Source organism: Lolium perenne, chromosome 3 (genome assembly GCF_019359855.2).
Source record: "Lolium perenne isolate Kyuss_39 chromosome 3, Kyuss_2.0, whole genome shotgun sequence".
In the NCBI taxonomy this organism is placed as follows: Eukaryota; Viridiplantae; Streptophyta; class Magnoliopsida; order Poales; family Poaceae; genus Lolium; species Lolium perenne.
The window spans coordinates 202,780,175-202,852,263 of NC_067246.2; the positions used below are offsets into that span (position 1 = coordinate 202,780,175).

Genomic DNA, 72,089 nt, shown 5'->3' on the forward strand with positions numbered 1-72,089 from the left:
CTGTGAGTGCGTCGACTTTGTGATTTCAGGCGCTTGAGGATCCCCTGCTCACGAGAAGCTTGTGCAGCTTTATGCTCGTTTAAGGCAGATTCAGCATCCTCAAGTCTTTTCTGCAGTTCCTCGACACTAGCAGCTTTTGCTTTGGCTTCATCAGCCTCGGCTTTGGCTTCGCTAGCAACAAGTTCGGCCTTCTTGCGAGCCGCCTCACTTTGCTCAAGTTTTTGAGCAAGTGCGTCGGCACGTTTGTTGGCCTCTGCAAGTTTCTCTGTCGAGATATAAAAAAAAGAAGAAAGATCAAAAACCGCGACAAGCAACAGGAGTAAAAAGTCAAGAAAAAATGGCAAGTATAAAAGTTGTTACCTTCGGCTCTGCTAGCATATTCACGGTACCCAATAAATTGGGATCCGATGCGGATAAGCTCTTTGATCATGGGCTGTCAAAGAAGAATACAGCAAAAGAAACATCGGCATGAAAAAGAAAGTGAAGGCGTGAAAAAAGCAAAATAGGGGAAATATAGATATCGACAAACTTACATCATCTAAGAGCAGAGTCGACGAGCTGCCCAATTGAGGGGCAGGTTCAACAATCGTTTCAATCCTTGTCCTTTTTGGTGAAGGAGCAAGGGGGCTTCTTTGGCGGAGTTGTGGTGACGACGTTTTGTTGAGGAGGCGAGGATTCTTCTCCTTCAACTAGCGTGTACGAGGCAAGTACAGTATGTGACGTGCTTGTCCGAGGAGCCACGTCAACAGTTGGTACTTCTTCCTCGTCATCACTGTTGATCAAAAATTGGCAGCATAAAAAGCAAGACAAGATAAACACCTCGAGTACAGAAAAAGGGAGAAATAAAGGTGACTTACGAGCTGACGAGGGATTCAATATAAGGATCATAAGCTGCCTTCGGATGAGAAGGAACAACTTTTTCAGCCTTAGAAGTGCCAGAATCCTCGGCATCATTCCTTTTCCTTTTGTTCCTTGGGGAAACAGCAGGAGGAAGGGATTGCGTCGACTCGCTGGCTTCAGATTCAACTTCTTTTTCATGGGAAGCCGCAGATTTGTGAGAACCTGCGACTTCACTTTCAGGAAGAGAAGAACCTTGGTTGTCTTCGGCAACAATAGCCTGTTCTTCGACTTCTCCATCCTCAGGAAGAGGAGGAAGGGAAGCCATAGTAGGATGGTTCTGCAGGAAAATAGCGACAACAGGAAAATTAATGAGATGCAGGGAAAGTTCAGAACAATACAGAAACTCGAGAAGACAAAATACCTCGGGAAGAGGATTGGCGGCGCTGTATGGTTCCACGCGACAAGAGGAGGGAATAGGATCCTTCTTGGCCAGGCGGGAAACTCTTCGAATCAATTTCTCCAAGTCCTTTGCAGAAAGATCACTGGAGATTCTATTGGCGTCGTTTTCACCGGAATACGTCCAAAGGGGATTTTTGCGAGCCTGAAGAGGCTGCACTCTAATCCTAAGGAAGTAGGCAGTGATTTGAACACCAGATAGTTCTTTGCCTCGAGTATTTTGAAGCTGATGAATACGAGACATAAGTGCTTCTGTCGCCTTTTTCTCTTCTTCGGAAGCTTCAGCGTCCCAGGAACGGCGGCGCTGAATTTTGGCACTTCTGTCGAAAGGGATTATGTTGTGTTCCACAGAGTTGGCACTTTCTTCGTGAATGTAGAGCCATCTTTTGCGCCATCCTTGGACAGAATCAGGAAACTTGACGTCGAAATAATCAACGTCGGTTCGGACAGATAACAACGCCGCCTATGTTATAGGTGGCGTTGTGGAAAACCATTGCGGCGGAGGCAGAAAATGCGTTTCCACAGAGCCCAATTAGGAGGGATTCCAAGGAAGCATTCGCACAGTGTGATAAAAATGGAGATGTGAAGGATGGAATTGGGGGTCAACTGGTGCAGTTGAATCCCGTAAACAAAAAGAAGGCCGCAGAGAAAATCGTGAATTGGGGCCGAAAGGCCGCGGATGAGGTGATCAACGAAACTAACCCGGTACTCCATTGGAGGGTTGGGGTAGCTTTCTTCACTGGGAAAGCGGATGGCGTCTTCTTTCTTCATCAGGCCAAGCCTCTTCAGCGTGTTGACGTCCTGGTTGGAGATTTTAGATCTCTCCCAGTCAAGATCTTCGGCGGCCATCTTGGACTCTGGAGTGCTGTGGCGAGTGAGTCGCGTGCGCGGTGGCATCAACGGCAATGGAAAAGGCAATGTTCGTGAGTGCGGAAGATCAGAGAGAGTTGGGCGCAGGGGAAGTTTTTGCAAAGGGGAACAGATGTGCGGCGCAAGCGAAGGAGTGAACGGAGGTTGAAGAAAGGTTTATATAAGAATCAGGCGAATCAATGCACCGTTGGATGAAGAAATCGTGTGGTGGAAAAAGATCTTCTAGATAAAAGGGTAAAAAGGTATTTCTACTGAGATAGGCGTTACTGTACGTGCGCCAGAAAAAGCGGAGGACGTGTGTCCCCCACTTGCACGACGTGTCAACGTGGTGGAAACAATGGACCCACAAGGCAGAAAAATCACGATTATTAACAGAGATGAAGTAAATTTGGTTAAGGGAAGCATGCCGACAAGAAAAATAAAAGAAGATTGGCGACAGGAGAAGTTATTAAATACTTCGGGAGCCTTTGATCAAATACAAGTTTTTGCCCAAATGCTCGGGGGCTACTTCGATAAAAAGTAAAATTTCGAGTATGGCAATATAGAAATTGCGGGAGCCTACAACCAAGCACAAGTTCTTGGCTGTAGCCTCGGGGGCTACTCCCATCGGGAGCGCTGTTCGCGCACCCGAGAGATAAAAAAAGAAGAAGAGAGATCATATTGGGAAATAATGACAATATAGCGACAAGGTGGACTAAAATGTTGAGCCTACAACCAAGCACAAGTTTTTGGTTGTAGCCTCGGGGGCTACTCCCATCGGGAACGCTGTTCGCGTGCCCGATGAAATTAACAAAGAAAAGATAGAAAAGCAAGAGAGTATATTTCGAGTTATAATTAACTCTACATATACTCCCATCGGGAGAGCAATATAAGTCATATTTGACTCGATAAAATGTGCCATTCCAACAGCCGGAAAAGCACTCGACAATATATTCTCAGAACGCCAAAGTTGCGATCAATTTCTGAATGCCGCAAATTTGCGAAGGTAAGACCCCAGATCCGTTCTGCTGGGCGTGGCATCGCCGAAGACTGCGCTCTGCTACTTTTATCCGTATCAACAGATACGAAGAAAAATCCTAACGGACGCGTTAGGTACTCGATAAATTTGGTGGGACTCGACGAATGGTAAGACCTTAAGCGGCACTGTCGAAGTTTACACCGATATCCGGAATCATGTCCAGGGACGTGATCTCGAAGTAGGTTTTTGCGGATTGCCACTAGAGCAGTTAACTAGTACCTGATCCGTCAGATGAACTAGCCCCAACTACCAGTATCCCTGTACAATATAGAATTTTATGTGAAGAAGTATAAAAAAGTTAAAGCTCTCGAGTAAAAATAAACAGTGGAGATTTTCCCTGACTCTACGATTCAAGCAAAATCTCGGGGGCTACTGACATAGGCATCCCAAATGGGCCTACCGAAGATAGTACCCGGGGCTTACTGAAGGCCCAGTACCCGAAGAATAAAGAAGATTCGGGAGCCCAAGATATATTAAGGAAAGTTAGAGTTGTAATAGGAAGTGTTATTTGTAAATCTGGCGGGATGAGTTAGATACCGTCCCGGACTTTGTAACTTGTACAAAACGAAACCCTCGGCTCCGCCTCCTATAAAAAGGGGGAGTCGAGGGACGAAGAGGCAATCGAATCATTGTTACAAACCCTAGTTTTCATAATCGTCGAGTACTTTTCGGCTGAAACCTTCGAGATCTACTTGCCCTCTACTTCTAACTAAACCCTAGCCTACAATCCATAGGCATTGACAAGTTGATACCTTGTCAGGAAGTGACCTTGTTCTCTACGGTTGTAGATGTGTTGTTGCTACTAGGGAGAAAACTGCGGTGTTCTATTCAAGTGTAGTTTCATCGTTTACTTTACACACATTGCTTAAAGCGATAATCTGTTGTTTGCAACTTAATACTAGAGGGTGTCGCGGATGCAATCCAGAAGGTGGATTATTAGTCATAGATGCAGTTGGATTACGGTCTATGTATATTGTTGTAATGCCCGCATACTTTCATAGCATGTATTCTGCACCAACCATTAACGCAGAATCTCTGTTTGTCAATTGTCCATCTGTAATTTGTTTCCCCAGCATATTTATTTTATTGGGGAGGCGCCTCTAGTGAACTGTGGACCCCGGTCCTTCTTCTTTTAATTGCAATCTTCTGCAGCATTTTTCCTGTTCTGGTCTCTGCAAACAATTCTTATTCCACACGGTTCGTTTAATCCTTTGTTTTCAGCAAAACCAGTGAGCTTGACAACCTCGCTGAAAGTTGGGGACAAAGTACTTGGTTGTTTGTGTGCAGGTCTCCACGGTGTTGCTGACGCCGGCAGTGCGCCCTGCCACGAGTTGGTTCGCAACAACTCGAGAGAGAACATTTTTCTCCTACTAGTCGATAAACCTTGGTTTCTTACTGAGGGAAAACTTCCTGCTGTGCTCATCATACCTTCCTCTTGGGGTTCCACTCAACGTTGCGCACAAATTCTCCTTCATCAACTCCGCGCCCAGCACCTAGCCAAAAAATTAATGCGCCACACCATTTAACTTGCGTCCAACATGCTCAAGAAGAGAAACCAGAGGCCAGGTGTCTGCTATCGCCTTCCACTGAACCAATACTCGAATAGTCCTTAAAGAGGACCTAATTTTCTTGATCACCGAGAGACAATCCAAAGCCAATATAATTCGGTTGAAGCCTTTGTCCTTCGTGATTACCAGGGATTGCCGGATAGTAGTGGCCTTAGCCAGTTCAGGTGGAAGAACACCACTGACCCCCCTCGTTGCATGACAACCTCAGAGATCCAGTGTGATCACGCAAGACCACACCCCGGCCCATACAGTTCTTATCTTCGAAGATAGCAGCATCAGATTCACACATACCTAATCAATCGGTGGTGGACTCCAATAAGGTACCGAGGAGGAATCACACATATTAGTTGAACCAGATTTGAAACAGTGCTGCACAATACTATTGAAAGATCGAGATGTCGCCTAGAGGGGGGGGTGAATAGGAAATTAAAAACTCTTGCGGATTTGTCTTGTAAGAATGCGGAATTAAACTATCGTTTAGTCTACAAGCACAAACCCTAAATATGCTAAGCTCAACTAAGTGTAACAATAGCAACTAGAGCTAAGCAAGATAGGCACAAGATATATGTAGCACAAGTGATAGCAAGATATATGTACTTCAAGCACGATGGCTATCACAAGGAAAGAGAGCTCGGGTGTAGAAATAACTGAGGCACGCGGAGATGAGGATGTATTCCCGTGTTCCCTTCCTTTGCAAGAAGGTACGTCACGTTTGGAGGAGTGGAGGTCCCACGAAGGATTCCCCGCGCCACGAAGGCTCACCCTATTCTCCGAACCACACCCACGAAGGATAATGGCCCTTTCCTTATGGTTAGCTTTTCCTCCGCTCCGGAGATGGCAAGCTCCACAACCACTTCACAAGCTCCACGAAGGAGAAGCCCGGGCCTCTTCACAATCTTCTTGAAGAGATCACCGGAGCACCAATCACCAAGCCAACTAGGAGGTCTCCCTCCAAGAGTAACAAGCTCACGGTCTCTCACTCGAACTAATCGTGGTGGAGAGCTCAACACTATGCAATGATGCAAAGCAAGAACACTAGAGGTGTTCAAGTCCTTCACACTCAAATCCCACCAAAGCAACGAATGCTAGGATGAGATTGGAGAGGAAGAACAAAGGGGAAAGTCAACCAAAGACTCCAAGATCTAGATCCCAAGAGATTCCCTCACTTAGAGAAGAAATGGATTGGTGGAAGTGTAGATCTAGATCTCCTCTCTCAAATCCTCAAGAATGAGCAAGAATGGTTGGAGGAATCAAAGGGGAGAGCAAGTTATTCAAAATGCAACAATGGAGGAGAGAGAATAGGAAGAACTACACAGCCCAAGGTGGAAGAAGGGCTATTTATAGCCCAAGAGCAAATATAACCGTTGGGGAAAAGTTGGGCTTCGAGGAATCCGGTCAACCGGCCCTGGGACCGGGCGGTCCGGCGCAGGGCCCGGTCAGACCGGGCCAGTGATCGGAAACAAACCGGGCCACCGACCGGGCGACAACCGGACCAAGAAGAAAAGCTTACTGGATAGTGCCCGGATGGCACCGGTCCAGGGGCCGGTTTGAACCGGGCCATCCGGTCAGACGGCCGGTCAAGCCGGGCTAGAAACCGGGCTAGCAGGAAAGCATGTTATACAAAAACTGTGATAACTTTTGTGTCCGGACCCCGATTGACATGAAACCAATTTTGTTGGAAAGATAACGACGAATAGAACCCCAACAAAAACTGTTGGAAATATGGAGACTCCTCACAGAACATTTTAGATGATTTTAGAGAGGGAGTCTCCCACCATCAAGAAACGGTGAACACGTCCAAACTCGAAAACGCAATAGAAGATGCATGCGGATTCCGTTTTCGATGAACTTGGGCTTGTTGTAAAGCTAGCAACAAGCTCAAGAACCTTTCACAGAGAAACACCAAGAAGCAATAGGGATATGCAAAGTATGCAAAGGATTGAGCTCCCTAAGACGATGCGATCAAGTTACCCAACCGAAAGCCCCTCTTAATAGTGCGGCTATCTATCCTATAATCCGGTCTCCCATCAACCACCTTGAGACCGGTAAAAGGAAAACCTATCAAGGTCATACCTTTGCCTTGCGCATCCTGCTTGATCTTGATGATAACTCTTCAAGCTCTACACAAGCCGGAATGCCTCACTTGATCAATGTTGCTTTGTGAAGACTCACAAATGCTCCCCCATACACTATGATGGGAAAGCTCCATTGATGCACATCTTCACATGTCCATTATCACCAAATGGACGGCAAGCTTCAAGCATGTGATCCACTCAAGATGCTCATCTTGAACTTGCCCAACTCAACCTTGTATCTTCTCATACTCACATAAGATAGAGCATGGCTAATATTGAGTTCCACATAAGAACTCCATCTTCATTTCTTCTTCTTGATCATATCACATATATATCTTCATACCGATGATCTTGATGCCAATACACAAGGTATACCTTTATCTTCATGGCATCCATACTTGAATCCAACACATGGAGTACAAGTAGAACCTATGGAATATTCCTTCATATAAACTCAATGAAAACATTAGTCCATAGGGGTTGTCATTAATTACCAAAACCACACATAGGGGCAATATACCCTTACAACTATCCACATACACATTGATTTTGATACGCTGAAGCTGCAAGATCTCACATCCATTGTGAATTTCTTACAGGTGCCAACATGTGACCACCAAAGTGGTGGCCTGGATCGCGGAGGCCCGAGCAAGAAACTTGAAGATCCAATTTTTCATAGCCGAGAAGGTACTCTTACCAAGCTCGAGATGTATATGGTTCTGCATAGTAGTATAGATGGAACTAGTAAACAAGCAGAAGAGGAACCGATGATCCACACTCTCAGGGCGTGTACAGAACACACAACGTTCATTAACAGGAATATTGCGTCTCTGAAGTTGAACTCCCATTGCTAGATAATCATGGCCATACGCCAAATAGTGACCTTCATCTTATTTGGACAAATAATCTTCCAAATTGATTTCCAGCTCTCTCCTGAGATGAGAGATCCAAGCTATCACTCTTCCCTTTTACTGCACTTCTCTGAGAAGATTTTCTATGTTCTCGCCAAGATGATGTACCTTATCCATGTCCCACCCATTAGCACTAGAGTTAAACAAGAAGTTCACCTTAGAATTAGTACGCAAAGCTTCTCGGGTAGTGAAAGTACCAGGCCTAAACCTAGATACCCAAGCATCTTGCAAGATTCTAGTATGCTCCCCATTTCCAATGCCCTAGCTGAGGCCCTAGACAAGCAAGTCCCTCCCAAACAGAATAGATCTTCATGTGAAAGAAGAAGATCTAGGGTTCACCGCTGAGAGGAAATTAGTGTTCGGAAAGTATCTACCATTGAGGACTCTTGCTCACAAATAATAAGGATCAGTCACAAGCCGGCAACACTGCTTCCCGAGCATAGCCTGGTTAAACATGCTAAATTATCTCAACCCCATCCCTCCCAGAAACTTAGGTGTCGTCAACGAGTCCCAACACCTCAATTGGAGCTTCTTTTTACTGTCTCCGATGCCCCACCAGCCGTTGGAGACACTCTGTTTCATCTTGTTGCATATGCCGATGGGAATTTGGAAGCAGGATATCACATGTCACCACAATCTAATTCTTGTCTAGACGTCTAGAAGCAAATTTCTATCTCTTGAAGAAGGCTCAGCTTGTGAGTTGGTTTTGTAGGAGTATCTCTATGTGTGGTGGCGCTAAAGCATCATCAATCCAGCATCATTTGGATATCTAATAAAATTAACTCACGGGGCAAACATCACATTCGACGTGAACCATTTTAGTGGGATCACGCATCGCCCACTCATCAGCACAAAACACAATTTTCTTTTTTTCATTTCATATATAGAAAAGTGAGCCTAGCCGTACAAACACATCCTTTTCATCCGAGCCACACAAGTCGAGACGGAAAAGAAACTCCAAAGCAGATGAAATGCAGATTTAGCGCATCAGGGTCAAGCAACCAATTAAACCGTCGGGCTCGCTGTATAAAAGGCAAAACCCCGCGAACCAGTAGTCCGCCAAACGAACAAATCCACATCCCCAAGAAGAAATTAAACCCGAACATCACAAACCCTCCCATGTCCGACCACCACCTCGCCGGCGAGCACCACCCCTCCCCGGCGAGCACCGCCCTCGGTACCCTGCTGCTCCTGCCGTCGGAGCTCCTCCACGAGATCCTCATCCGCCTCGCGCTGCCGGAGCTGCTGCGCGTCCGCTCCGTGGCGAGGCCCCTGTCCCACCTCATCTCCTCCGCCGACTTCCGGCGCTTCTACCACCTCTCCTCCGCCTCCTCCGGCCCGGCGCCCGCGGCCGCGTGGCTGCTCATCTTCAAGAAGCTCCCGCCCCGCGGCGCCGCGCTGCGGGGCTTCCACGGGCCGTCCGGCCGCTGGTTCCGCATCCCCGTCTCCGACATCATCTCCCCCGCCGTGCCCCCCGGGGAGGACCTCTACTTCCTCGCCGCCTCCGGCAGCTCCTTCCTCTTCGCCGCCAACGGGCGCCGCGAGCTCGTCGTGGTCGACCTCTCGTCCCAGTCCGCCCGCCGCCTGCCGCCGTCCCCGCTCGGCCCGCGCGGCACCTCCTCCTGGCGTCGCTTCGGGCTCAAGCTCGTCGCCGACCCCCCCGGATCGAACCGGTTTAGGTACGCGTCCTTTTCTCCCGGAGGAGGATTCCGGCAATCTTGCAGACCACACTAACCAGTATACCTTGACGCTTTCCGCACTCCATCACAGCGCTGAAAACAACCAAGTTAATTCGAGTAGTAATTTGACTGTAACTGTACTTATATGTTTAACAATAATCTGATGCGTGGAAATTTCTCTCACTCTCCAAAGGTTTATGTTCGCGGAGCTGGTGAACAACACGCCATTCCTGTTCGAGTACCAGTCCGACACGGACACGTGGCAGTCATCGGAGGCGGCGCTGGCGAATGCCCCCTCCGCGCCGGCAGGCCCGGACGGCACGTACCTCTGCGCCGCCCACGCCGGGCCGGACTGCGTGATGGTGTACTCCGGCCCGGGCGCGGACCGGCCGGTCTTCTTCCGCCCCCGGTTCCCGCACAACCTGGGCGGGCACGGCGACCGGCTGCACGTGTACGGCGACGGGAGCGCGGTGGTGGTCCGGTCGACGGCGGTGGAGGCCCGGACGAAGGTGGTGGCGGGCGTGGAGCTGTACGGGTTCGGGCCGGAGGTCGGGGGCGACTGGCAGCTGGTGTCCACGGTGCCGGCCGAGCTGGTGGAGGGGTTCAGGAAGCCGTACGCCGTGATGACGGGGCTGCTGGCGGAGCGGGAGGGCGTGATCAGGCTCATCCTCATCTCCAACTGCAGGGGCGCCTGGGACCTGGTGTGGCTGTCCTACGACCCGGCGGGGGCCGAGTGGCGCTGGGTGCCCGTGCCGGACTGGGGCGGCGCCAAGGGGCTCAACATGGCCGGCATCGCCGTCTCCTCCACCTTCTCCAGGCTCTGGCCGCCGGCGCCGGCCATCTGCCACTGAACCAAACTGAACCGATCGGCGTCTCTGCTGGTACGTGTTGCTCGTGTCTGTACAGTCAGTGTGCGCAAGGCAGCGTGGGGGATTCTTGTTCATGGGAGATGTCGGCACGGCAACAGAGCTCCCCGACGATCACCCGAGTGGCGCCTCTGCTCTCTCCGTGCCGGCGGGGCCGGCGCGCAGTGCGCCATGATCCTGCGCAATAGCTTGGGCGATGCGGACAGGCGATGGCTCGAGTGTGCTAGATAAGGAGTGGTGTGTGCGTGTGTGGTGCTCCTACCCATCCCATTGTTCATAAACTCGCCATGTACGTAGTTCTGTGCTCGTGGCTAAGTAATCTTATGTCTCTTCGTGTTCTCGTCGTCTCTCAACCAAGAGAGATGCAGTGCTGCTATCTGTCAAGTAACAGAGTAACTGCAGCTTTGTTAATTACGCAACATTCTGCAGCTGTAAATACACAACACCTCAGTTTGACAGAATGCTGTATTTTCTATGGCACCTGGGAGAAACCCCAGTCTTTTACAGTCTCTTGTATAGATGAAAAAGAATAAAGCAAACACATCATTCTCGCGTCAAAAGGGGGAAGTTTCTGGACTATTCGGCATGCTGCTCTGTCGACGTGGCCGCTTAACGTCAAAATCTTTGTGCGTGATGCAGGGTACTGATGAGGACTAGGAAGAGAAAACTGATCACAAGCTTGTGCACCTGTACCGGCGATACGAGCAGAGCGTAAGCGCGACAGTTGAAGATGTAAGCGCTGAAGCGGATGTGTGGTTTTGGCTTCCGAATTTAGGTAATCCGTCAACGTCCTCTTTAGCCTTTGCACAAAGCAGGACGACTCTCTACCAGGTTCGATGACCCGCGCATTTTGGCTTTTATTTATGCGCGCGGATTTATCCCCTAATAATGGATAAAATGGAACACCAAGCAGAACAACTTGGAATCAGACTAACAAAATATTGCCAGAACCCCAAATGCACCATCAAGCATGGCCTGCCGGCTTGCGTCAAGGAGACCCCTCTACCCGCTTCTATTTGTGCCTGGAGTTGACCCACTCACTTAAATTCTTAAGAATTCCATCTGCGTATGGGCTACTTCACAAGATTAGAGGGCGCAAAGCTACTTTGAGGACATCTCTATATGCGGATGACACGGCTCTTTTTTTCTGGCCCCTATCAAATAAGACATCTAAAACCTTGCCTCCATTCTCCATGACTTCGATAAGATCACCGGCCTTTGCACCAACTTTCAAAAGTGCTTCGTGGTGCCAATTCCTCGTGGACAAATTAACATTGATGATCTTTAATCGTCCTCCGGTGGAAAGGCCATCCTTCCCTATCAAGTACCTTGGGCTGCCACCTTCGGTGTGGTGTCTCCGGAGAGGATATTTTCAACAACTCGAAGATAAAATGGTTGCGAAAATTCAAACTTGGAATGCCAGGTATATTACAACGGCGGAGCATACCTCGCTTGTCAAATCCGTCCTTGCATCCCAATCCATCTATTATTTGACTACTCTAGTGGTTCCTCCCGACACTACGCATGCCATAAAGAAAATAGAGCGTGCTTTCTTGTGGGTGGCCACCAACAAGGCATCCAGGAGCCAATGCATGGTGAATTGGGACACGGTGTGTAGACCAGAAAATCTTGGTGGCCTTGGCATGCACAACAGCGATCACTTCGCATGAGCCCTCCAGTTGAGGTGGCCTTTGGTTAGAGTGGAAGGATCGGAGAATATTTGGGTGGGGTTGTCAACCCTTGTAGCAAACCGGACATGGAACTAATTTATGCCGCCACTACAATCACGTTGGTAAATGGAGAAAAGACCCTCTTTTGGGAGGCCATGTGGTTGCAGTGTGCTAAACATAGAGACATGACTCCACTCATCTACAAATAATCCACTAGAAGAAAATGGAACGTTAAAAATGCTCCTCTCAATGGAGGATGGATATCAAAGATCAACATGGCCGCGGATTTCACTATGGAGCATATCCGACAATACATTTCACTTCAGGTGCAACTTAGGGACGTACATTAACCTCCAAGTTGGAGTGTCGGACGAGGTCAATTGTAACCTTAACGAGAATGGCCAATATTAATCTAAATCCGCTTACAAGGCCCAATTTCTTGGGGGCAATATCGTCGCCCATTAACTCCAAAGATTTGAGGATTTGGAGTTCTTCGCTTGGTTTGCTGTTCAAAAGAGAGATTGGACTGCCGATCGCTTGGAGAAAAGGGGGTGGCATAATTTTGGTGTTCCCACTTTGCAAGCGTGTGACGGAGTCGGCACATCACCTTTTTTTGTTACTTGTCGTTTCCCATAAGGCTTTGGGGCTTCATTAAGGATTGGATTGGCCTTCACTTCGTCGACCTACATGCCTACGGCCTAGGCGGAAAATGAGGGGCCGCAGGCGGGAAGCGAGTGGCCGTGAGGACGGGAATGAGCGGCCATGCTTGAAGACGGCATGGTGGGTGTGGAGGCGATGCCCCGGCATTAAATTCGCCCTATCATTCATGACAGCCTTGCACGGGGAGGACGGAAAATGGGGTGACCCGTTAGGTGCACACCCCACCGCAAATAGGCGAGGGGATGTGAGCCTCTATTATGTCCGTGGGGCACCCAAACATACCAAAACGGACATTTTTTTTTGTGTCCGGTTAGGGTGTCCCGGTGAACCCTTAGGCTTTATTTATGCACGCGGATTTATCTCCTACTAGTCGATAAAATCAAACACCAAATTTCAAAAAAAAAAAAAAAATCAACCACCAAACGGAACATAAAAGGAACAACTTGGAAGCGGACTAGGCAAACATTGCCAGAACGAGCACAAAGCAATTGCTCAAAAGGCATAAAATCCCACTCGATCGCCTGACTAATATCTTGAGGATTTGAGAGGCAGCTGATCGTTGGCAGATTGCTCAAATCGTGTGGAAGTATTGCACGCACGTGACGTACATGCAATTTGGCCTGCCGTCCCTGTATGTACATGCGATCTGCTGTTCCCGTGATCGTATCGTCCCAGGTCCCACCACTTGGGCCATATGAGCTGACCTAGGCTAGAACTAGCAACCAAGATATGGCCTCACATGTCGCTGCTACTTTTGCCCTCTCGGCTCTCGGTCAGCCGTTGCTGCCCTTCAGAATGCTCCTCCTGTCATAGTCGAATCGGACAGAAAGCGTCAAAGTGATCGTCAGATTGCAAGTTTGATGCAATGGCAAACAAGTAAATCGATGGCCAGATCACTTCACTGTATCGTGGTGGCAACAAGACAGTGCTACCGAATCATAGTTGGCTGGTTAACTTTAGAACACAAGCGCATGGAAATTAGAGAAACAACACAGCAAAAATCTACGACATCCTAATCGCAACAATGGTTGAATTTCCTCACAATAGCATTCCAGCCTTCCCGGCCGGCTGTCAAAATTTGCTCACATTACAAACTAACAAGCACCTTGATGCTACTCACTGTTACAGACATGAAGAAACGGTGGATAGTTCCTTCTCCATTATTTCTGATCAGATCAATGTGACCATGCTCTGTCCTATGGTTTCTGAACTGGAGATGAGTTAGATGGTCAGCTCTCAGTTCCAGTTGTTCCGTTTGGTTGCTCCACCAATACATCAGTAGCTGCCTCAGGTTCCTTGAGCGGCACGGTTTCCGCTTTCTCCTTCTCAGACATCTCCTTTCTGAGATCCTCTTTGGCCAAGCTTGAGAATTGCTTGTCCAGCGATCTTGCAGCTCCTAGCCATGCGAGCACGATGACCAGCAGTATGCCACCAAGGTAGGGTGTCGAATTTGCCAAAGAGCCGAATATCAGGATCAGGAACTGTTGGATCAGTGCACCGCCAGACTTGCCTAATGGGTTGCAGACAACATCAATGGCTGCCTTTCCCTTCAACTGCAAACAGATGGAACAGAAATTAGCAACATAACAGTGGTGCAGACAGTGGGTTCTGAATATTGAGTTGCACAAACATGGCACTAGAGCAAGCCAGGAAACATCAAGCAGAAAATGGTATGATGTTAACTAGACTAGACTATATTGTTAACAAGAAAATGGTATGATGTTAACTAGACTAGACTATAATATTGATATCCTAGGGCTACTCATAGTAAGGTATTGCACTTGCTGAAGCACTTATAAGTTCACAACTGATGAATAAAACCCTTTTTTTTTGCAGCAGGAAAAGACAGGTGATGCTGCTATACAAGTATACAACTACAGGGCCATGGGAAGTTATGTATGAGATCCAACATGCTTAATAGTATCACCATACACATCCTGAGAAAACTAAAAAAAGATCAATTCACGGTACTAATTTCAGTATATGCTACTGACCTGTAAATATGCATAGATTATTTTCAAATATATTATACATATCAATAAGAATCTATCAGGGGGAATTTGCAATAGCACACAATATGCAATACGAATGCAATACATGTCTATAAAGCAACAAATTAACTTAAATTAATTAGGAGTGGTGTTTTGGCACCCGGGAGCATATGCTCCCGGTTTTTAAATTTTATTTTAAATGCACTTTTAAAATGTTGAAAAGTTCGGACATAAAATTTAATAGGTACATCTCGAAGTTCCACACGTTCACAAGGAGTGGTTCCACAGAAAACCGACATTTTTACTGTCATGTGTAAAAAAGCGTGACGTTTTTTTGTCGTTTTCGAACAGGTCATAAAAATGTTGGTTTTTTGCAAAACTTGATGTACGTACGTAGATTGTCGATACGTAAGCGGGGAAATTTTTGTTCGAATTTTTTTAACATTTCAAAATGTTTTTCCGGTGTCAGGAGCATATGCTCCCTTGTGCAGAATTGAGTTTCTGAAATTAAGTACCATTCAGCAGAAAAGAACACCAGCAAGTAAATAAATTTACAACAAGTCGCAACAGAATCACACTAATAAAAATGCAGTGGAAGGATGAACCAACCTTCATACTAATAAAAATGCATATTTACAGGTCAGTATACGCTACTGACCTGTAAATATGCATAGATTATTTTCAAATATATTATACATATCAATAAGAATCTATCAGGGGGAATTTACAATAGCACACAATATGCAATAGGAATGCAATACAGCCTATAAAGCAACAAATTAACTTAAATTAAGTACCATTCAGCAGAAAAGAACACCAGCAAGTAAATAATTTTACAACAAGTCGCAACGGAATCACACTAATAAAATTCAGTGGAAGGATGAACCAACCTTCATATCTCCATCCAAAGGAATATAGGCCATTTCCTTGCAGGGATCAAACAAACTGTACTTTGCACTCTTGCTAAATATGTTCTGCAGTGCACCCACATAAACAGCTGCAAGAAGAGGTGTCATACCCATCGTGGCAAGCATGGGAGTCAGTGGTTGCCCAAACAGAAGCAGAGAGAAGAAACCAACACCAGTGACCAACAAAACCGTGGGGGTGATCATGGCAGCCACTCCCCAGCCAAATTTTTGGAATATAATACGGCCTAACAGCATCATCGTGAAAGTTGCAATTCCAGTTGCAGTAGAGAAGTCACCCATGAAAGATGAGTATTCGTTTGGACTAGGGAACTGCCAAATTGAAAAGGGAAAACATTAATTGAAAAGGTTAAAGGGATAAAAGAGTCTGGAAGAAGAAAAACATAAGGTGAAAAGGACTACCTGTGCCTTGAGCTTTGATTTCCATGTGACTTCCACAAGATTGATACTAATGCCGTATGCAACCACTAAGGTAGCAAGGTCCCTCACATATTTCGAAGAGACCAGAACTTTCATACTCTCTTTCATGCTGAGCTTAGGTTTCTTCTGTTGAAACAATCATTGTCAGATTATGTAAAGTAGTAGTGATAAAAATAGGAAGCAGATTCAGATATTGTACTGACCTTTTTCTTCTTGTGATCAGACTTCGGAAGAGAAGGGTCATTCAGAACAAGCTTGTTCACCGCCCAATATATGGAAGAAATGACAAGCCCAAGAAGTACCACTATGCCCATCATTCCTTTCAATGATACCTCCCAGCCATCAACTCCTGGAGCCATTGTCTTCCGCAAATTTGAGAAATATTTAACTGTGCGCCCAGAAAAGATAAGGGCAATATTTGCCCCAAGGCCAAAAAGAGGGTAGAACTCTTTTGCTTCATCAACTGTGGTGATCTGAAAAAGACGGAATCAACTCAGTTTGAGTATGAAGGACTATCATTTGATGAGAAAGCTAAGAAAATGTGAAATAAGGATTCTTCAGCAGTTCGCTCAATAAAACGTCAATACATCTACCAAAGTCAGAGCAGAAGTGTACTGACAAGTACCACTGTCACTGTGAACCCCTATGCTTCATACCCCTTCCACCTCACCCCCCATGTTGATGCATGCTGGCAGGCCATTAGGATTGACTAACAATATCTAATCAAAAAGCAACTCTAGGAAATGGAACTAACCACCAGATCCTTTCTGCGACAACAGCAGCCAATCCTCATGCTCATCCTGTGGAGTGTCTGGCTACAAAACTACGGTGATGTCTATTAGACACACAACTTCGCTCACTACCTAAGTGACAGCTAGATGCACTTCAGAGTTAAGATATCACTATGTGGGCCCATAGACTCGGATTCAGACATCAGCCTGTAATTTCTAGCTGGTAAATTCTGTCTTGTTAGCGCACTCTGAAAGACTGCCATTTAGGGATCTTTCAATAACATAGACTGCAGAGCAGAATGTTTCAGATATGGAACCAAGAACAGGTTCACAAGAATAGCCATCAAACGGTGAACACTGTACCATTGAAAAGTATGAGATCTAAATGTGACATTGCGACATATATTGGTATATACGTAATACAAATTTGTTGATCTTCACACATTATCTCTGTCATCTCCTTCTGTAGATTTTAGTTAGACTTGCTTACTTCTTTTTACCAAGTTTCAGTAATGCTGTCTTGATTGTCTCTCGAAAGAAACTGGCATTAGTAAAATGTGTATGCATGCATCAAATACGAGCATGCTGACGGCCCTTTCCAGAAGAGAAGTAGCCATAATGCAAAAACATATTAGTTTTTTTACTCAAGACTACATCATCAGTTATCCCAAAAAGGAGTTAGAAAGTGTGGACAGTATCCAGCCAAGTGTTCAAAAAGAAGAGATATTCACAACCAGTATATGAATGAAAACAACATTCAGGTTATGGAAAGCTAGAAATCATGTAGCTGTGCATATTCATAGCAGAAAGCAACAAGCACCTAGACCACATCCAAGAGCTACAGCCACGCAATGCAATAAATGGATGTGTGCATCGATTGATGCATGGGTCTTATTCCCCAGTTTGAAAAGAAAACACAATGCAAAGTTCTACAATGCAGGACCAAGAAAATACTACAACAAAAAAGAGCGCAACATTTCACTGTCAGCTGTGTAACCATTCTGACAGAGAGAAGAGTTTTCCTATCCAAGTTCAGTTCTCCAATAAGCATCCATCCGGTCGAAACATTGACTAGGAACCAAGCAGCAGAGCATATTCAAATGCGATACGAAATGCTACAATGCATGGCCTACAAAATGCTAGAGGAAAAAAAAATACTGTAGCACACCATTTCATCATCAGCTGTCTATAAGTATTCTGACAGAGAGAAGAGTTTTCCTGTCCAACAACCAACCATGGGGTCAAAATATTGACCATCAAGGGTTGTCAAAACTAGACTGCCTGGAGAAAATGAAGGACGTGGTTTCCACTTGCGCAATTCAAGGGAAAAGTCGAGAGCGGGTGACTGACCTGGTTGGCGAACCCCCAGAAGAGGACCGAGACGACGACGCTGCCCCATAGCTCTGCCATGACATAAAACAGACAGAAGCTCCAAATCCTGAGTATGGCGACGGGCCCGAGGAAGCTGGGCCCGAGCGCGGCGAGCAGCCTGTCGGCGAGCGCGGTGGGGTGGATGAGGTCCCTGAGCGGGTAGAGCACGAATCCGAAGAGTCCGAAGAAGGCGATGAAGGGGAAGATGACGGTGTAGAAGAGCGCCTCCCTGGAGAGCACGTCGGAGAGCTTGGAGTAGGCGAGCATGAAGCCGATGGCCATGGGCAGGTTGACCCAGGTCTTGAGGAAGGGGATGATCTCGGCGCTGCTGCCCTTGGCGGTGACGACGAGCACGTCCTTGGTGTCCCGCAGGATGGTGTAGTTGAAGAGGATGCAGAAGAACATGAGCCCCAGCGGGATGATTTTTTTGAGGGTGGGTAGGCCCACGCCGAGGAACTTCTTGGGTTCGGGCTGCGCGGCGGCCGCCGCCGCGCTGCAGGAGATGGTGGGGGTGGGGGTGGGCCTGCGCTTGAGGAGGCCGTATCCGAGGACGGCGTCGTGGGAGGAGGGGGCTCTGGAGGCGAGGAGTGGGGGTTGGAGAGCGGCGGGCCGGGAGGTGGGGGAGAGGGAGGTGCGGGTGGCTCGCAGGCGCGGGAGGGGGAGGCGTGGGCCGGCGCGGAGGGTGAGGCCGGGCTTGGCGCTGAGGAGAGCGAGCGACTCCATGAGTGGCGGCGGGATGGCGGTGGTCGGCTCGCCGCCGGCGCTGCCTCGCCCACTCCAAGGCCTTGTTTGGTACTAGTGTTTTAGTGGGGATTAGTGGGGATAATACTCTAGAGTATTGGGTGAATCACTTTTGTCACCCAATCCCTACAAAACCCCAACCCCAATCCACTAGGTAGGGGTAGAGTATTGGGGATTGATAAAATTACACTAAAATTTGGGGAAAAGTGGGGATAGGTAGGGATTAAACTCGCTCATACTCTAGCACCAAACGTGTATTGGGGATAAGTGGGGATTTGAAATTTGGAGCGAATTATCCCCGCTAATACCAACTAAAACTCTAGTACCAAACAAGCCCCAAGGAGGGGATTGGGGGGAGAAGGGGGAAGGTGGGGAGGAGGGAAGTGGGTGTGGAGCTCGGGAGTAGTATAAAAAAGATGGCGCATCCGGATCGGCCGTGGGTTGTTGTGCCTGGGACAATCCTGGCCGTCGGTTTGGGTTATGGGGTTGGGGTTGGTGTGGGTGGGAGGGAGGAACGGGACAGGACCCGGCGGCCGGCGCACGCGGTCAGCTGCGGGCGAGCTCGAGCACTGTCCCACGTGGGTTTTGTTTCAAGCCAAAAGCTGATTTCTCGACTCCCACCAAGTAGTAGTTCACGATAAACGTGGAGGTCTAGCTAAACCTCATAGCACCTTCTCTGTGGTTGGTGAGGGTGAGGGTTTTAGAGCATCACAAAAAAAATTGTTTTACAACACCTGTTTTTATGGGTTGCTAGTTTCGTGTACCAATTTTTCCTGCAATTTTAGGTGAGGTAAAATAGGGCACCACATTTCGTTTTTATGGGTTGCTAGTATTTCACAACACGTATCTTTGCAACAGATGGCACACATATTAAAACGAATTTAGATCTTAATTTCTTCATCACACGCATATCAAGTTCAAACGTACCATAGTGCAGCATAGACATACACAAACACCAAGTTTGATAAACACACATAGAAAAACGGAAAGTTTAGCAAACGCACATAAACAGTAGCAAAGCCACTCATGGTTCAATGACTACCGCGTCTTCATTGCCTCCATTGGTACCGTTGGTACCTTCTTTTGCTGCCCCTCCATTGCCTTCATTGTCATTTTCGTCGACATGGGTGGTGTTGGAAGCGTTATAGGCATACATGTAAGCTCCCTTGGCACCACATATGGAAGCTCTTATGCCACCACCCATGGAAGAACCAATGCCTCAAAACTCCCATGGCGGGCATGTCTCCACCCATGTCTGCCATGTATGCTCCCATGCCGAACCATAGCACTTACCATAATACCATGGAGTTAATGTATCCTCCACCCATGGTGGGAATGCATCCACCCACGTAGTCACCCATGTATGCATCCATGTCGCCTGCCATGCCTCCACCCATGCCGACCATGGCATTTTCTTTTTTTTAAAAAAAAGGAACCAAAGTCCACGTATCTAGGGGCTTGAATCCACTTCTCTAACCAAGTGAGCTAGGTTCACTTTTTCACCCAACATTTGTTTCTTCGACAACAATTGGTCGCGGCAAAGTTGTATATTGCTTTTGCTTGTCACTCATGCCACTTGTGTCCATGAACATGAGTTTGTCCCCCCTCTCCTCAACTCGATGAACTTCTTCCATAGCCACCTTATTCTCCTCCATCGCTAGCCTCCTATCCTCAGCTTGTTCGATGAGCTCTTCGGTCATCGCCCGTCTTTCCTTAGCCACATCCTTTCTATATCATCACCGATAATAGTTGCATCGCCAACCGATCTCTTACCGCTTTTCTTTGGCACTTCATATAAGTCACGGCTATTTCGATTCTCGTCATCTTCAAGTTCGACCAACAATGATGCAACGTAAAATCTTTTCTAACCTTGCCTTTCTTGCGATTATTACCTCTTTATGTGGTTTTCCCCTTTAACAATCCTTGAGAAATGGATGTCTACATAGAAACATGGAGCAATCAAGTTAGCCACATAGAGCAAGAAAATTGGTTGCATAGAGCAAACACGGAGTGATCGCATAGAGCAATCAAGAAGGGTAGATTACCTGATCATCATTTGTACCACTTGGGTTCAAACAGTCCGCATGTGTCAAGCACGCCGACAACCTTTGACCATTGAAATGGTAAACCACCGGTTATGAATAGATGTCATTGTCCGGATGTTGCCACAAGTGGTGTGTGCATTGAATTACTCCTTCATCCGTCACAAATATGCATCTTTTGGTTGCTCGCCACCAAGGCACGAATCAAGCCCAATTTTCTTCCATGCCACGCAAATGAACATGTCTTCAGTGGCGGGGTAGTTGACATTTCTCCCCTTTGGCGCTTCATCCAGGAATGCCTCTGAAAGTGCATGAATCTCACGTGTCTAGTTTTGGTAATTAATGACAATCCCTATGAACTAATATTTGCATTGAGAATTACTTATACGACTTGTCCATAGGCAATGCTAGAACCATATGTTGGCTTCAAGGTTGCAAGAAGAAGATCGTGTAGAAGGTAAAATGATGACCAACGTGTTAATAAAGGAGTGATCCAAAGATTTTTCATGAGAGAGTTGAGACAATGACAAGTATGTCTTGTAAAATAAGATGGAGCGAGCTCTCATGTGTATCTTCAAGACATCGACATAATGAACAAAAAGGTGCAAGTTCAGGATGATCCATCTCGAAGAGGTCATATTCTTGAAGCATACCATCCATATGGTGATCATGGATATGTGCAGATAAGAGGCCATCCCATAGTGGAGTATGGGAGAACAATTCACAACATTTTATCAAGCAAGCACAATCAACAAGTCGTTTCATCTTGAAGCGGTCATGATCTTCATCATCTAGCTCAAGTGGAATATGCACAAGGCAAAGTTTTTCTCGATAGGGTTACTTTCTTACCAGTCTCCTGGTGTTAGTCGCGAGACCGGTTTATAGGATAGTTAGTCGTACTATCAAGATGGGCTCTCGAGTGAGTAACTTAATCGTATCGTTCAAAGAGAGCTCAAATCTTTATATCCTTGGCATCAAATTTCTTGGCCGTTCTTTGGATATTATCCATGTGAGGTGCTAGAGCTTGTGGTTACTTTTATGAAAAGCTCTACTTCATCAAAAACAGATTATGTATGAAAATATTTCTTGCATTTTTTTGATGTTGGAGTTTTATCGGTTCTTCAATGATGGAGGTTCCAAACCTCTACCTACATGGTACATCTTTGGATATTACTTGCCTTTATCTTTCCAACAAAAAAATGGTTTGCTCTTAATCAAAGTTTCAAAGCTCTAGATATCACAGTTTTTGATTTGGAGGTTTTTCGGTTTCATCTTTATAGAAAAGTCAAATTATTTCATCTTGTGGTTTCATGCTTCATGCTTCATGGTTGTATTATTACGTTTCTTTGCATGATGTTGTACATCTCGTTGTTGTGATTCCAGCGAGCCCAAGATCATCAAATTATGAGCTTGGATAAGAAAATGGTGGCGTTTTCGGTTTGTTTTGAATGTCTCCGCAGTGGTCCGTCCTGGCCGGACTTTCCGGCCTGTCCGATTGGTCCGACCACAGTCTGGACTTAGTCCATCCAGTGGCTGGTTCTCACTATTTTTGGGCCGAAATAAGGCCTGAAGTGGCCCGGTTCGCTCGGGTACAATACTTCCTTGGCCGAACGAACTGGCCGGAGTGGTCCGACTAGTCCTGATTAATTTTTCCTACAACGTGTGCATAATGATAAGATTCCATGGGGAGCTATTCAAGGGGTCTTTTCCCCATAGTTTCGTGAGCTCTTGAGCACGTTATTCTCCTCCATTGTTGGCCCACTTGAGCTTCCCTTTTTCCGAGTCCCTCCATAATTCGTGCACCCTGACGAGGGTGCTCCCGGGCAATGCCCACCATGAGGGGCTTAGGGTTGACGGAATCCTGCAAGCTGACACGAGACATCGGATATCAAACAGACAGGGAGAGAGATTTACCCAGGTTCGGGGCCCTCGATGAGGTAAAACCCTTACTTCCTGCTTATATGATCTTGATTATCAAATATATCGGGTTACAATGGGGTAGCCGAAGGCTTAGGTTACGATCTCGTCGAGATGCTAAGGTTCCAATGTCCTAGCTCTTGACTTGCGGTGAAGTTGTAATTGTGTCCTCCGGCAGACCCTCTCCTGGCCCTTCTATTGCAGGCCAGGTACCGAGAGTTCTGTCCGGATTCGGCTAAGTTACAAAGAGATCTACTCTAATCTTTCCTTGTTTAACGTCTTCTTGCCTTATTCGTCAAGAATCCTTCTTCGAGTGAGTCTCCTTCTCTAAAACCGATGTATTGGCCCACCTTGGTTGTTGGGGGATCTTCATGGGCCCCTGGTTGGGCCATAGGAGGTAGCATACTGTTGGTTACCCAAAGGGTAATGCCCACATCAGTAGCCCCCGAGTGACTGTCCGAAGTAAAGCTTCGGGCGGGGACTATAATTACCTTCTGTCGAATGTTCATAGCTGTTGAAAAGACTTGATCCTTCCTCATTATTCTAAAGTCGAAGTTGATGTTTTATCGGGTGCGCGTCCAGCGCTCCCGATGGGAGTAGCCCCTGAGTCTAGGGACGGATGCTTGCAACCGTGCGTAGACTCAAGTTGTACTACTCGAAGATTCTGATGCCGATGTTTTCTTAAGTTGTCGTAATCATCCGATATCTTTTTTTTATATTGGGTCCTCTTAAAACTTTGAGTGAAGTCATGTAAGATGATAGTACATAAGGGATAGGAGTAACGTGTCTAGTTTTACTTGATAAATCGATACTGGTTAACTGCCGATGGCAAAACAACGTTACCCTACTCAGAATCAAGTCCCCGGGCTAGATCCTGGACTTCCTAAAATCTTCGGGTCCATATTCCTTTGCCTTCAATAATTTTTATCGGGTGCGCATCCAGCACTCCCGATGGGAGTAGCCCTAGAGTCTAGGGACGGATGTTTGCAACCGTGCGTAGACTCTAGTCAAGCAACTCAAACGTTATAAATTCCTTCGGATGCTGAAGAGTCGACATTTTTGGTGACATCATCAGTGACGTGGCTTCTGTGGCGGCTCAATTGATAGGACGTGACTTAATGGGTCCACTCTACTTTTGTGCGGTCAGTTAGGAAATGACTGATCCTTGCGCGTTGACCGAGGCGCCTCCTCGATTTCCGCACGAAGTGGGGGTAAGTGTCCTTTGGCATGATGGTTCTGATGACACGTGGTGACCTAATCGCAGATCTTCCGACTCAAATCCTTGGTAACTCCCCTTTTATAAAGGAAAATATAGATTTTACTCCCTCCGTTCTTCTCTTTCACTACTTTCTTCCTCCTTTGCTCTTCCTTCTTACAACAACTGCGCCGCCACCACTGCTGTACCTCAATCCACCGTTAGCTCTCAATCATCTTCCAAGATGGTGAAGAAGAAGGGCTCTGCCGCTGCCGCAGGCGTTGCTTCAAGCAACACCATCGCCAAGGTAACTGTGGATGCAGCAAAGAGGACAGCGCCGGAGGCTTCCACCATAGCGAACAAGGATGCTCCCGGAGATTGGCCCGCCTCGACAATGTCGAAGCACGACGAGAAGAAGGCATGCAGCCTTGGCCTGATCTCTCCTGAAGAAGGGAATGTCATCTTACCAGGTTTGGCTTCACGCCCCAATCCTCTTACTGGTTTTACCGTGATGTTTGTAGCGTTATTGTATCGGGGATTATCTTTGCACGCCCATGAGTTTCTCCGATGTCTTCTGCACACGTACAGGATCCAGTTATGGAAGTTAACTCAAAATTCGATTCTTCATCTAGCGATTTTTATCACCCTTTGTGAGGCTTTTCTTGGCATTGACCCTCACTGGGGCTTGTGGAAGAAGATTTTCTTTGTCAAACGTTACAATAGCAGCACTGGATGCTTTGTCACTGGCGGAGTTGGCTTTCTCATCCGAAAAGAGGTGAACTACTTCAACTTCCCAATGAGAGAATCATTCCAGGGATGGAGGTTGAAGTGATTCTATCTTAAGGATTCGTCGGTAGCTGGTACGTGCCTGCCAAAGTTTGTCGATCTCCTTGAAGCTGTACCGATGAAGTCCTGGAAGAACACAATGACATCCGAACAAAAACCTGTAGCTGACAAATTATTCGAAAGATTTCTTCGGGTTAAGGAGTCTGACGGCCAAACTATGATGGGCACTGAAATTGTCGTTGTGTTCCTGAAGCGTCGCATTCAGCCAGTTATGTCCAGATCCCACCAAATGTGGCTATATTCGGATCCTAAGGACGAAACTCGAGTCAATGTTGCAGAATCATCTGAAAAGGAACTGCTAGATGAAGTTAGGCGTTTGACCCATTTTAGTCAAGAGGACGCGATTCCACTTCTGGCCCTCCATGAGCCTTACAACTTCGATCACCAACCATCTGAGGTGAATCTCTTTCCTGCTCATGCTTATGTTTGCGTTCGATACACTTTGTTTCACCTTATTAAATCTTTGTTTGATCCGATAGGTTCCATCACCTGCCGAATATTTTCCAATTGTGTCTAAAGAAAATCCTGAAGAAGGTGGTTCTACTGCCAATATAGAATCTTGTGCTGAAGATAATGAAATCCTTGAAGGAAAGGACAATGATCTTGCCAATCCCGAAGCTTTTTCTGCAGACCATAGATCTCTTGCTGATGACCTAAGCGATACAACGGAGTCGAATCATGACAATGATGTTGATCGTGCTCCCTTTGTTCATGCAGCTCCGGAGAAAGCCAGCGCGCAGCCGCCAAAGAGACCTTCTGGTGGCTTTGTAGACGAGGACGACCTGCTCGACTTGTAAGTTTCTTCTACTATTTCCAAAGTTGCTTTCTACACTTCTGCTTATTCTTAACGATTCATACGCCTATAGCGATGAGGGCTTTATAGAGCCTCCTTCGAAGAAGGCGAAGACTAGCCACAGTAGGCCAACTCCCGCAGCCTCCGAGGCTTCTGTTCCGACAACGGCTGCAGTTGCTCAACCTTCGACTGCTTCTTCTCTCTCAAAGGGAAAAGAAGATCCTTCGGCAGCTGCCATTTCCCCATATCCCCGCGAGGAACCTGTAAGTATTTTAATTTTTTCTTTTCTTTGATAATGGTTTTCCCCTCTTCCAGCCCCCGAGTCTACATTTGACTGCTTGCAATCGAGTGTGGACTCAGAAGGTGCCTAATTTTAAGATGTTATCGTAATACTTCTTGACTTTGTCTTCTCTTCTCTTTATAGGGCATTCAAACTTCCATAACTATTTTGAAGGGCTCGCCTCCCAGTTCTCTTCACTCCAAGTTGATAAGGCTCGGCTTCAGGAGGAGGTGTTGTCGACGACTTCAAAGCTTGATCAAGCAGTAACAATGGCTGCTACTGCCCGTCAAAATGCAGACTCTTTGAAAAAGGAGCTTGATAAACTGAAGAAGAAGCTGAAGGAGGAGGAGAAGGAGAAGGCCAAAGCCCAAGCCCGAAGGAAGGAAAGTGAGGATCTTCTGCACAAATCCACCTTGGCCCTGCTTGGTAAGTTTACTGATTTATCTTTGAATCCCTTTTACTTAACTTCATTGGGTTTTAACTTTCGCTCTTTATTTTCTGCAGAAGCTGCCGATATTCCTGCTAGTTCTATAGGCAAGCTCCCGGTTGATTCTTCTGCCGATGCTCTCTCTCTGGCAATCGAGTCCGGCGACCTCGTCCGAGCTCTTCTCCAGAAGAACAAGGGGGTCATGTCGAGACTTCACGCCATGATCTTCCCAAAAGCAAACCAGGAGAAGATGTTGGGGCAGCTGACGGATACTTTCTCCGTCGACACAGAAGGCGCCATCGAGGTATTCAAACGTACCTCACGTACCTACGGCGCTCTCCTTGCTTTCCAGCTTCTGATGGGGCACGGCTTCAAAGTCAAAATGGAGCTACTGACGAAAGAGCCGCCGAATGATCAGGATAGGCAAGCCATTGACCTCAGCCTTTTCAAAGTATCAGCATGCAAATTCGCACTGCAGCTTCTTGAATTGGTATCGGCTAATAAATCAACTGCCAGAGGAGCTGGCCCAAGTTTATCGACGCAGACTCAAGCCCCCTGTATTTTTCTTTTACCAAGTTGTAATCTATCGTTTGCCTCAAACAATGCCTTTTCTAAGGCCTTTTAATTGTAATGAATTCAATACTGGCAATGTTGCCAGTTTTCCCTTTTTAACTGTGATGTTCCTTTGCTTTTGAATGCATGCTCCCGATGGGAGTGAAGCCAATTGACACTGTGTATATTCTTTGACACACTCGATGGTGTATTTTTGCAGGTAGCTCCTGTACATTCCTTTGTCGAAGGTTCTTCGGCTGATGATTCCGAAAGTGATCGGCTGACAACGTATGAAGACCCCAATTATTCAAATGGAGATAGACATGCACGGAATCTACGCCATGGCCGCTATCATAAAGAAGAAGGGTGAGGTAGCCATTGATGCAGAGCGATATGCACTACGCGAGCTGCAAAAGGCTACAGAAAGCTTGAACTGTAAGTGCCTGCTCCCCTTTGTTTCCTTCGATTACTGTGCTAATTCCTCTGACTTTTGCATCATTGCCTTTGCCAGTCATAGCTCCGAATTTATCGGAAGAAAACAAGCGAGTGCACGAACGTGTAGATGCTTTAACCAATCTCTCGCAATTCAACGAAGTCTTCTGGATGGACAAGTCGAAGGCTACTACTGTTGCAAAGTTCCAGGATCGAGTGCAACAAGTGCATCGATTCTTCGACAAGTGCCATGCATGTATGAAGATGATATGGAAAACCATGTTTCCTCTCAATCGAGTTCCTCCAACGTTTTTGGCCTTGATAATAAACTTCAAGAATGCTAAAAAGGTGCGTGAATTGGTTCACAAGCAACTTCTTCTAGGAGCCAAATCAGCTTTCGCTTTCGTGTTGTCGCAGCATCCTTCACTAGATTTGATGGCAATTGCAAATGATGATGGCGACATAAGCCAATTTTATCCCGCTGTACAATTCTATTCTTCTATTGTAATTGATTGGCTAGAAGACAACACGGAAGTAGATGACCCAGTAGGAATTCCACAAGAATAACTTTGATGATATTGTACTCCTATTGTAATGATAACTTTATGCTTCCGACAATTTCTTGCACCCGAATATTCGGATGTACTAGGTACAAGTTTATTCATGTGTATGATGTAACTTTGCTTACCCAATATTAATTTTTTTTGTAAGGATGAATAACTTGTTGGAGACGACATATTTGCCACTTTTGACAAAATATCGATACCTCACAAATTTATCCTCAAATGCCGGTGGAAAATTGACTTATGTATTTGTTGACTAAGATGTAAGTCTCGATGCTCTTAGTCTTTTTTGGGCATCGGTATTGTGATGATCCTTTATGAAAAGTATCGGTGGCAAATTCCTTGAGTGATCAGCTCATGTTGCGGGTTCAATGAACCCGTACTAATCGCAACTTTGCTACAACCGATGATGTATGGTTTGGCGGTAGCCCCCGAGTAAATCGAGGAAACTATGTCCGCTATCGACACCGTTGCTCTTAGTACCTCCTTGTTCGATGTACCGGCATGGGCCTTCCATAAGTTGTTTTATCCTTGCCATCAGCAACACTCGCATGTTCCCTCAGGCTTTGGCAAAGGATAATCGTATGCTGTTGTTTTGTAGGACCCTTTGATTATCATCCATTGCAGCGCTCGTATTTTTCCCGAGGCTTAGATAATAATTTCGGGTCTAACCAGTGCAGGCGATCCCCGATCTTTTTTATCGGGTTCACTTTCTGTACTTATATTTCAAAGTCGACCTTCACGGTATTATGCGAAATAATCTTGAAAAAATTGTCCGGGTGTCCGGAATCAACTCAATGCTCGAATAAACAAACTTGAACCTTTATTAATAAGTCTATAACGATAAGATAAGCTAATACTGCTATGGCTTAAGAAAGCCTTATTGAAAATAAAATTCTATGAAGATAAAGATGTATGCCACCGCTCGTCTTCTTAAGTAAGAGGAGGGTCCTTCTTCTCTTGATTCACGCCTGAGGAGCCGATAGCTCTTGAAGTGCCGATGATTTCTGGTGCGGTGCCAATAGCTTCCTTAGGAGCACTCGCGATTATTGCCAAAGAGTTATTGCCTTCGACTGAAGCTTTGTCTTCTACCGCCGAAGGTGCAATAGCCGGTACTGCTGCTGCATGATCGTTTGGTTGTTTCTTCTTAACGATGTCATCCTCCTTAAGCTTAGAATCCTTGTCACGGGAAGCCAGCTGCTTGGAAGGGAAGTCGGTGGTTTCCTGTTTTATCCCGAACTTAGCAACAATTTTCTAAAACTCTCGATCACAATTATCCGACCGAGAGAAACTTCCATGAACCGTGATATTGGTCCCATTGTTGCTTGGCATTTTAAGCTTTAGGTATGAATAATGCGGCACAACCATGAACTTGGCATAAGCTGGTCTCCCGAGTATAGCGTGGTACTACGATTCCCAATTCACTACCTCGAAATCGATTCTTTCTTTCCTGAAATTGTTGGGTTTCCCGAAGACAACATTCAAGGAAATCCTACCAAGAGGGTATGCTGGCAAAGTAGGGACAATGCCATAGAAACATGTATCAGACTCCTGCAACATATTGGTTGTGATGCCCATATTTTTGACTGTCCTTGCGAATATCAGATTCAATCCGCTTCCACCATCCATGAACACTTTGCTCATGTTGAATCCTCCTATCTGTGCTTCGACTACCAGGGCTGCATGATCCGGTCTTGGGATAGACATCGGATGGTCGGCCCGCTAAACAAGATGCTATGTGATAACCAATCGATATATTCCGGGATGTTAGCCATGGTGCTTTTTGGGAGGTTGATTTCTTGTGTAACCTTCTTCATCTCTCTTCTACAAATACCAGTTTTATGGATTATGCTCATCTGTCCCCACGGTGGGGGAAAATTTTCATTAGAAGCACGAGTTTGAACTTGCTGAACTTGATGCTGAGGTGGAGGTGGCTGGTTCGGCGGTTGTGGCTGTCCCCTGCATGTTTCATAGAACTTTTGAATATCAATAAACTGTTGACAGTCCCTGAGAAAATGGCTCGATTTCTTTGTGTTATCCTTGGGGTCGATGTACGTGTGTATGTAGCAGGGAGCGTTTAATTTTTCAGCAAACGGTAACGCTGGGACCCGTGGTGGTCGCTCCCTGTAGTTGCCGCGATTTCCTCCAGAGTTATTGCGATTGTTGTCCCGACGATCATCACGCCTGTCGCCACGCTGATCACCATACCGATCGTCAGGCCGATCAAAATATCCGATAGCTACAATGTTGGTGTCATCATACCCGCGATCCTTCCTCTTTTTACGGCGATCACGCCGATGACCTGAATCATGCCTCTGATAATCGTCTTCATCGTCACTGTGCGGATGCGGCTTCCTTACGTGATCTTCTCCATCGGCCCAACAACTAGTAATCTCCATAAGCTTAGTAATAGTTTTTGGCTTCTTTCAGCCAAGTTCCTCGATGTAAGATTCTCGTAGGATACCATCGCTAAAAGCATCAATCGCTCGGTCGACGGAAACATCTTCGGCATCGTTTAGGAGTTTAGTAAAATGCCCGATGTACGCGTGCATCGATTCCTTCGGCTTCTGCTGGCAATGACGTAGTTCTTCGATTCCGACAGGCCTCTTGTAAGTGGCCTGAAAGTTCTTGACGAAAGCATCGACTAAATCTTCACAGGATCTGATAGATCCTTTTGCCGAATCTTTCAGGTAAAGCTGCAGGCATTGCATTGCCGCTATTTGATTTCCCTTGTGTAAGATCATAGTTTGTAGGTAATCATCTATCCAAGACCTTGGCTCCTGTTGCCCATCATATTTAGCAGCATCGGTGGGAGTAGGCTTAAATCTCTTCGGTGGCATCGTTTCCCGAATCTTGTAGCTTAAGCAATCGGCTCCACGTAGTTCGCCGTCATATTCCTGGGTCTCCTCGGAATAGTCGCTATCATATCCTTCCCTTGCAGCATGATGCGCGTGAGACACACGTCCGTTGGGAACCCCAAGAGGAAGGTGTGATGTGCACAGCAGTAAGTTTTCCCTCAGAAAGAAACCAAGGTTTATCAAACCAGTAGGAGCCAAGAAGCACGCTGAAGGTTGTTGGTGACGGAATGTAGTGCGGCGCAACACCAGGGATTCCGGCGCCAACGTGGAACCTACACAACACAACCAAAGTACTTTGCCCCAACGTAACAGTGAGGTTGTCAATCTCACTGGCTTGCTGTGAACAAAGGATTAACCGTATTGTGTGTAAGATGATTGTTTGCGAAGAACAGTAAAGAACAAGTATTGCAGTAGATTGTATTTCAGATGTAAAGAATAGGACCGGGGTCCACAGTTCACTAGTGGTGTCTCTCCCATAAGATAAATAGCATGTTGGGTGAACAAATTACAGTTGGGCAATTGACAAATAAAGAAGGCATAACAATGCACATACATATATCATGATGAGTACTATGAGATTTAATCAGGGCATTACGACAAAGTACATAGACCGCTATCCAGCATGCATCTATGCCTAAAAAGTCCACGTTCAGGTTATCATCCGAACCCCTTCCGGTATTAAGTTGCAAGCAACAGACAATTGCATTAAGTATGGTGCGTAATGTAATCAACACAAATATCCTTAGACATAGTATCAATGTTTTATCCCTAGTGGCAACAGCACATCCACAACCTTAGAACTTTCTGTCACTGTCCCAGATTTAATGGAGGCATGAACCCACTATCGAGCATAAATACTCCCTCTTGGAGTCACAAGTATCAACTTGGCCAGAGCCTCTACTAGCAACAGAGAGCATGCAAGAACATAAACAACTCATATATGATAGATTGATAATCAACTTGACATAGTATTCAATATCCATCGGATCCCAACAAACACAACATGTAGGATTACAAATAAACGATCTTGATCATGATAGGCAGCTCACAAGATCGAACATGATAGCACAATGAGGAGAAGACGACCATCTAGCTACTGCTATGGACCCATGGTCCAGGGGTGAACTACTCACACATCGATCCGGAGGCGATCATGGCGATGAAGAGACCTCCGGGAGATGATTCCCCTCTCCGGCAGGGTGCCGGAGGCGATCTCCTGAATCCCCCGAGATGGGATTGGCGGCGGCTGCGTCTCTGGAAGGTTTTCCGTATCGTGGCTCTCGGTACTGGAGGTTTCGCGACGAAGACTATATGTAGGCGGAAGGGTAGGTCAGGGGGCGTCACGAGGGGCCCACACAACAGGGCCGCGCGGCCAGGGGCTGGGCCGCGCCGCCCTAGTGTGGCGTCACCTCGTGGCCCCACTTCGTTTCCTCTTCGGACTTCTGGAAGCTTCGTGGAAAAATAGGCCCCTGGGTTTCGTCCAATTCCGAGAATATTTCCTTACTAGGATTTCTGAAACCAAAAACAGCAGAAAATAGCAACTGGCTCTTCGGCATCTCGTCAATAGGTTAGTGCCGGAAAATGCATAATAATGACATATAATGTGTATAAAACATGTGAGTATCATCATAAAAGTAGCATGGAACATAAGAAATTATAGATACGTTTGAGACGTATCAAGCATCCCCAAGCTTAGTTCCTACTCGCCCTCGAGTAGGTAAACGATAACAAAGACAATTTCTGAAGTGACATGCTATCATAATCTTGATCAATACTATTGTAAAGCACATGAGATGAATGCAGCGATTCGAAGCAATGATGAAGATAATGAGTAAACAAATGAATCATATAGCAAAGACTTTTCATGAATAATACTTTCAAGACAAGCATCAATAAGTCTTGCATAACAGTTAACTCATAAGCAATAAATTCTTAGTAGAAAGCTTTGAAACAACACAAAGGAAGATATAAGTTTCAGCGGTTGCTTTCAACTTTAACATGTATATCTCATGGATAATTGTCAACACAAAGTAATATGATGAATGCAATAGGTAAACATGTAAGAATCAATGCACACAGTTTACACAAGTGTTTGCTTCTAAGATAGAAAGAAATAGGTAAACTGACTCAACAATAAAGTAGAAGAAAGGCCCTTCGCAGAGGGAAGCATGGATTACTATTTTTGTGCTAGAGCTTTTCATTTTGAAAACAAGAAACAATTTTGTCAACGGTAGTAATAAATCATATGAGTTATGTATAAGATATATTATAAGTTGCAAGCCTCATGCATAGTATACCAATAGTGCCCGCACCTTGTCCTAATTAGCTTGGATTAACACGAATTAGCATTGCATAACATATGTTTCAACCAAGTGTCACAAAGGGGTACCTCTATGTCGCCTGTACAAGAGTCTAAGGAGAAGGTTCGCATTGGATTTCTCGCTTTTGATCATTCTCAACTTAGACACCCATACCGGGACAACATAGACAACAGATAATGGACTCCTCTTTTAATGCTTAAGCATTCAACAAGAGATAATATTCTCATAAGAGATTGAGGTTTTGTGTCCAAACTGAAACTTCCACCATGATTCATGGCTTTAGTTAGCGGCCCAATGTTCTTCTCTAATAATATGCATACTCAAACCATTTGATCATGAAAATCTCCCTTACTTCAGACAAGACGAACATGCATAGCAACTCACATGATATTCAACAAAGGTAAAAGTTGATGGCGTCCCCAGAAACATGGTTACCGCACAACAAGCAACTTATTAAGAAATAAGACACATAAGTACATATTCTTCACCACAATAGTTTTTAAGGCTATTTGTCCCATGAGCTATATATTGTAAAGGCAAAGAATGGAAGTTTAAAGGTAGCACTCAAGTAATGTACTTTGGAATGGCGGAGAAATACCATGTAGTAGGTAGGTATGGTGGACACAAATGGCATGGATTTGGCTCAAGGATTGGATGTACGAGAAGAATTCCTCTCAATACAAGTCTAGGCTAGCAAGGTTGTTTGAAGCAAACTCAAGTATGAAATGGTACAGCAAGACTCACATATAAACATATTGTAAGCATTATAAGACTTTACATCGTCTCCTTGTTGTTCAAACACCTCAACCAGAAAATATCTAGACTTAGAGAGACCAATCATGCAAACCAAATTTTAACAAGCTCTATGTAGTTATTCATTAATAGGTGCAAGGTACATGATGCAAGAGCTTAAACATGATCTATATGAGCACAACAATTGCCAAGTATCACATTATTCAAGACATTATACCATTTACCACATGCGGCATTTTCCGTTTCCAACCATATATCAATGAACGAGGTAGTTCAACCTTCGCAATGAACATTAAGAATAAAGCTAAGAACACATGTGTTCATACGAAACAGCGGAGCGTGTCTCTCTCCCACACAAAGAATGCTAGGATCCGATCTTATTCAAACAAAAACGAAAACAAAAACAAACAGACGCTCCAAGCAAAGCACATAAGATGTGACGGAATAAAAATATAGTTTCACTAGAAGAACCTGATAATGTTGTCGATGAAGAAGGGGATGCCTTGGGCATCCCCAAGCTTAGATGCTTGAGTCTTATTAAAATATGCAGGGATGAACCACGGGGGCATCCCCAAGCTTAGACTTTTCACTCTTCTTGATCATAGTATATCATCCTCCTCTCTTGACCCTTGAAAACTTCCTCCACACCAAACTTAAAACAAACTCATTAGAGGGTTAGTGCATAATTGAAAATTCATATATTCAGAGGTGACATAATCATTCTTAACACTTCTGGATATTGCACAAGGCTACTGAAAGTTAATGGAACAAAGAAATCCATCAAACATAGCAAAACAGGCAATGCGAAATAAAAGGCAGAATCTGTCAAAACAGAACAGTCCGTAAAGACGAATTTTCCAGGGGCACTTAACTTGCTCAGATGAAAATGCTCAAATTGAACGACAGTTGCGTACATATCTGAGGATAACACACGTAAATTGGCACATTTTTTTGAGTTACCTACAGAGAACCATGCCCAAATTCGTGACAGCAAGAAATCTGTTTCTGCGCAGTAATCCAAATCTAGTATTGACTTTACTATCAAAGACTTTACTTGGCACAACAATGCAATAAAATAAAGATAAGGAGAGGTTGCTACAGTAATAACAACTTCCAAGACTCAAATATAAAACAAAGGTACTGTAGTAAAAACATGGGTTGTCTCCCATAAGCGCTTTTCTTTAACGCCTTTCAGCTAGGCGCAGAAAGTGTGAATCAAGTATTATCAAGAGATAAAGCATCGACATCATAATTTGTTCTAATGATAGAATCATAAGGTAACTTCATTTTCTTTCTAGGGAAGTGTTCCATACCTTTCTTGAGAGGAAATTGATATTTAATATTACCTTCCTTCATATCAATAGTAGCACCAACAGTTCGAAGAAAAGGTCTTCCCAATATAATGGGACAATATGCATTGCATTCAATATCCAAGACAACAAAATCAACGGGGACAAGGTTATTGTTAACCATAATACGAACATTATCAATCCTCCACAAAGATTTCTTCGTAGCATTATCAGCAAGATTAACATCCAAATAACAATTTTTCAATGGTGGCAAGTCAAGCATATCATAGAGTTTCTTAGGCATAACGGAAATACTTGCACCAAGATCACATAAAGCATTACAATCAAAATCATTGACCCTCATCTTAATGATGGGCTCCCAACCATCTTCTAACTTCCTAGGAATAGAAGTTTCAAGTTTTAGTTTCTCTTCTCTAGCTTTTATGAGAGCATTTGTAATATGTTTTGTAAAGGCCAAATTTATAGCACTAGCATTGGGACTTCTAGCAAGTTTTTGTAAGAACTTTATAACTTCAGAGATGTGACAATCATCAAAATCTAAACCATTATGATCAGCAATGGGATCATTGTCCCCAATGTTGGAAAAAAATTCAGCAGTTTTATCACAAGCAGTTTCAGCAGTTTTAGCAATTTCAGGTAATTTTGCACGCTTTGCACTAGGAGTAGAAACATTGCCAACACCAATTATTTTACCATTGATAGTAGAAGGTGTAGCAACATGTGAATCATTAACATTACTAGTGGTGGTAATAGTCCAAACTTTAGCTACATTATTTTCTTTAGCTAGTTTTTCATTTTCTTCTCTATCCCACCTAGCACTCAATTCAGCCATTCATCTTATATTCTCATTAATTCTAACTTGGATGGCATTTGCTGTAGTAAAAATCTTATTTTCATTATCCTTATTAGGCATAACTTTCAATTTTAAAATATCAACATCAGAGGCAAGTCTATCAACCTTAGAAGCAAGAATATCAATTTTATCAAGCTTTTCCTCAACAGATTTGTTAAAAGCAGTTTGTGTACTAATAAATTCTTTAAGCATGGCTTCAAGACCAGGGGGTACATTCCTATTATTATTGTAAGAATTCCCATAAGAATTACCATAACCATTACCATTATTAGAAGGATATGGCCTATAGTTGTTACCAGAATTATTCCTATAAGCATTGTTGTTGAAATTATTATTTTTAATGAAGTTCACATCAACATTTTCTTATTGAGCAACCAATGAAGCTAAAGGAACATTATTTGGATCAACATTAGATCTACCATTCACAAGCATAGACATAATCACATCAATCTTATCACTCAAGGAGGAGGTTTCTTCGACAGAATTTACCTTCTTACCTTGTGGAGCTCTTTCCGTGTGCCATTCAGAGTAATTTATCATCATATCATCAAGAAGCTTTGTTGCCGCCCCCAAAGTAATGGACATAAAGGTACCTCCAGCAGCCGAATCCAATAGGTTCCGCGAAGAAAAATTCAATCCTGCATAGAAGGTTTGGATGATCATCCAAGTAGTCAGTCCATGGGTTGGGCAATTCTTTACCAAAGATTTCATTCTCTCCCATGCTTGAGCAACATGTTCATTATCTAATTGCTTAAAATTTATTATGCTACTTCTCAAAGATATAATTTTAGCGGGAGGATAATATCTACCAATAAAAGCATCCTTACATTTAGTCCATGAATCAATACTATTCTTAGGCAAAGATAGCAACCAATCTTTAGCTCTTCCTCTTAATGAGAAAGGAAACAATTTCAATTTTATAATATCACCATCTACATCCTTATACTTTTGCATTTCACATAGTTCAACAAAATTATTAAGATGGGCAGCAGCATCATCAGAACTAACACCAGAAAATTGCTCTCTCATAACAAGATTCAGTAAAGCAGGTTTAATTTCAAAGAATTCAGCTGTAGTAGCAGGTGGAGCAATATGTGTGCATAGGAAATCATTATTATTAGTGTTTGTGAAGTCACACAACTTAGTATTTTCAGGGGTATTCATTTTAGCAGTAGTAAATAAAGCAAACTAGATAAAGTAAATGCAAGTAACTAATTTTTTTGTGTTTTTAATATGGAGAACAAGACAAGATAGTAAATAAAGTAAAGCTAGCAACTAATTTTTTTGTGTTTTGTTTTAGTGCAGCAAACAAAGTAGTAAATAAAGTAAAGTAAAGCAAGACAAAAACAAAGTAAAGAGATTGGAAGTGGAGACTCCCCTTGCAGCGTGTCTTGATCTCCCCGGCAACGGCGCCAGAAAATAGTCTTGATGTGCGTGAGACACACGTCCGTTGGGAACCCCAAGAGGAAGGTGTGATGTGCACATCAGTAAGTTTTACCTCAGAAAGAAACCAAGGTTTATCGAACCAGTAGGAGCCAAGAAGCACGTTGAAGGTTGTTGGTGGCGGAGTGTAGTGCGGCGCAACACCAGGGATTCCGGCGCCAATGTGGAACCTGCACAACACAACCAAAGTACTTTGCCCCAACGTAACAGTGAGGTTGTCAATCTCACCGGCTTGCTGTGAACAAAGGATTAACCATATTGTGTGGAAGATGATTGTTTGCGAAGAACCGTAAAGAACAAGTATTGCAGTAGATTGTATTTCAGATGTAAAGAATAGGACCGGGGTCCACAGTTCACTAGTGGTGTCTCTCCCATAAGATAAATAGCATGTTGGGTGAACAAATTACAGTTGGGCAATTGACAAATAAAGAAGGCATAACAATGCACATACATATATCATGATGAGTACTATGAGATTTAATCAGGGCATTACGACAAAGTACATAGACCGCTATCCAGCATGCATCTATGCCTAAAAAGTCTACTTTCAGGTTATCATCCGAACCCCTTCCGGTATTAAGTTGCAAGCAACAGATAATTGCATTAAGTATGGTGCGTAATGTAATCAACACAAATTTCCTTAGACATAGCATCAATGTTTTATCCCTAGTGGCAACAGCACATCCACAACCTTAGAACTTTCTGTCACTGTCCCAGATTTAATGGAGGCATGAACCCACTATCGAGCATAAATACTCCCTCTTGGAGTCACAAGTATCAACTTGGCCAGAGCCTCTACTAGCAATGGAGAGCATGCAAGAACATAAACAACTCATATATGATAGATTGATAATCAACTTGACATAGTATTCAATATCCATCGGATCCCAACAAACACAATATGTAGGATTACAAATAAACGATCTTGATCATGATAGGCAGCTCACAAGATCGAACATGATAGCACAATGAGGAGAAGACGACCATCTAGCTACTGCTATGGACCCATGGTCCAGGGGTGAACTACTCACACATCGATCCGGAGGCGATCATGGCGATGAAGAGACCTCCGGGAGATGATTCTCCTCTCCGGCAGGGTGCCGGAGGCGATCTCCTGAATCCCCCGAGATGGGATTGGCGGCGGCTGCGTCTCTGGAAGGTTTTCCGTATTGTGGCTCTCGGTACTGGAGGTTTCGCGACGAAGACTATATGTAGGCGAAAGGGTAGGTCAGGGGGCGTCACGAGGGGCCCACACAACAGGGCCGCGCGGCCAGGGGCTGGGCCGCGCGGCCCTAGTGTGGCGTCGCCTCGTGGCCCCACTTCGTTTCCTCTTCGGACTTCTGGAAGCTTCGTGGAAAAATAGGCCCCTGGGCGTTGATTTCGTCCAATTCCGAGAATATTTCGTTACTAGGATTTCTGAAACCAAAAACAGCAGAAAAACAGCAACTGGCTCTTCGGCATCTCGTCAATAGGTTAGTGCCGGAAAATGCATAATAATGACATATAATGTGTATAAAACATGTGAGTATCATCATAAAAGTAGCATGGAACATAAGAAATTATAGATACGTTTGAGACGTATCACAGCACGCCGACGACGAGCTTTGTCTGTTTTGCTATGCGTAATATCACCGCGAGCATCTTTCGAACGATGCTTGGATCCACTGCCCTGATGTGTAGTTTTCTCCTTCCTAGGGGTGAGCTTGTCTCCAAAGATCGCGAGACTTTCCAATGCACCTCGATGATCTTGTGCCATGTGACCATTGGATGTCGGCTGGTGATTGATCAAGTAGGCCGCGAGATTAGCCGTTGCTCCTTCGACAGTTTTCGGCCTGAGCATACCCGCGGTGTCCATAGTCATGAAGGAATTGGAAAGATTTGAAGTAATTTCCCTTGCATCATCTTCCGAAAGTCGAGGAATTCGTGGCTGATATCTTCCTGAACCTTGGTTGCTGCGGGACACGCTTCCATGTGATGCTCTACGTCGTTCACTGGAACGGTCGACTGCCTGCCGGCGTCGATCGAGATCAGCTTGTTCGTTCGCCAGCCGGTCCCGATTCCTTTCCAAGATAGTATGATATGCATTGAGGGTCCCTGCCGAAACTCCAGAGGGGAATCGAGTATTATTGGCTATAGCTGCACGGGCGATTTTCCACTCTTCCTCACTAATAGTTTAATCACTATTATCATTGCTAGCACTATGCTCAATGTTACGGTGTCCACGATTGACGCGTGGGGTGTGTTCTCCTTCCGAAGGTCCTTCTCCGTTGATTGGATTGAGGATATCATAGATTTCGTGATGCGCCACGCTCCATGTGGTTGCCCTGGCGATATTGTCGATACTTTCCTCATCCGAAGAGTACTTGGCGCTGCAGACAAACGTCGTGTCATCCGAACCTAGCCCGTGCCTGGTGTCGCAGTTGAGGAAATAATATGACGTTAAATCAAATGATGCAGAATCATCAGATCCAACAGACATAGACGATGTCGAACGACACAGAGATGATGATGGCGAAGACGTTGGTGTTGATGCCGATAACGCTGCTGATAGATCGACCGAGACTGGAGTCGATGCGGTCGATCTTGCAGCCGATGAAGACAGAGTCCTTGATGTGCTGGGGCAAACCGATCAGGTAGCCGAAGGATGCCCTCGACATCGACGCAGTAGTGGACGCTCCCGAATGTCATATCCAACCCGCCATGCAGACCCAAAAATGTCGGACGAGACGAGTCGCTGTGCGGAGTAAACTCGAAGGACCCAAATCGAATCGAGTTCCCCAAGCTTGGTGATGAAGGGGCCAACGGTGGCGTCGGTGATGCTGACGGAGTCGTAGATGACATGATCGAAGCAGCTGATGAAGTGCATTGTGCCGACAGGGTTCCCACATACGGCGCCAATTGACGAGGGTGCTCCCCGGCAAGGCCCACCATGAGGGGCTTAGGGTTGACGGAATCCTGCAGGCTGACACGAGACATCAGATATCAAACAGACAAGGAGAGAGATTTACCCAGGTTCGGGGCCCTCGATGAGGTAAAACCCTTACTTCTTGCTTGTCTGATCTTGATTATCAAATATATCGGGTTACAATGGGGTAGACGAAGGCTTGGGTTACGATCTCGTTGAGAGGCTAAGGTTCTAAGGTCCTAGCTCTTGACTTGCGGTGAATCTATGCGGTGAAGTTGTAATTGTGTCCTCCAGCAGACCCTCTCCTAGCCCTTATATTGCAGGCCAGGTCCCGAGAGTTCTGTCCGGATTTGGCTAAGTTACAAAGAGATCTACTCTAATATTTCCTTGTTTAACGTCTTCTTGCCTTGTTCGTCAAGAATCCTTCTTCGGGTGAGTCTCCTTCTCTGAAACCGACGTATTGGCCCACCTTGGTTGTTGGGCGATCTTCATGGGCCCCTGGTTGGGCCGTAGGAGGTAGCATAATGTTGGTTACCCGAACGGTAATATGCCCACATCACACCCACTTCAGGGAAAAGAGAGAGAGGATTAGCTAGATCTACACCTGTACCAATCAAATCTTTCTCTTTGTCAGGGGAACCAACTAGATCTAGATCTTAGAGAAACTTGGTGTTCTCCTCTTTTGTTCCCCCCTCTTATTTCTCAATTAATTTTGTATCTTTGGTGGAATTCAGGAGTGAAGGACTTGTTATTGCATTTAGAGCATCGGGTTTGATTGTCCACAGTGATACGTGGAAGTGAAAGTTTGTGATTTGATTACTTCGGGTGCTTCTTTCCGGAGCTTCTTCCTCAAGCTTGTAGCCTTGGTGGTAATTACTTCAGAGCCTCTAATTGTTGTGGACTTTGCATCAACCTTGTATGGATTCAGTGACCACCCTCAAGGGTCGTCTAGTGGATCGTTGCATCTGGCATTGTGCAAGAGCATGAGGAGAACACGGTGAGCCATCATGACTCTTCAAAGGGCATTGTGGAGACTAGCTTCCTTTGGGAAGTGAACTTCAGCATACATCACCAGCTCCACGCCCCCCTCGGTTATCCCTATACCCGAGATCTTTACTTATACAAATTACTTTTTGATAGCCTTCGTGCTTGAAGTTATTTTTTTCGATAATGGGCATTTTATTACTTTTAAAAGCAATTACATCCGACCTCTGCTTAACCAGGATGCACACAGCCATTTATAAGTCTCGAGTTGAAATTCTAAAAAACGATAAAAATGCATAATACATATCGAGTCGATCAAGTGTAAAACGCCTAAGGTGTAGGTGGGGCTTCAATCCGTAGATTATGCTGCCACCCATGTAGGGAAAAAGTATCCCTCGCCGCAACCTCCAATCGTGTACAGACCTCCGTAAAGAGGTCGCGGTTCTCCATTCGCTAAGAGGTAACCACAAACGGAGAATACTTGTACATCTGTAGATAACCTACAAGGTAGAGCAATTTTTATTGTTAAAAATCTTGTCATTTCTACATAGCCAAAGCGCCCAGATAACTCCGAGCGCCCCCACCTTAAGAAGCAATTTGAACCTTGAATCGATACCATGAAGCCAATTTCCGAAGGCATTGGCCACACTAGTCGGAGGATAAAGGCTGGTCGCTACTTGGATGATTGACCATATAGTCTTGCAAACCGACATTGTAAGAATATGTGTTTGATAGTTTCGTCATGTTGACAGAAAACACACCGAGTACTTCCATGCCAGTTGCGCTTAACAAGATTCTCTTTGGTGAGGATAACCTTCGACGAAGATACCATCCAAATATTTTATTTTTAATGGTATTTTCGTCTTCCAATTTTTATTATTATTATCAACTGGTATGGCAGAATGAAGGATTGCTTTGTATAAGGAATGTACCGAGAAAGTGCCATCTACATGTAGATTCCACCGAAACTCGTCAGGTTCAGGCGATAGTTGTATATCTCCTAGACGATCTAGTAGGGAATTCCATGCAACTAGCCTTTGCCCAAACAAAACCCGTCTGAACGTCACATTCGGAGGTGAGGTAGCCACTACCGTAGCAATGGTATCACTTTTGCGATGAACAATACTATACAAAGCAGGATACTGTTCACATAAGAGTGCATTGCCTAATTAACCAAATGTCCTCCTAGAACCGTATCTGTGCTCCATATTATTGATTGAAAAAGTGCGATGGCGGAAAAAGAATTTCTTCGACGCCATGTAACGTCCTACCTTTTTACAAAGGTAGAACACCTGTGTTCAGTGCTACTCCCTGGATCACTGATAGCACCACAGTACAAAATATAGCATTCATAGCAATAGTATCAATATTACAACGTAATGATCCGGTATGACAAATAAGGGAAGATACAACTGGCATAGTCCAAATGACTAGCCTTCAAATAAGGTTCAAATATCTAACACAGCGGAAATAAAGTAGCATGGAGCCTCCATCTTCATCATGCGCCACAGGCAGACATGTTGGAATGTAGACTCGAGATCCTATCAATAATCTTCATCTGAGCGACCTGCACGTTTGAATATGCAGCCCCACGAGTGGAGGTCAGTACAATGATGTACTGGCAAATGAAACTTATTTGGTGGCAGTTTTGAAATGACTAACTACATGAATTTGTCTGGTGGAGCTAGGCTATTTGCATAAAGCCAGTTTTCTCCTATATTTGATAAAACATTTGAAATCTTTGAAATTCATCGTGGGTGTTCAGAGGGCGCACCATGACACACCACGAAGTTTATTAAGGTAACTTTGAAATCCATCATGGGTGTTCAGAGGGCTCACCGTGACACACCATGAAGGGTTTCTAGCGCATTTTAATTGACTTTAGAAAACAAAAGGGTGTTGAGATTCTTCAGTACATTCCCTGCCTAGCAGCTCAAATTGTCCATGACCGGGGACACGACTAAGATCTTAGATTTAACTCTCGAGAGGTTGTGCACTTTCACCTTAAGACCCATCCTACCCAAGAGTAAGATGAGACAAGACCTTTGGGAAGAGAAGTTCACCCATACTAGCCAGACCCGTTACTCTTGCATTTCTGCAACCACCCTCTGATCCGACAACAGGATGAACCTCCACAACTTAAGAATCTTGGCAGAGCCATATACCATAAGGCTGCACTGGAAGCTATCTAAAACAGTGAAGACCTACAAATCTCTTTGTTCCTGGGTGGCGATCCACAAGTGCACCTTCAGGCGAAGACAACAAAAATGTGGCCCTGAGTAGCCACGCAATAATGCGCACCCTCAGGCGAAGACAACCACAATGTGGCCCTGAGTAGCCACTCAACAATGCGCACCCTCAGGCGAAGACAACCACAATGTGGCCCTGAGTAGCCGCCCACCAATCAGCCAATCCACCCAGGTGTGCATTAAGGTTGTTAGTTTTCAAAGTTTTGTAAACTTTTGTAAACCACCAAACAAATACAAGAGCGGCGACAATTTTGATAGTAGCCAGGTACGGCAAAGTATTTACCTAATAGGGGGGTTCAGGGTGGCTATCCACTACTAGGAATTCTAGCATTGCATTCACTTTGAAAACCAATAACAACCTATCATGCATACTACTAGAAAAACACTAATGCATTGAATAAAACTGGGTGAGAAGATGAGTGTCACTTGCCTTGCTCAAAGCAACCTGAACAATCACAGCAATCACAAGCAGGACCCTGGTCCTCCTCACAATCTAAACAAGACAAACAGGAGCCAAATAAACACAACATTCTGAATGCACAACCATAGACATGTATGCATGCATGATATGCATCGTTTAATTTCACACATAGGTATGATGTGAAAATGTTGTATTAAGTGTCCTCTGGTATTTAGAATGTTGGCAATGATCTTTGGTTGTATTTATTTTATTAGAGTTTAATTTATAGCGCTATTAACCAATTAACAATGCATATACATCAACTAAAATAGGTACTGTAGTGTTTATGTTTTGTAAAAATCTAAACCCAACATCTCTGGATGGGGTATGGTAATACAAGACCATAGCAATTGGATTCATTCAAAAATAGTTTATAGAATTTGAATTATTGTCAGATTACTGATTTGAATAGATTCGCAAAAGCAAGTTTGTGCACATATTAACTTTTGGTCAAATCTGGTTCCATGACAAACTAAATGTTCTAAGGATTCCAGAGACTACAAATTTATAAATTTTGGCCCACTGGATTAATTTACACAAATTTTACAGTGTCAAAGGGTTAATTCTCTATTTTGAATTATGGTGCAAAATTAATCACAGAACATATGATGTATTATGGCATGGTTGCATTCTACAGATTTCAAGCCTTCTAAAAGTATAAAATTTTCTAAATTTGGCCCTACGGTTGATTTTATATTGATTTTACAAGATGGGAACATTTTCTGACATTTTAATTCGAATTTAAAACAGATTTGACTGATTTTGACCGGGGGCTGACTGTGCAGGCCACGTGGCTGATTCCTATTCGCTCGTACCTGTTCGGTTTAGTGATCTAATTGGATCCGCTGGATATAGATCGGACGGACGTGGGCGAAAAGAGAAAAAGAAAGGGGAAAAAGGGGGCTGCTCACCTGTGGCCGGCCGGAGATGGCGGATGGCGGCGGCGGCAGCTCGGACGGTGGTGTCCGGCGGCGCTCCGGCGAGCTCCCGCAGTGGAGAAGGTGCGGACGGCGTGCGCCCGGCCGAGGTGAAGCGGCCGGTGGTTGCGGTGCTCGCAGCCGTGGCCTCGGGCGGCCGGGGGCGGCGGCTGAAGGCGGCGGCGCTACGGGCTGCTCCGGCGAGAAATCGCCACAGCCTGGCGGCGTGGTTTGAGCGGGCAAGCGGGGGAAAAGGAAGAGGGTGGCCGGGCCTTTATACTGGTGTGCTCGGGGCCGAGAGAGGGTCGCGGGGGAGTGAGGGGCGAGTGGGGGCTGGGCGTGCGGGGTGTGGAGGTCGTGGCCGGGGGTTGAAGACAACCCGCGTGGGGCCCGCCTGTCGGCGTGTGAGGGGAGAGAGGTGTGGTGCGGGCCGCTTCTGGCCAGGTTGGGCCGTGCGGTCGGGCTGGGCTGGCCCAGTTTCGGCCGGCTCAGTCCGTTTTTTTTTTGTTCTTTTCCTTTTTTTTTATGTTTCTCTCATAACTTTTGAACCATAGCTCCAAATGAGCTCAAATCTTTTTCTAAAAATTTGTAAAATCCATAGGATTGTTTTAGAAATAAGAGAGACAAGAAATCGTTCATTTGAAAAATAAATAAAATAAAATAGCACATAGGTTAAACAGTAACATAATGCAAATAGGGTTTTACTTATTGAGGTTTATTTATTTTATTTGACTTTTAATGCATGAATGATATGAATGCATGATGTTTTTTTTGAATTTTGAAAAACTCGGGATGTTACAAACTAACCCCCTTAAGATGAAGCACGTCCCCGGGCTTCGAAAAGGCTAGCAAATAGGTGAGGGTGATCTTCTCGAAGACTGTCTTCGCGCTCCCAAGTTGCTTCTTCCTCGGTATGGTGACTCCACTGAACTTTGCAGAACTTGATAGTCTTGGTACGCGTATTCCTTTCAGCTCTTTCCAAGATCTTGATTGGTTTCTCCTCATAGGTCAAGTCACTTTCCAAATGAACTTCCTCGAGGGACACTGTATCCTTCAATGGGGTTTCTGACATCTCAGGGTGACACTTCTTTAGTTAGCTAACATGGAACACATTATGCACGGCTGAAAGAACTTCAGGTAACTCAATCTCATAGGCTACTTCTCCTTTGCGAGATAACACCTTGAAAGGTCCAATAAATCTCGGGGCTAATTTTCCCTTGATTCCAAATCTCTTGACACCTCGAAGGGGTGATACTCTGAGGTAAACTCTATCTCCAATCTCATAAGAGACATCCCTGCGCTTATTGTCAGCATAGCTCTTCTGTCTAGACAGTGCTATCTTCAGTCTATCCTTGATTAGTCTAACCTTTTCTTCTGCTTCTTGAATAATATCAGGTCCAAAGAAACTTCTTTCTCCTACTCCACTCCACAACAGTGGTGTGGTACACTTTCTTCCATACAGAGCTTAAAATCGTGACAATTCAATACTGGCTTGATAACTGTTGTTGTAAGAAAATTCTGCATAGGGTAAACTATCATTCCAACTGGATCCATAGTCTATAACACAAGCTCTCAACATGTCCTCTAACATCTGATTCACTCTCTCAGTTTGACCATCTGTTTGAGGGTGAAAAGCAGTACTGAACTCCAGTCTGGTTCCTAGGGACTCATGTAGTTGTTTCCAGAAATGTGAGGTAAATTGGGTACCTTTGTCAGACGATCCACTATAACCCAAATCGAATCATACCCTGATTTTGTTCGGGGTAATCCAGTAATAAAGTCCATACCAATTTGATCCCATTTCCAGTCTGGAACCTTCAACGGTTGCAATAATCCAGCTAGTTTCTGGTGCTCAGCCTTTACTTTACTACACACATCACACTTGGCTATATACTCTGCGATGTCTCGCTTCATGTTGTTCCACCAGAATCTCTCCTTCAAATCCATGTACATCTTGGTATTACCGGGGTGAATGGAATAGGGTGTCTCATGAGCTTCCTGAAATATCAGCTTCCTAAGTTCAGTGTCATTGGCTATGCAGATCCGTTTTCCGAACCAAATGGTTCCTTGCTCATCTTCACTAAAACCTTTGGCCTTATCTTCCTTCAGGTTTTCCTTTATCTTCTCTATATCTTCATCTCCCTTCTGAGTTTCTTTTATTCTATCCATCAGTGTAGGTTGTACTATTAGCGACGCTACAAAGCCTTCTGGTACTACTTCCAAACTGAGGTCCTTCAGTGCCTTGCACAGATCTTCATGTAATTCTTTTGTCGATAGGCAATTCACATAAACCTTACGGCTTAAAGCATCAGCCACTACATTTGCTTTACCAGGGTGGTATTGCAAACTCAGATCGTAATCCTTGATGAGTTCCAACCATCTCCTTTGTCTCATGTTCAATTCCTTCTGGGTGAAGATGTACTTCAAACTCTTGTGATCAATGAATATCTCACATTGTTTCCCCATCAAATAGTGTCTCCAGGTTTTCAGTGCATGAAGCCAACTCAATATCATGCGTGGGGTAATTTACTTCATGCTTCTTGAGTTGCCTGGAAGCAAAGGCTACTACCTTGCCTTCCTGCATCAACACACTTCCTAGTCCTTGACGAGAAGCGTCACAGTAGAGATGAAATTCTTTCTCCAGATCAGGTAAGCACAAGATTGGTACAGACACTAATCTCTTCTTCAACTCCTGGAAACTAACTTCACAAGCTTCAGTCCAAGCAAACTTCTTCTCTTTCTTCAGTAATTCTGTCATTGGTTTTGCAATCTTGGAGAAATTCTCAATGAACCTTCTGTAGTAACCTGCTAATCCTAAGAAACTGCGAATTTCTCCAACATTTTTCGGAGGTTCCCATTCTGTCACAGCAGTTACCTTTGAAGGGTCAACGGCAATTCCATCCTTGGATACCACGTGACCAAGAAATCCTACTTCACTCAGCCAGAACTCACATTTACTAAACTTTGCATACAACTTATGTTCCCGTAGCTTCTCCATAATTAGGCGAAGGTGTTCCTCATGTTCCTTAACACTCTTGGAATAGATTAGTATGCCGTCAATGAAGACTACGACAAACTTATCAACAAATTCCATGAACACTTTGTTCATCATATTCATGAAGTATGTGGGTGCTTTGGTTAAACCAAAAGGCATTACTGTATACTCATAGGAGCCATACCTAGTGACAAAAGCGGTCTTGGGTATGTCATGCTCTCTAATCTTAAGCTGAAAATATCCAAACCGCAGATCGATCTTGGAAAACACAGTTGCTCCTTCCAGCTGATCAAACAAGTCATTGATCCTCGGTAGGGGGTATTTGTTTTTGATGGTTACTTCATTCAGTGATCGATAATCCATCACCAAACGCTGACTATTCTCCTTCTTCATAACAAACAGAACTGGGGCTCCCTAGGGGATGAACTCTCTCTGATGAATCCTTTGCGCAGCTGCTCCTCAAGCTGCTTTTTGAGTTCCTTCAACTCATCAGTGGACATAGGATAAGGTCTCTTTGCTATAGGGCCAGTGCCCGGAAGCAAGTCAATCAAAAACTCCACATCTCTATCTGGTGGCATTCCCGGTAATTCCTCTGGAAAGACATCTGGGTATTCTCTTACTATGGCCACTTGGTCTAGGCTAACCTCCTTAAGATGGTTTAGGCTAATCCCCTTAAGACAGTTCAGCCTAAAATCTCCAACATTCAATGGGGATTTGAATCGAATCCTTTTCCCTTCAGGGGTAGTGAGTGTGATTGATCTACTAACACAATCTATGACTCCTTTATAGGCAGTCATCCAGTCCATTCTCCAGATAACATCCACACCTTGGGATTCCAAAATTACCAGTTGGTTGGATCACGTCTTGGCGGCATTTGTGGTTGTCTTAGCATAGATGAGAAACAAGATAGATAGATATAAGGAATAAAATTTCCTACCCATGCACAAACAAGTCACACAATAAACAATCCATAAAACCACAACCATAAAGCAACACACTAACATTCAAAACAAGAAATTCCAAACTTTCTTTAATAAGCCACAAGGCTCAAAAATACGCATAGTCTCGTTAGTACTGCCAAACATCTGGTAGTAAGGCAATACAAAAGAGCGTAACGGAATACATAGGACTAAAGAGGGGCCATCTAGCGTCTCTTGACTACCTTAACAAGCTAGAGAATATGGCTACTTGCTCTTCTTCCTTGTTGGTCTCCATGAGTTAGGTCATCTAAGGAAAGAGGAAAACATTTTTTTGAAGATGGAATAGATGAGAGTACTAGAAGTTCACAAGGTACACATTTTTCTATAGAAAAAAGATTAGATATATTTTTCATCCTAGGGTCTTCCTATTTCTAATCCAAACCTAGGGTCTCGATCCTACAGGCAACACTAGGCTCTGATACCATTTTGTAACGTCCTACCTTTTTACAAAGGTAGAACACCTGTGTTCAGTGCTACTCCCTGGATCACTGATAGCACCACAGTACAAAATATAGCATTCATAGCAATAGTATCAATATTACAACGTAATGATCCGGTATGACAAATAAGGGAAGATACAACTGGCATAGTCCAAATGACTAGCCTTCAAATAAGGTTCAAATATCTAACACAGCGGAAATAAAGTAGCATGGAGCCTCCATCTTCATCATGCGCCACAGGCAGACATGTTGGAATGTAGACTCGAGATCCTATCAATAATCTTCATCTGAGCGACCTGCACGTTTGAATATGCAGCCCCACGAGTGGAGGTCAGTACAATGATGTACTGGCAAATGAAAGTTATTTGGTGGCAGTTTTGAAATGACTAACTACATGAATTTGTCTGGTGGAGCTAGGCTATTTGCATAAAGACAGTTTTCTCCTATATTTGATAAAACATTTGAAATCTTTGAAATTCATCATGGGTGTTCAGAGGGCGCACCATGACACACCATGAAGTTTATTAAGGTAACTTTGAAATCCATCATGGGTGTTCAGAGAGCTCACCATGACACACCATGAAGGGTTTCTAGCGCATTTTAATTGACTTTAGAAAACAAAAGGGTGTTGAGATTCTTCAGTACATTCCCTGCCTAGCAGCTCAAATTGTCCATGACCGGGGACACGACTAAGATCTTAGATTTAACTCTCGAGAGGTTGTGCACTTTCACCTTAAGACCCATCCTACCCAAGAGTAAGATGAGACAAGACCTTTGGGAAGAGAAGTTCACCCATACTAGCCAGACCCGTTACTCTTGCATTTCTGCAATCACCCTCTGATCCGACAACACCTCCACAACTTAAGAATCTTGGCAGAGCCATATACCATAAGGCTGCACTGGAAGCTATCTAAAACAGTGAAGACCTACAAATCTCTTTGTTCCTGGGTGGCGATCCACAAGTGCACCCTCAGGCGAAGACAACCACAATGTGGCCCTGAGTAGCCACGCAATAATGCGCACCCTCAGGCGAAGACAACCACAATGTGGCCCTGAGTAGCCACTCAACAATGCGCACCCTCAGGCGAAGACAACCACAATGTGGCCCTGAGTAGCCGCCCACCAATCAGCCAATCCACCCAGGTGTGCATTAAGGTTGTTAGTTTTCAAAGTTTTGTAAACTTTTGTAAACCACCAAACAAATACAAGAGCGGCGACAATTTTGATAGTAGCCAGGTACGGCAAAGCATTTACCTAATAGGGGGGGTTCAGGGTGGCTATCCACTACTAGGAATTCTAGCATTGCATTCACTTTGAAAACCAATAACAACCTATCATGCATACTACTAGAAAAACACTAATGCATTGAATAAAACTGGGTGAGAAGATGAGTGTCACTTGCCTTGCTCAAAGCAACCTGAACAATCACAGCAATCACAAGCAGGACCCTGGTCCTCCTCACAATCTAAACAAGACAAACAGGAGCCAAATAAACACAACATTCTGAATGCACAACCATAGACATGTATGCATGCATGATATGCATCGTTTAATTTCACACATAGGTATGATGTGAAAATGTTGTATTAAGTGTCCTCTGGTATTTAGAATGTTGGCAATGATCTTTGGTCGTATTTATTTTATTAGAGTTTAATTTATAACGCTATTAACCAATTAACAATGCATATACATCAACTAAAATAGGTACTGTAGTGTTTATGTTTTGTAAAAATCTAAACCCAACATCTCTGGATGGGGTACGGTAATACAAGACCATAGCAATTGGATTCATTCAAAAATAGTTTATAGAATTTGAATTATTGTCAGATTACTGATTTGAATAGATTCGCAAAAGCAAGTTTGTGCACGTATTAACTTTTGGTCAAATCTGGTTCCATGACAAACTAAATGTTCTAAGGATTCCAGAGACTACAAATTTATAAATTTTGGCCCACTGGATTAATTTACACAAATTTTACAGTGTCAAAGGGTTAATTCTCTATTTTGAATTATGGTGCAAAATTAATCACAGAACATATGCTGTATTATGGCATGGTTGCATTCTACAGATTTCAAGCCTTCCAAAAGTATAAAATTTTCTAAATTTGGCCCTACGGTTGATTTTATATTGATTTTACAAGATGGGAACATTTTCTGACATTTTAATTCGAATTTAAAACAGATTTGACTGATTTTGACCGGGGGCTGACTGTGCAGGCCACGTGGCTGATTCCTATTCGCCCGTACCTGTTCGGTTTAGTGATCTAATTGGATCCGCTGGATCTAGATCGGACGGACGTGGGCGAAAAGAGAAAAAGAAAGGGGAAAAAGGGGGCTGCTCACCTGTGGCCGGCCGGAGATGGCGGATGGCGGCGGCGGCAGCTCGGACAGTGGTGTCCGGCGGCGCTCCGGCGAGCTCCCGCAGTGGAGAAGGTGCGGACAGCGTGCGCCCGGCCGAGGCGAAGCGGCCGGTGGTGGCGGTGCTCGCAGCCGTGGCCTCGGGCGGCCGGGGGCGGCGGCTGAAGGCGGCGGCGCTTCGGCATCTCGTCAATAGGTTAGTGCCGGAAAATGCATAATAATGACATATAATGTGTATAAAACATGTGAGTATCATCATAAAAGTAGCATGGAACATATGAAATTATAGATACGTTTGAGACGTATCACAGCACGCCGACGGCGAGCTTTGTCTGTTTTGCTATGCGTAATATCACCGCGAGCATCTTTCGAACGATGCTTGGATCCACTGCCCTGATGTGTAGTTTTCTCCTTCCTAGGGGTGAGCTTGTCTCCAAAGATCGCGAGACTTTCCAATGCACCTCGATGATCTTGTGCCATGTGACCATTGGATGTCGGCTGGTGATTGATCAAGTAGGCCGCGAGATTAGCCGTTGCTCCTTCGACAGTTTTCGGCCTGAGCATACCCGCGGTGTCCATAGTCATGAAGGAATTGGAAAGATTTGAAGTAATTTCCCTTGCATCATCTTCCGAAAGTCGAGGAATTCGTGGCCGATATCTTCCTGAACCTTGGTTGCTGCGGGACACGCTTCCATGTGATGCTCTACGTCGTTCACTGGAACGGTCGGCTGCCTGCCGGCGTCGATCGAGATCAGCTTGTTCGTTCGCCAGCCGGTCCCGATTCCTTTCCAAGATAGTATGATATGCATTGAGGGTCCCTGCCGAAACTCCAGAGGGGACTCGAGTATTATTGGCTATAGCTGCACGGGCGATTTTCCACTCTTCCTCACTAATAGTTTAATCACTATTATCGTTGCTAGCACTATGCTCAATGTTACGGTGTCAACGATTGACGCGTGGGGTGTGTTCTCCTTCCGAAGGTCCTTCTCCGTTGATTGGATTGAGGATATCATAGATTTGGTGATGCGCCACGCTCCATGTGGTTGCCCTGGCGATATTGTCGATACTTTCCTCATCCGAAGAGTACTTGGCGCTGCAGACAAACGTCGTGTCATCCGAACCTAGCCCGTGCCTGGTGTCGCAGTTGAGGAAATAATATGACGTTAAATCGAATGATGCAGAATCATCAGATCCAACAGACATAGACGATGTCGAACGACACAGAGATGATGATGGCGAAGACGTTGGTGTTGATGCCGATAACGCTGCTGATAGATCGACCGAGACTGGAGTCGATGCGGTCGATCTTGCAGCCGATGAAGACAGAGTCCTTGACGTGCTGGGGCAAACCGATCAGGTAGCCGAAGGATGCCCTCGACATCGACGCAGTAGTGGACGCTCCCGAACGTCATATCCAACCCGCCATGCAGACCCAAAAAGGTCGGACGAGACGAGTCGCTGTGCGGAGTAAACTCGAAGGACCCAAATCGAATCGAGTTCCCCAAACTTGGTGATGAAGGGGCCAACGGTGGCGTCGGTGATGCTGACGGAGTCGTAGATGACATGATCGAAGCAGCCGATGAAGTGCATTGTGCCGACAGGGTTCCCACATACGGCGCCAATTGACGAGGGTGCTCCCCGGCAAGGCCCACCATGAGGGGCTTAGGGTTGACGGAATCCTGCAGGCTGACACGAGACATCAGATATCAAACAGACAGGGAGAGAGATTTACCCAGGTTCGGGGCCCTCGATGAGGTAAAACCCTTACTTCTTGCTTGTCTGATCTTGATTATCAAATATATTGGGTTACAATGGGGTAGACGAAGGCTTGGGTTACGATCTCGTTGAGAGGCTAAGGTTCTAAGGTCCTAGCTCTTGACTTGCGGTGAATCTATGCGGTGAAGTTGTAATTGTGTCCTCCAGCAGACCCTCTCCTAGCCCTTATATTGCAGGCCAGGTCCCGAGAGTTCTGTCCGGATTCGGCTAAGTTACAAAGAGATCTACTCTAATATTTCCTTGTTTAACGTCTTCTTGCCTTGTTCGTCAAGAATCCTTCTTCGGGTGAGTCTCCTTCTCTGAAACTGACGTATTGGCCCACCTTGGTTGTTGGGCGATCTTCATGGGCCCCTGGTTGGGCCGTAGGAGGTAGCATAATGTTGGTTACCCGAACGGTAATATGCCCACATCACACCCACTTCAGGGAAAAGAGAGAAAGGATTAGCTAGATCTACATCTGTACCAATCAAATCTTTCTCTTTGTCAGGGGAACCAACTAGATCTAGATCTTAGAGAAACTTGGTGTTCTCCTCTTTTGTTCCCCCCTCTTATTTCTCAATTAATTTTGTATCTTTGGTGGAATTCAGGAGTGAAGGACTTGTTATTGCATTTAGAGCATCGGGTTTGATTGTCCACAGTGATACGTGGAAGTGAAAGTTTGTGATTTGATTACTTCGGGTGCTTCTTTCCGGAGCTTCTTCCTCAAGCTTGTAGCCTTGGTGGTAATTACTTCAGAGCCTCTAATTGTTGTGGACTTTGCATCAACCTTGTATGGATTCAATGACCACCCTCAAGGGTCCTCTAGTGGATCGTTGCATCTGGCATTGTGCAAGAGCATGAGGAGAACACGGTGAGCCATCATGACTCTTCAAAGGGCATTGTGGAGACTAGCTTCCTTTGGGAAGTGAACTTCAGCATACATCACCAGCTCCACGCCCCCCTCGGTTATCCCTATACCCGAGATCTTTACTTATACAAATTACTTTTTGATAGCCTTCGTGCTTGAAGTTATTTTTTTCGATAATGGGCGTTTTATTACTTTTAAAAGCAATTACATCCGACCTCTGCTTAACCAGGATGCACACAGCCATTTATAAGTCTCGAGTTGAAATTCTGAAAAACGATAAAAATGCATAATACATATCGAGTCGATCAAGTGTAAAACGCCTAAGGTGTAGGTGGGGCTTCAATCCGTAGATTATGCTGCCACCCATGTAGGGAAAAAGTATCCCTCGCCGCAACCTCCAATCGTGTACAGACCTCCGTAAAGAGGTCGCGGTTCTCCATTCGCTAAGAGGTAACCACAAACGGAGAATACTTGTACATCTGTAGATAACCTACAAGGTAGAGCAATTTTTATCGTTAAAAATCTTGTCATTTCTACATAGCCAAAGCGCCCAGATAACTCCGAGCGCCCCCACCTTAAGAAGCAATTTGAACCTTGAATCGATACCATGAAGCCAATTTCCGAAGGCATTGGCCACACTAGTCGGAGGATAAAGGCTGGTCGCTACTTGGATGATTGACCATATAGTCTTGCAAACCGACATTGTAAGAATAGGTGTTTGATAGTTTCGTCATGTTGACAGAAAACACACCGAGTACTTCCATGCCAGTTGCGCTTAACAAGATTCTCTTTGGTGAGGATAACCTTCGACGAAGATACCATCCAAATATTTTATTTTTAATGGTATTTTCATCTTCCAATTTTTATTATTATTATCAACTGGTATGGCAGAATGAAGGATTGCTTTGTATAAGGAATGTACCGAGAAAGTGCCATCTACATGTAGATTCCACCGAAACTCGTCAGGTTCAGGCGATAGTTGTATATCTCCTAGACGATCTAGTAGGGAATTCCATGCAACTAGCCTTTGCCCAAACAAAACCCGTCTGAACGTCACATTCGGAGGTGAGGTAGCCACTACCGTAGCAATGGTATCACTTTTGCGATGAACAATACTATACAAAGCAGGATACTGTTCACATAAGAGTGCATTGCCTAATTAACCAAATGTCCTCCTAGAACCGTATCTGTGCTCCATATTATTGATTGAAAAAGTGCGATGGCGGAAAAAGAATTTCTTCGACGCCATGAGACCCGCCCAAAAATGTGAACCCCCTAGTTTCCAAACCACTTGGGATAACTCCTTCAAGCCGATATACTTTCTCCTAAGTTAGTTTTGCCAAACCCCGCCCTCGGTAAGAAGTTTGAACAGTCATTTACCTAGCAAGGCTGAGTTCTTTACCTCCAGGTCATGAACTCCAAGCCCTCCTTAGTCTTTGGGACTACAAACTATACTCCATTTAATCAGCCGATATTTCTTTTTCTCGCTGTCCCCTTGCCAAAAGAATCTGGATCGATAATAATCGAGTTTATGCAGGACTCCTTTTGGTAAGAGAAAGAAAGATAACATATACAGTACCATGTTTGTCAGTACTGAATTAATGAGTATCAGTCTTCCTCCAAGGGACAACAATTTACTTTTCCAACTACTTAGACGTTTTTGTAGTCTTTCTTCCATTATTTTCCATTCAGCGATTTTGAGTATCCGATAATGAATCGGAATACCCAAATAGAGAATTGGAAATTGGCCTTGCCCACACCCAAACAACTCTGCGTATAGAGTTGCATCATCTTGGACATCACCAAAACAAAACAATTCACTTGTATGGAAATTAATTTTTAATCCCGAAAGCTGCTCAAATGCCGCTAAAATTAATTTTAGGTTGCGAGCTTGTTCAAGATCATGATCCATAAACAGAATTGTATCATCGACATATTGTATTGATGAACCACCGTCTACCAGATGTGGAATCACACCTTCAATCTGACCATCAGACTTGGCACACTCAATCAGGATAGCAAGCATATCCGCTACAATGTTGAACAACATTGGTGATAACGGATCGCCCTGGCGTAAAAAATTTCGTGTCTGGAAGTAGTGTCCAGTGTCATCATTAACCCGGATTGCCACACTTTCTCCAGACACAAAATTATTGATCAGAGCACGCCACTCAGGAGAAAAACCTTTCATCTAGAGTCTACTATAGGAAAGACCATTTAACTTTCTCATACCCTTTTTCAAAGTCTAATTTTAGAATAACCCTATGTAATTTCTTGGTGTGCATCTCATCTACCGTCTCATGCAAAACCGCCACCCCATCCAGGATATTTCTTCCTTGCATGAAGGCGGTCTGCGATGGCTGAAAACCATGATCCGCCACCGTATTAAGTCTAATTGGTGGCCAGTTTCGTGGAAATCTTGAAACTTACATTTAGCAGGCAAATATGTCGATATTGTTGAATCCTTTCTGCCTCATTAACTTTCGGTAACAAAATTACTTCACCAAAATTTAGACGAAATAGTTCTAGTTGTCCATTGTGCAAAGCACTAAACATATCTAGAAGGTCCGACTTAATAGTGTCCCAAAAAGTTTGATAAAACTCAGCAGGGAAACCATCTGGACCCGGTGCTTTATTACATTTCATTTGGAAAATAGCCTTCTGAACCTTCTCCTCGAAATAAGGTGCAGTCAAAAGGCCATTTTATTCCATAGACACTTGGGGTATGTCATCCGTTAAGGTCTCATCTAGAGAAAAAGAACTTTTCTCCGGAGGACCAAACATACCTTTATAATAATTCGTAATGTAAGATTTGAGTTGCTCATGGCCTTCAATCAACCCTTCATCTTGTACCAGAGAATGAATACGTTTTTTCCGCATTGGCCAAGCCATATAAATATCACATATTTTAATCTCCTTCCAATATGAACTGGGCCTTGGAACGCTGATACCATTTAAGTTCCTCTTCACGAAGAAGACTAGCTATCTGCGCATTGGATTGAGTTTTTAGTTCAATCTCTTGCGGAGATAGCGGTCTTACCTCCGCCAAAGCCTCGAGATCATCAATAACTGATGATAAACGAGCTTTCTCCTTTTTAATAATACCAGCCATATGAGCAGCCCAACCAGAGAGGTGCTTGTGCATTGCTCGCATATTATTATTCCATCTCAAAATTGGAGTAGTACCCGAGACCGGTCTCTCCCAAACCGTCCTAACAATCTCATGGAAGCACTCCCGATGTAGCCATCCAAGTTCAAACTGAACGGTCGTTTACATACAGGGGCGAGGTGTTCTAGTAGTTAGGAGGATGAGAGCATGGTCAGACAATTTTTCAATACGTTATAGTGCACGAACCGATACCATAGGGTATTTATCTTTCCAATCGGTATCCATCAACACGCGATCTAACTTTTTGTATGTGGGTTCAAGCAAGCTGTTGGCCCAAGTAAATTGTTGACAAGACATTGAAACCTTTCTTAAATCTAAGCTATCAATGACAACATTAAACAAGAAAGGCCAGTGTCCATCAAAATGGCCCTACTTTTCTCGTGAGAAAATCTGAGCAAATTGAAATCCCTCCCGATCAAGATTGGATGTGGGTTATCTTTTGTAAGATTTACCAACTCCCGTAAAAAGTCAGCCTTAAAAGCATCTTGGGCGGCACCATACACAGCGACCAAACTCCAAATGAAGTCATTAGCTTTATTCTGAATGTCGAGTTTAATATGATACTCCCCATCAGAACTAGCTAAGACAGTCATGGGGTCTATTTGAACACCAAGTAATATGCCCCCAGACCTACCACGAGGCGGGCGCAAAACCACTGGAAGTTAATCCCACCCGATAATCGGTCGAGGAAACTATATGCTTGAAGTTATATATCTTATTATCACATAGTTGCTTGTCTTGCTTATCATAAATTGTTGGTGCACATAGGTAAACTCTAGTTTATATGAGTTTTATGCTTAACAAATTAAACGTTAGTTTTATTTTATTTGTTAAACCCATCTTGTAAAAGCTTTAAACCGCATATTCACCTCCTCTAGACAACATCTATGCCCTTTTAGCCTCGTCATCTAGGTATAGCCCCTTCTCCGCGAGCACATCTTCATCATCAACCTCCTCCTCAACTTGTATCTCATGTTATTGCGAAGGTGTATCTTGTGACACCTAGTCGCCCGATCCAACATTCATAGATTGTAGAAGTGTTTCAGGTCGACACTACAAACACCAAAAATTACAAAGATGCTCTTACAAAAGTACTACGCCCTGATTGTTCCATACTGTATGAAAGTGTAAGTTTGGTCCTTGGGTGATTGGGTTTGGTCCCTCTTCTGCTGGCGTTGTTAGAGCATGTCTAACAGATCCCTTATTTGCTCGCCCCGTATCGACCGAGTACAGGGTCCTGTATAAAAAAAATTGTCACGCACGAACCATTCCGTCTAACAGACCCCTTATTTCACCCCGTATTTTTTAAAATTGCAAAACGGAGGAGAATTCATAGATAGTTCATCACGTTGATCATAGATAGGGATATACAAAATTGCGCGATCCTACTGGATCGCGACTTCTACAATGCCACCTAGTCGTCGAGGATGACGATTTTCGCAGTGGCGGCGGCCTCCCGAGCCTTCATCTCCTCGATGGCGGCGATGGCCTGCGCCGCCTCCTCCGCCACCGCCCGAGCCTTTTCGGCGGCCTCCTTCTTGGACGCGGCCACCGCCTCCAAGTTGAGGGGGTCCTCCCCCTCCTCCGCCTCCTCTTCCTCGTCGCCGGCTCGCGGCGCTCCGCCGCTGGAGCTCCCCTCACATGCGGCCTTCCACGCGCGCTGCTGCTCACACGCGCTCCGCCATTTGTCGAAATCGCCGCCACTCATCGGCTTCAGCGGCGGGTCGGCATTGTGGTAACGGCCGCTCGACGTGAAGTCCCGGAGCGTCGGCGGCACCCAGTCGGCGTCGGCGTACTTGCACGCCGCACGCCGACTCCCGGTGGCAGCGAGCTTGCAGTGGCGGCGCCACGCCTCCTCCATCGTGTCCGGCGAGTGGGATCTCTTCGATCCGGCGGTGGGCGACACACTACTCCTCCGCTATGCGCTCATGGCCGGCGGCGGTGCAAATGCGGCGGCGTGCGCGTGCGAATTGCTCGCCGGAGTGTGTGCGGGGAGGCGGCGGCGCATGGCAGGGCTAGGGTTGCGAGTGAGGGGTTGGACCCCCACTCGCACCTTCACCATGTATTTCTAGGGGGCGGTGGGGTGGGTTTGACGGGCCCCGTATTCTACCGATACGGGCCGGCCCGAATACGGGGCCTGCTAGACGGCCCAAAATGCCCTCACCCCCTATCCCGCCGGAATTATACGGGGTGCGCCCGTTTTGAGGGGCCTGCTAGACATGCTCTTAGACCCTCCTTCCCTCTTCTTTGGTGTTGTTGGAGCCACCGTCCCCTTCTTCTCAGGGGGGAGCACTCAGTATCCACCATCTCGCAACTAGCGTCGGCATTGTGGTCTCTTATATGGTGTGTCGCCCCGGTCAATGCCGATGAAAGAGTTTTCATGTTTATCTCCGTTCCATCGTCACGGGCTCACGTCATGTCTGCTAATCCATGAAACTCGCCGCCACATCCAGGCCCTAGGTATTCTCAATCAAACTCTCAACGAAGCCCCACCGCCACTATTAACTAGCAGCTAAGTAACCACTAACGCTGTTGATGCATCCAAGCTCACTAAGATGGGGGGAGCACTCAGTATCCGCCATCTCGCAACTGGCGTCGGCATTGTGGTCTCTTACAGGATGTGTCGCCCCGGCCCGGTCAATGCCGATGAAAAAGTTTTCATGTTTAGCTCCGCTCCATCGTCATGGGCTCACCACATGTCTGCTAATCCATGAAACTCGCTGCCACATCCAGGCCCTAGGTATTCTCAATCAAACTCTCAACGAAGCCCCACCGCCACTATTAACTAGCAGCTAAGTGACCACTAACGCTGTTGATGCATCCAAGCTCACTAAGATGGGTTGAATTCGATTTTTTTTCCTACCACGCATCTTGCGCTTTGCTACGAAGTGGATTTTTTGTTTGTCATAGATTGCGCATGTGGTTACAATAGGGAGCTGGAGTGCAATTTTTCTGAATTGTTTCATGACAAGTAAATACCAGTGTTGGTGCGAATCTGGATGGATGATGATCTATTTTTTGGTCTACACTTAGTGTCCATTCAGATTAGCATGAAAGTCAGTGATTTTTTGGGTCTGCACTCAGTGCAGTTTTTTTGTTGTTGGTCTGAACAGGACGGCAGTTTCTGAGGTGGAGCAGATCAGCGAGGGGGAGACATTGCCGTAGTTGGGGGGTTTCACGGAAGTGCAGGGGTATGGATTAAAGACTGTCCAGGGGCAGTGCGACGAATGTGAGATTGCATTGAGTGATAGAAGAGAGAAGATTAACCGCTGAATCTAGATCATGTTGGAATTTGCCCACAGATCGATCACATGAAACTAGGCAAAAACACGAGCACCGAAAACTTTAGCCAAGGGCGCTTCTCGCACCCTATAATTTTTCTCTTTTCTTTCTGCTTCACTTAACTCAACTCACGGTTACAAAATGGCAGCCTTGATGTGTATAAATACACGTCCAAGGCAACGGACCCAACAGGATCTAATCCTACTCGTGCTAGAAACCTAAACCGACATGAACACAGAGTTCTAGGCAGACTAGTACTTGAGGCTTGTTGACGTGTATAAGTAGATTGCCTAGCCCTTTTCATCAGTTCGGACTTTTGGTTCAAGTGGCTAGTGCATGAAGCTTAACATGGTATCAGAGCCCCAGGTCTTGAGTTCAAATCCTGGCTTTCACATGGTTTTCGCAATTCGCAATTAAGCCTAAAAATTGTTGTTGCCCCCTGGTTTTCGCAATTAAGCCTAAAAATTACTGTTGCCCCCCTCTTTAGCCACCGCTGATGCCCTGTTTTGGTGTGCCCTTCTTCTTTCATGTGTTGACTTTCTCTTCTCTCGTCACACGCGAGTGGGGGTGTTGTGAAATGTATATGTGGATTGCCTTATCCATGGTATTAGAGCCCCATGTCTCGAGTTCAAATCCTGGCTTTCTCAATTTATTCTAAAATCCCCAATTTATTCTAAATTCCCAACAGCCTCTTGCCGTGTGGTCCCGGCGCTGCCTCTTTGCCTCTCTACACGTGTTGACCTCTCTTCTCGTCTCCCCGTCACACGTGAGAGGGGGTGTTGAAGTGTATAAGTAGATTGCCTAGCCCTTTCCATCAGTTCAGACTTAGTTCGGACTTTTGGTTCAAGTGGCTAGTGCATGAAGCTTAACATGGTATCAGAGCCCCAGGTCTCGAGTTCAAATCCTTGATTTCCCAATTTATTCTAAAAAATCCCCACAGCCTCCTGCCGTGTGTATCCGGCCTTCCGCTGCCTCTTTGCCTCTCTACACGTGTTGATTTGTCTTCTCGTCTCCCCGTCACACGTGAGAGGGGATGTTGACATGTACAAGTAGATTGCCTAGTCCTTTCCATCAGTTCGGACTTTTGGTTCAAGTGGCTAGTGCATGAAGCTTAACAAGACTAACTTGACACGAACACTACTAAGAGTCTAAGACACATACGTCCCAGCTATGACTCCACGGCATGTACACGACGTGTACAAACCGAACTGACTAAACATCTACTAGCCACGAAATACTAAGACAAGACTCTAACTGGAATAGGACAAGATTATTTCTAACAGATCATGTTTAAAGATCGAATAAGATTACCAAAATGTGACCCAACAGTTCAAAATCTACTAAGATAGACATAGAAACAACGTAGAACTTCTTATTTTAAAACACGAACCGAGCGAGTATAAATCGTGATGCATCCAAACTTTAAATCGCACACCACACAAATCTCGCACATGGAGCTCCTAGCCAGCCATAGGCCGTAGCACACAATCCTGATAGAAAGCAGCTAAAGCAGCATGGCCGCCGTGGCGAGCAGCGAGGAGCCGACGCACGCCGCCCATGTGCCGCCACTGAGGCTACGGGGGCTGCTGCTTTGGGTGCTGCCGGAGAGGAGGCCTACGCCTGCGCCTACGCCTGGGATCCCCCCTTCCGCGATGTTCATGAGGCTCGCGGAGAAGAGAAATGCGAGGAGGAGCACGCATAGAGGCAAGAAACGCCCCATCTTCCGATCTCCAATCTAACAGGGTAGAACAGGCAACTCCTCGATCTGATGTGTGTGTGGTTTAGTGGTTGCTCTCGGCTTTGCTTGCTTCCCTTGCTCGATGTCTGTGGGCAGCTGCTGCGCGCATGGCTTATTTATGCCTTAAGGAGAGTTGACCCGCGTGGCCTGTTCATTAATAGTACCACCTCAGGGCATCTCTAGCGGAGCCGACCCAAATGGCCGATCCAAACCATTCGTTTCTGTCCGTTTGGATCGGCCCGTGGACAGAATGCGTCTCGCGGTCTGGCCGATCTGGACACCGCGCGCAGCGGGGTGACCCATTTGGTCCGGAGTTGGCCAAATCATATTGCATTTCATCTTATTTCTGAAATGTTGCATACATATTGGCATATTTGCTTTAAGCAAATTAATAGAACTTAACTAAAAATACAATAAAAACATAGTAGAAGACTACATCGTCTTCATCTTGGCGTCTCCTAGTCTTCCTCGTTAGAGTGGTAGTGGCGGCGGCACATGGTCCTGACTTTGACACTGAAGTCGCCATGGCTGTTGTACTTGAAGACGACGAAGTGCCCGGCCTCAATGCGTGGGAGCGGGCGAAGCGCCTCCAGCCGTTGTGGAGGAACATCTGCCCTTCGCTGTCGAACATCACCTCCACCGGCCACAGGAAGGTTACGCCGTCGAACACACGCAGGAGGACATGGTGGGATCTTGCCCTTCGACGATCGAGGTGAACCTCTGGGGTAGCGCAGCCTGTCCTAGCTCATGCCCTGCTAGATGGTCACGCCGAACTCGAAGCCTGCGAGGTCGATGGCGACGCGCTCGGGCGACGATGGTGGCGATGGCGGCGGCGATGCTGGTGGCTGACTCTGGCCTCTCCCGCTGCTCCTTCCTCGTTAGCCTCGGCTGCGGCCTCGCCCACGCCCACGTCCACAGCCCGGAGGTCGTCCTAGGCGCCCTCCCCTCGAGCCTATGCAGCCGGCCATTGTTGCGGTGATGCATGTGCTGCTGCTGGTGGTGGTGGGGAATGGAAGATGAGAGCTTGTGGAAGAAAATGGCCGGCGTTGGCATTGCTTATAAAGGGCCAGAGCATTGGATGCCGGCGCGTAGAATGAAACGCCGAAATTGATGGACGACAGGCGGCGCGGCCAGAGTAGGAGCGTAGGCGTCGGGCGGCGCGGCGAAAGTACTTCCATTGATGGCCAGAGGTAGAATGCCGTTGGGTCGCTTCCATGCAGGCACTAGGTACCCGCGGGCGAACATGGGAGGACACGCTCGCTGTCCACACCGACACATCGGTTTCCCAAATTTGGTGAACGGATGGACCGGGGCGGACGGGTCGGTCGTTTGGGCCGCCCCGCTGAAGGCGTGGCCATGCGTGGCCTGTTCGCCGTTAGCGAACCAAATCGGACACGCTAGGACCCGATGGGTCGGCCCGCTCGACGGCGAAAACTGTGAAACGGAAGTAGAAAACTGTGAAACGGAAGTAGCACAAAGTAACTTTTACAAGTGTTTCTTTGCCAAACGTCGTTTTAATATATGAGAGCATGTGCAAATGTCTTCTTTCACCTGATTTTTTCTACTTTTTTACATGAACATTTGACTTCTATACATCACTGCAAGTGCCCCTTGCAAGAGGCGTTAGCGAACCAAATCGGACACGCTAGGACCCGATGGGTCGGCCCGCTCGACGGCGAAAACTGTGAAACGGAAGTAGCACAAAGTAACTTTTACAAGTGTTTCTTTGCCAAACGTCGTTTTAATATATGAGAGCATGTGCAAATGTCTTCTTTCACCTGATTTTTTCTACTTTTTTACATGAACATTTGACTTCTATACATCACTGCAAGTGCCACTTGCAAGAGGCGGATCCAAGATTTGGGCATAGGGATTGATGACTTGATGTACAGTTGCACACAATTTAATTTGGAAGACCGGCCGGGACTCAACGACTCAAGGTCTTATTTTTATGCCCTAACAGCAAGTGGTTGCCATACGTGGCTAGTGTTGCGGTGAGGACTACGAGAACATACTTTCTTTTGTCTCAACAACGATGCTGTACTGCGCTTCTTCCCCACGAGCAAGAACACAGCACGCATTGTGCACAGCCTCTCTCCCCTCCCCTCTGCTACAGTAGATCGTGAGGCTTGAGAGGGCGGTCGAGGTCTTCCCCCCGTTTCGCCGGCGCCGCCGTGGGTTCCCCTTCCCCTCTCCGCCCGCTCTGGCGGCGGAGGGGTGGGGGAACCCCGGATCTGTGCGTGCGGTGTGTAAATAGGGTTTGGAAGTGTGTCGCCGGTGTTGTCGCTTGCGAGGGAGCGGCGGTGATGCTTCCGGCGTTTTGGTCTTCCCAGGTCCGGCTCCCTCTCGCCTCTGCCCTGGGCAGCGGTGATGGACCTGTGGGAGTTCCCCTGTGCGCTTGTCATGGCGGCGATGGCGTGCGTGTGTTCTGGGGATCCCCTCCTTGGGCCCGTCTGTCGACGCACCGTCGTCTCCTCCTTCGACGGTGTGGGGCTGCTGAGGTATGGAGGCTATGGAGTGGTGCGGGTGGTGCTGCTTCGGAGGGTGAGCTGCGGCTTGCGGTGGAGGGATCTGGTCCTTCCCGGCCAGATCAGGAGCGGAGCAAGATCGGCGCGTGTCGCCGGCCGACGATCGTTTGCGTCCCAGATCCAGTCCTTCGGGGCTGGTGGCTATTGCGGGCCATCGTCGCCTTATGGCTAGGGGTTCTTCCTGCTCCAGGGGCTGCTGCTGAGGCTGGTGGTGTCCGGCTTCGATGGTGGCGAGAGGATGATGGATGTCTCCGGGTGGTTTTCCGTCTGTATCCACTTTGGTGTTTCTTGTATTTCTTAGTGTTAATGTTATGTATCCTTGCTACTTTATGAATACAAGTTTCTACCTTTCAAAAAACAACGATGCTGTAATAGTAACATGCAAACAATGCCATTTTAGAAACTCCCATGGTGCAGCTTGGACTTCCATCTAAACAATGCTGTAATATTTGACTAAACCGATACAGAGAAATTTATACCCCGCGAGCCTTAGTGACGGAAGCGAGGGGGTAATGTCTGCAATGGCCTTCCGAAGATGCAACTCGTCTAGACGTGAGGCCCCTGATGGAGTTCTTCAGTGTGGATCACCGTGATGAGATTCTAGTGGCGGCGCGAGCGCCAACCTCGTCGGCCGGGTTTTTACCATGGCGCTAATGGAGGTGGGCATGTCAACGTGGATCGTAGGCCAGAAGATCTCCTTTCTCATATTGAGTGAGATCTCTAGGTGATGGCAGTGATGTAAGATGAAGATTGGACTGACCTGATCGGGAGAAGTTGCCTCTCAGTGGATCGGCGTGGTGCAGAAGTGATCTCGGCGAGTCTAGGCGGCAACACTAGCGGACTTCGTTCTTGGCATCTCAATTTTCAGGGTGAAAACCTTAGAAAATCGTAAAGAGAGGGATAGGTTGTGCGTACCTCAAAGGGTAAGTGTCGAGGGTACTGGCAATGCCCTCCTTTTGGGGCTTAGGGTAGATGGAATCATGTAGGCTGACACGAGACATCGGTTATCAAACACGATGAGGTAAAACCCTTACGTCCTGCCTGTCTGATCTTGATTATGAAATTATCGCGTTACAATGGGGTGCCGAAGGTTTCGGCTATGATCCCGTCGAGAGACTAAGTTCTGCAGGGACCTAGCTCTAGACTTATGGTGGCTATGATTACTATGATTGCGTGTGTCCTCGGCAGCCCCTCTCCTGGCCCTTATATTGGGAGCCAGGTCTCGAGAGATCTGTCCGGGTACGACTACGTTACAAAGAGTTCTAGGCCTAAACTTTCCTTGTATTCTTCGTTTCCTTGTCTTGTTCTTCAAGAATCCTTCTTCGAAACCGACGTAGTGGCCCACGTGGCCATCGAGTGCCTTCATGGGCCCCTGATTGGGTTGTAAGAGGTAGTGCAACATCAGTTACCCGAAGGGTAATGCCCACGTCAGTAGGCGATAGCTCCGTTTATATACAGTGCGGAGCGCTAGGGTTTACATATTACAAGTTGTTACAGATAGTTAAGATATCAACAACCTTGAGAGCTATCTACTCACGGTTAGCTAGAGAGATGAGGATCGTATATCGCTCATGTCACAACTAACTTCCTTTAACAGACCCTCTCGATCCCAACGTGTGCTAACCAAATTCAGACTGTTCCTTAGACGATCAAAGACCTCTCGCCCAAGTGCATTTGTAAATATATCTGCCAGCTGGTCTTGTGAAGAGACGAAGCGCACCTTTAGAGCCCTACCTGCAACTTTCTCTCGCACAAAGCTGCGAGGAAAGTTGCTCCGATTATCACACCACAAAACTAGGGCTTGAGCCTCAAAGATCCCCAATTCCCCAAGCACAGACCGGAACCACGTTGCTTCAGCGGTACCATTTGCTATCGCCTTGTACTTCGCTTTTGTGCTTGAACTGCTCATGGTCAGTTGCTTCCTGGAGCTCCACACCAGGTTGGGACAATAGAACACAACGTAGCCTCCGGTAGATCGCTGATCGTCTGGGCAGCCAGCCCAATCTGCATCTGCGTACACGCTGAGTTCTGTTGAAATAGACCTCCGTATACTGAGCCCAACATTGATCATGCCTTTGACATAGCGCAGAACATGTTTTACCGACGACCAGTGTGCATCAGTTCCGGTTGCAAGGAACTGACAAGCCTTGTTTACTGCGAATGAGATGTCAGGGCGTGTGAGACACAAATATTGCAGAGCTCCAACTGTGCTTCTATAGGTGAATTTCCGCTGTTCTGCTCAGCTTATCAGATGCAGACATCGGTGTGGAGATAGTTTTGCACATGTGCATGTTCCGTCGTTGAAGCAGATCCGTTGCATATTTCGACTGAGTAAGCACAATACCATCGCTTCCCTTTGACACTTCAATGCCAAGGAAGTAAGACAGATGACCAAGGTCCTTGAATACAAATGCATCTTATAACTGACTCAAAAGAATGTTAACTGCTCGATGACTCGACCCATTAATGATGATGTCATCCACGTAAATTAACATGTAGATAGTGACATTTCTATCAACGAAGATGAACAAAGAAGTGTCTGCCTTCGAAGGGATGAACCCTAGTGACTGCAACTTGGTACTGAGCTTCAAAAACAATATCCTTGGTGCTTGTTTAAGTCCATCCAACGATTTCTGCAGCCGACAAACATGATGAGGGTGATTCTGATCAACATAGCCTGGTGGTTGATACATGTATACCTCCTCCCGAATATCGCCGTGGAGGAATGCATTTTGAACATCAACTTGGCGGAGTTTCCACCCCATGGACACGATGATAAGATAGAATAAGCCTGGCCGTGGTGGGTTTAACCACCGGAGAGAAAGTGTCAGTGTAGTCAATCCCTTACCGCCGAGTGAAGCCCTTGGCGATCAGATGGTCCTTATACCGATCAATGGATCTGTCTGGTTTGTGCTTCTGCTTAAAAACCCATTTCCAACCGACTATGTGATGACCAGTAGGTGGAGGGACAAGGTGCTGATACGTCCCAAATGTATCTATAATTTTTGATGCTCCATGCTTGTTTTGTTACAATTCTTATATGTTTTATGTGCACTTTTTCATACTTTTTAGCATTTTCTGGGACTAACCTATTAACGCAGTGCCAGCTCCTGTTTTCTGTTGTTTTTGTGTTTCAGAAAAGTTGTACATGAAAGTTTCTCGGAATTGGACGAAACAAAAGCCTAGAGTCTTATTTTTCCGGGACGAAGACGGAGCCAGAAGGACACGCGCAGGAGAGCTGCCACGTGGCAGTACATAGGGCAGGCGCGGCCCCACCCTTGGCCGCGCCTGGCCCATGTACTGGCACCAAGTGCACCCCCTCGCGTCACCTCTTCGCCTATAAGGCCCCTCTGACCTAAAAACTCTGAAATATATCACCCTCCATCCATGAAAAGTTCCGTAGCCGCCGTCATCGCCCAAACCAAGTTTAGGGGGACAGAAGTTTCTGTTCCGGCACCCTGCTGGGATGGGGAAGTGCCCACAGAGCCATCGCCATCGACTCCACCGCCTCCACTTCGAATCCATGATGGTTTGTGAGTAGTTCCCGCAGGGACTATGGGTTCTTGGCTGTAGCTAGATGGTACTCTCTCTCATGTGCTTCAATACAATGATCTCATGAGCTGCCTTACATGATTGATATCCATATGATGTAATCGGTGTTGTGTTTGTTGGGATCCGATGGATTGATCATTATGTTCAGTATATCTTATAAGTTTGTGAAGTATTTGTTGCTGCAATATTGTTATGTTTAATGCTTGTCACTAGTGCACGAGTGGCATGATCTTAGATCTAGGCTCTATAATTGTTGCTTAGATTGTATCTACAAATTGTATGTACATGTCTTTGTCCGGAACCCGAGGCCCCAAAGTGATCTCGAATTGGGATAACAGGAGAGGATGGATTTGATATGAGGATCACATATTTTCACCAAGTATTAATGCTTTGCTCCGGTGCTCTATTAAAAGGAGTACCTTAATTACCAGTAGTTTCCCTTGAGGTCCTGCTGCAAACGGGCTGGTGGGACAAAATATGTTATGCAAGTTTCTCATTGCGAGCACGTATGACTATATATGGAAAACATGCCTACGATATTAATAGACTGGATATTTTATCTTAATGCTAAATTTAATTCTATCAATTGCCCAGCTGTAATTTGTTCATCCAACACTTGTTATCTGGAGAGTTACCACTAGTGTAGATCGTCGGGAACCCCGGTCCTTTATTTCATCATCATTGCTTTTCAATCAACAGCGCGCTGGGATATTTTCCAGTGTCATCTCCTCTGTGTTACTGCTACTGCTGTGTTACTATTGCTCTCATATTACTTCCGCATCACATTTCCCTGTCAACACGCCATCAAAGTAGTACCAACTATTTTCTGGTGCCGCATCATATTACGACTGCTTTCACATCACCCTGTTACTAGTGCTTTTCCAGGTGCAGCTGAATTGACAACTCCGATGTCAAGACTTATAAGTATTCTTTGGCTCCCCTTGTGTCGAATCAACAAATTTGGGTTTTACTTCCCTCGAAGACTGTTGCGATCCCCTATACTTGTGGGTCATCAAGATTATTTTCTGGCGCCGTTGCCGGAGAGCATAGCTCTACTTATAAGTTCACCTGGGGAGTACACTCCACCTCTCTCGCTGTTTTTATTTCATCTTGTTTTGTCTAGCTTATTTTTGTCTTGTTTTATTTTTCCTATATATCTGAAAATCCATAAAAATTAGAAAATTCAAAAAACTAAAAACTGTTGTTATGGAAGGACTTGTTTTATACTCTATGGAACTTCCAGAATTATTTATGAAGTATAGAGAATCATATAAGGGCAAAGTCATGGGGGGCACGTTAAAAAAGTTGGATACAATTGCTAAAATTTTGCTTAAACGTCATGATATAAATTGTTGCTCTAAACAGGATACTAAACATCTTAAATTCTAATGTGGCTTTAGTGAAGAAGTTTTAATTTCGAACTATCATTGGAATAACTATATTCATCTTGGATTCGAAGAAGTAGAACAATTTGTCTTATTTATGGGAGCCTCTGAAATAGAATCCTTCATGTCTAAAAATTATGAAACTTGTGTTGCTTGTCATGACCTTCAAGATTATGTCTCTTCTCTCCTTGATTATTGCACATAAAATTTCAGCAATAATTGTTACTAGATTTAGATGTGCGCCTTGGCGCACGATCCCGTGAAATTCACATAGATTTACAATTTATAAGAAAATAAAAATCAAGTAGAAAAATATTATTTTCTATAAGAACTCCTTCCAAGATATCTACATGGTGGCACAAAATCTGAGAAACTCGTGATTTTCACGTAAGTATAAATATGTTATGAGATGAAGACATCCATGACATCAAATAGCATCAAGAGAACCTTTCCTATTTGCGATAAGACTGGACTGAATACTTTGCATTATCTTACATATATGAAAACTAAGAAATAACAAAGACATCCTTTGATACAGGAAAATAGAACATGGGCAAATAATTTTCCTTTCCCATTAAAAATATGCTCCCTTTTCTCTCACCCACACATCAGAGATACAGAAACAGCCAGATTAATACTTTTATTCAGAGAACATTTACGTAGTTTTGTTCACCCACACATCAGAGACAATACAGAAACAAGCAGATTAATACTTTTATTCAGAGAATATTTACGTAGTTTGATTCATGGTCTCAAACTCAAGTTCTTGTGGTAATGGTCCGTTCTATGGTATGCTCCAGCAACTGTCACCTTCTTACATACTTCTTGATGTTCGCCTCCAATTTGACCCAGCAACTGTCACCTTCTTACATACTTCTTGATGTTCGCCTCCAACTTGACCCTGCACTGCCTGCCACCGCTCCTCTCCAACCCTTGTGCTCCCTGGTGAACATGAATACTCACACGGATCCTCTTGACAGGCCTTCCGCAACTTTCGCATTGTTAACCAATTCAGCAAACGCCATATTAACCATGCATGAAATTTTATTTAGAGAAAGCACTAAGTGAAGAACAAACATGACTTACGTCGTTCCAGAAGGAAGTACAGAAACAACACACGGTGACTGTTGCAGCTTGAACCTACTTCATATAATACAACCAAAACCGCGGCTTGCCGCACAAGCCTATAGTATGCAGGCTATCATGATCGTCACTGAAATTCTTTAAAATCCTACACTGTTACACATAGTCTGTTTGTCCTAAACTAAGTGGTTAACAAATACAACTTCTCTTAGCTAAATAAGCAACCATAACTTCCCAGGTCTAAATGCATTCACCTTTCATTCTAGGTATAACCCTCAAAAGAGAACATAAAAAACAATCGAGTGATTTAATAATTCAGCAGCAGGTGCTAGGCAAACAAATGAGTAGCATCGTAAAAATATATACTATGTAAAGGCAAACAAATATGCTGACATATAGCAAATACCATCACTATATTTGTTCTGGGAAAAAATTAATTTAGGGAACAGAACCTATACCGACAATATATGTGTTGGATGGACCAGAGCACAAAATGAATTTTGTTCATACTACAAATGTTACTCGGTAAGTTATTTGGTCCTGAAGTGTGAAAATAGAGGCAAGATAAGAAAAAACACGAGTATGTGAGGACATCCAAACCAATAGATATATGCACTAAGGCTGTGTCAACACAAACTCCCAAGCATACATAACCATAATCTGTTATGTATACTAAAGTTTCACTTTCTGCAAGCATAAATTACAGAATAAGAGGGGAGAATGGTGGAAATTAATAAAGGTTAGGCACATAAAAAAGTTATCGATTGCATCATTTTACTTTCTTTAACTAACGTATAGATCACACCTCTTCCACCTTTTTTATCCATTCCAAATTATATTCAAGCTATTGAATTTGTAGACATATTAAATTTCCATAACAATGATAGAAAGCCCTATACAGCAAAGTTCAGTTCTTTCCATGCCTGAACATTCTAGTTCTAGTAGTCTATCACATAATTAACCTTAATTATTTTCAGCTAAACAAATTTGTGTAGGACTGCATATTAATCTGATCTGACGATTCATTTTGGGGAAACGTATGTTAGTCGGAAGCTCTGGAAAC

The 72,089-nt window shown here is 45.2% G+C and overlaps 2 protein-coding genes across 2 annotated transcripts; one reads left to right on the forward strand and one right to left on the reverse strand.

Moving 5' to 3' along the window:
• Positions 1–8,772: 8,772 nt before the first annotated feature.
• LOC127343122 (uncharacterized) lies at positions 8,773–10,627 on the forward strand. The gene is made up of 2 exons (XM_051369224.2): positions 8,773–9,417; positions 9,611–10,627. Exons 1-2 carry the CDS (start codon positions 8,858–8,860, stop codon positions 10,266–10,268), a joined length of 1,218 nt encoding a protein of 405 aa, XP_051225184.1. The 5' UTR covers positions 8,773–8,857; the 3' UTR covers positions 10,269–10,627.
• A 2,999-nt stretch (positions 10,628–13,626) lies between these two features.
• Positions 13,627–18,775, reverse strand: LOC127343123 (plastidic ATP/ADP-transporter). Its single transcript, XM_051369225.2, has 5 exons — positions 18,032–18,775; positions 16,154–16,423; positions 15,933–16,076; positions 15,495–15,842; positions 13,627–14,166 (listed from the first exon to the last, which is right to left on the reverse strand). The coding sequence occupies exons 1-5, from the start codon at positions 18,773–18,775 to the stop codon at positions 13,843–13,845; spliced, it is 1,830 nt and encodes a 609-aa protein (XP_051225185.1). The 3' UTR covers positions 13,627–13,842.
• Positions 18,776–72,089: the final 53,314 nt, after the last annotated feature.

What these genes read in the sequence shown, in the direction of transcription:
- LOC127343122 (XM_051369224.2), top strand. Translation starts at nt 8,858, where the DNA reads ATGTCCGACCACCACCTCGCCGGCGAGCACCACCCCTCCCCGGCGAGC. An exon ending in CCCGGATCGAACCGGTTTAG is followed by an intron (nt 9,418 to 9,610) that starts GTACGCGTCCTT and finishes CACTCTCCAAAG; the next exon opens with GTTTATGTTCGCGGAGCTGG.
- LOC127343123 (XM_051369225.2), bottom strand. Translation starts at nt 18,775, where the DNA reads ATGGAGTCGCTCGCTCTCCTCAGCGCCAAGCCCGGCCTCACCCTCCGC. An exon ending in TCTGGGGGTTCGCCAACCAG is followed by an intron (nt 16,424 to 18,031) that starts GTCAGTCACCCG and finishes CGTCTTTTTCAG; the next exon opens with ATCACCACAGTTGATGAAGC. An exon ending in AATCAAAGCTCAAGGCACAG is followed by an intron (nt 15,843 to 15,932) that starts GTAGTCCTTTTC and finishes TCAATTTGGCAG; the next exon opens with TTCCCTAGTCCAAACGAATA.